This window comes from Nelumbo nucifera, chromosome 6 (genome assembly GCF_055504915.1).
Source record: "Nelumbo nucifera cultivar China Antique chromosome 6, China Antique-T2T, whole genome shotgun sequence".
NCBI lineage: Eukaryota > Viridiplantae > Streptophyta > Magnoliopsida > Proteales > Nelumbonaceae > Nelumbo > Nelumbo nucifera.
In genome coordinates this window covers 25,481,054-25,553,142 of record NC_142654.1, presented here as the reverse complement: position 1 = coordinate 25,553,142, position 72,089 = coordinate 25,481,054, and the positions used below count along the sequence as shown (strand labels likewise).

The following is a 72,089-nucleotide window of genomic DNA, read 5'->3' as shown; positions in this document are numbered from 1 at the left end:
TGAAGTATCTCCCGTGATAAGAGAAATATTTCCGATGCACATCTGTAATGTCATGTGGGTATTGGTGTGGGATCAAAATTTTAGGAAGAAGATTCCAGTTCAACATACCCATGTTGTTGGACCCAGGTTTGCATACATTTACATAAAAAGCCATAGCTGTTGATGGTTAGTCGCTTCGGGGAAGATTTCTGAAGGCCCAACAAATCTTCCTGTCTCATTATTAATTTTGGCCCAAAATGCTCCACGCATTCTAGTCGGTATCTATCGAGCTAAGTTCAGACCAAACGCTATTAATCTTTTAGTCTATTACATGGGTCCGGGAAAAAAAATAATACTAGGAGTACGTAACCCACCTTATCCCATATATCCAAAGCACAAGATACTCTCCTTCGCAAACTCCACCCAGCCCCTCACAAAAATTGTTAGCTTTTCCTTTTTTTTTTCAAAGAACTAAAAAGATTAAAAAACAATGGAAATTTTGATCAAAAAATGTTTGTCTTTCTATTTTTTTCTATTATATAAAATTTTATTTTATTACAAAAAGCAATGAAAAATTACTAATTACATGCACTTTTAAATTTTCATTTTAAATTAAGGAATGTGAAATAAAACCTTTGCAAAACTTATCTTCGAATGCAAACGTTTGCCATTATAGGTCCTCTTTCTATTCAACCTCTACCCAATTACTTTCAAAATGACTATTTGGATATATTCATTATTATTGTTGTTGTTTTCGTCATTGTTTAACGAACCTCACCAAATTTGAAGTGATTCTTTTTTTTTCTGTAATTCCTGTAATTTTACAAAGTCAAACTATATTTTTTGTTTCTTTTATTATACTATTTTTCATCTTATCTTTTTGGATTTTGGACGATAAGATTCTTAGGCCATGTTTAAGAGTGCTGAAGTTAAAAATAAGTGCTTATTTTGCATTTAGCACTCAATTTTTTCAAGTGATTATTTTTTAATAAGCACTTCTTTTATATTGGGTGTTTGGTAGTTTTTTTCTCTAATAAGCATTTGTGACTATTTTGTCCTTTATTTTCTTTCAAATTTTTAAAATATACCCTTTGAAAGCACTTTTATGAAAGTACTTTTATGAAAGCACTTTTATGAAAGTACTTTTGTGATAGCACTTTTATAAGAGTACTTTTACGAAAGTACTTTTATGAAAGCACTTTTACAGAAGTACTTTAATGAACTTTCATGAAAGTACTTTTATAAAAGTGTTTTTATAAAAAGTGATAAAAATGCTTTTGTAAAAACATTTCTATAAAAACACTTTTATAGAAGTGCTTTTTCAACTAGGGATTATTTTATAAGTGGTGTTTTAAAATTCAACTAGAGATAATTTTGGAAGAAAATTTTGAATAAGTACTTATTGTCAAGGTTCAAAGTATTGTAAACGCCAAGTGTATCGGAAAGGCAATTTTATGAAACGTATCGGGATATACGCATGCGTATCGGAAAAAAACTAAGATACGCATAGATACACTTGTAAACACTATAAATACTTTAATAAATCAAAAAAATACATCAATAACACTAAATATAAGACCTCAATAAGGTGTATACACATTAAATTAATATATTTTAATGGTATTATGAAGAGATATATTGTAGTTAATTATAATTTCATTAAAAATCATGTGCTTAACTATAATTTACAAATTATAATTCTTAAGTTTTAATGTTTTATGGGATGGGAAAAACCCAACTCTCCTATCCAACCATAAAATATGCATTGGCACAACTTCTAAGTGAAAATATAATCAATAATTATTTATTATTTATTTTCAAAAATTATAAAAAATAAATAAACATTATATAATATATTCAAAAAATAGTTATTAAAGAAGAAATTTCAGTTGCTTTGTGGATATGATAGGTCATCCATAGAATTATAATATATTCAATCATTGTGATCAAATGACAAAATATGATTAATTAGTTATTTATTTTTTATTTCTAAAAATAAAAAATAAAAAAAAATATTTATTAAATAAGAAATTTCAATTGGTCTATGGATATGATAGATCATTCATAGAATTATAATATATTCAATTGTTGTGATCAAATGATAAAATATAATTAATTATTATTTATTTTTTAATTATAAAAATATAAAAAATCAAAAAAATACTAAAGAAGAAATTTCAATTGTTCTATGGATATGATAGATAAATCTGTAGATCTAAAACATATTTAGTCTTTATAGGTAGAGAAAAATTACATTTTCAAAATTTTTATTAATTTATATTTTCTCCAAATATCTCCATGAAATTTCCATAAATTTATTAATAACACAAAAAAAAATTATAATTTTGAATGTAAGAAATGTAGATCAACATAAATTTAAACATTCAAGAAAAAATAAATCACAAAATATTATAAAAAAATTGAAAAAACTTACCTTTTTTTGCCATATTTTTTCAAATTTTGAAAAATTAAAAAAAAAATAACGATTCACACTTGTTTCTTGCAAATTTTTGCAAATCTAGCACTCTAGGAATGAGGTTTGGAGTTTTAGAGTCATTTGGGGGTGAAAGAATGCTTATTTTAGGGAATAGAAGAAGTTTGTTTTTTCCCTTTTTTTTCAATTTTTGGCCATATCTTTTTTGTCGATATGCTACTGATACGCCCCGATACACCCCCGTTACGATTCGATACGTACGAATCCGATATGCATGAAGAAAAGATGAGACGTCCGATTTCTATGCATATCCTATATCGGTTTTTCAGAGATACGATACGATACGCCCCATATCAGGCATATCGTATCGAAATTTTAAACCTTGCTTATTATATAAGCACTTAAAAAAAACTGGAAATTTAAGCTTAAAAAATAAGCTCTTATTTTTAAAATAAACATCTATTTCAATCTTATTTCCCAAATACAAATAAATACTTAATGGCCCAAATAAGCACATATTTTAAATAAACACTTAATTTTAAGCACTCCAAATATCAGCTTAAAAAGCCTACGTGCCTACGTTTCATTCATAATAACAGAAAGAACGAGACAAAGAATATAAACAAATAATTGTACTTCTGTGTTTACTGAATACTGATAGAACATTATTAGTAATAGAAAAACGCATGGGATTTGTACTGGATGTACAACTTAGTGGGCATATCTTTAGAAGTAGGGAAATTTAGAGCAGACAGTTTCCTGCACTATCAATCAAGCAGAAAAAAAAAATAAATGAATAAATTATACCCGCTTTGTAACTTTTTCCAAAAACAATTACTATAAACTTGAAAGTATCAATACATACATACAACTCACAACAATGAATTTAGCGAGAGAATATACACATTAATATCAACAGAGGTTATTTGGTGTTGTGACTCAATAAAATGTGGAGCATTTCAATCTAGTAGGTCCCACCATGGAATGGTTGATCATACCACACGATGTAAAGACATTTTACACCATTATATGGACAATGTAGACGCTTTTGTCAAATAAAGTTTTCTATAAAATATTTTGGGAATTTAATGTAAGACTTTATATAAATAATTGCATTTATTATGGTATGAATTACTTTACAAGATGGCTTAATTCAATCCATGCTATCGTGTGGACTGAACTGAGTTATGTCTCAAATGAATGCTTTTTTCAGTATGGTATGATCATGATGAACTTATCCATGATATTTTCAAATGAACCACACTACCAAACAACCCCTTAATCAATAGCTGGCGAAGGATTGCCACACATCAGGAACATCTCCCTGTGTTGTTAGTATGTTAGGATGCTTCTTATCAGGAGTATATCCAACAATCTACATTAATTATCAAAAATCCTATGCTGGATGGAACTCAGGCCCCATTTGGTTTGCAACAATAGGGGTTTGGAATCGGAATCGGAATGGACTATTCCGGTTCCAACTGTTTGGTTGGGTGGAATTGGAATCTCATTCCCATTCTTGCTGGAATGGCATTCCCCAATTTGAGGGAATGGCCACCCTGCTTCTTCCTTGGGAATGAAATCTCATTTCTACTAACTCCAATTTTCATTCTCATTCCTATAGGAATCAAACAGACTATGGAAATAAATCATTCCAATTCCAATTCAAAAGGATTTCCATTCCAATTCCAACTATGAATCAAACAGACCCTCAAATCTGTCACAAGCATGGCTTCCTTAGCATCGAAGTGGAGAATGATAATGTTATGCTGGTACGTATCATGAAAGATTTGCTGCCTTACCCCTACCCGGTTTCTTACAGAAAATAATAAAAAGCATCCTCAACTTCATGGACATCTCATTCTCTCATACCATTCCCTACCTTTCCCTACTTTTTCCTTCAAACAAACACAACCTTAGGGAAGGAAATTGGTGTACTGGTTTTAGGGGTGATCATGGGTCGGGCTTTGCACTTATGATAAGGGCTAAAACTTAAGCCTGGGCCCAGCACAGCCCGGGGTTCCGGGCCTGTAACATAAGCCCTAGCCCAGGTCTATACAGGCCAGGGCCGGGCCGGGCCTAATTCCAAGCCAATGTCTTTAATATATAAAACATTATATATCTATAATATTTTATATTAAATGACATAACATGCATATGAACTTTTATTTTATATATTATATAATATAAAATATTACATATAATATAAATTATACATGTCATGTTATAATATTTATATATAAAATATATATTATAATGTAAAATAACAAGTATACACATGTATACATTATACACAAAATGTGTAAGTTTAAATATATGCGGGCCGGATCGAGCCCGAACTGAGCTTGAAGTATTAAGCCCAAGCTCGAACCTAAAATTTGCGGGTCTAATATGGGCCCGGGCCCGGGCTGGGCTGGGATGAAATGATCACCCCTAACTAGTTTCTTCGCAAACAAGAGTATTGATCGATGAGGGTTCCCTATTGGTTTTTGAAGCTGTACGTGTGCATGCTCCCTGCGGGCCGGGTTTGTCTTCCTTTATTCATGAGGATTTTATAAATCTTCCCATCCTTCACATTTTGTATCAGGGAGAGAGATCCTTTGTATCTGGGTTTGGGGCAAGGCGAACTCCTCTCTTATACCTTTTTTATCTTTTTGAATTGAATTGAAAAAGAAAAAAAAAATCTAAGGTGGCCAACACTCCACCTCAAGTTTTACTTGGTGTTTAACAGAAAAAAAAAAATAAAAATAAAATGGTTTCTAGAATATAAGGGCAACTTTTGTGATTTAATATCAATAAAAGTAATATATTTAAAAAAAATTAAAAAGAAAGTTAACTTTTAAAAAATAATATCAATAAAGGGCAAAAACATTATTCATCTTCTTCTTTTTGCCATTTGTTCATCAAAGCCACCGTCCGCCACCGCCCGTCGCTGTCCACCTGCCCACCTTCACCTCCGCCTTTGACAACGTTGTCGGAGGTGGCCGGAGGCAGAGGTGGTGGCGGCGGCACTGGTGGTCATTCCTCTGCCCGTCATCGCCGCCACCTCTATCTCCACCCATCTCCAACAACGTTGTCGGAGGCGGAGGCGGAGGTGGACAAAGAAACCACTAGCGTCGCCTCCAGCCACCTCCAGCAACATTGTCGGAGGCGGCAACGGGCGGCGGCTCTAGTGAACAAATGGCAAGAAGAAGAAGATGAACAGTGTTTTTGCCCTTTATTGATATTACTTTTAAAAAGCTAACCTACATTTTAAATTTTTTAAATATATTACTTTTATTGATATTAAACCCCAAAAGTTGCCCTTATATTCTATTACCCCATAAAAAATCCAGCAATCCACATTGGTCTAATCACACATAGGGGTGTCAATTGGACTGGATTTGGTTCAATCTGATCCAATCCAATGTGAGTCCATTATAAATGGATCAAGTCCAATCCAATCCAATGAATGTTTTGGACCAATTTGGACTGGTCCAATTCAATGTTTGGACCGTCCAATCTGTTCAAATTAGTGGTTTCAATCCAAATCTGGTCCATTGATACATATATACTTATCTTATATCAATGGGTCAGATATTGGCTTGATCCAACCCAATCCAATATAATTTTTTTATGGATGGACCAGGTCCAATCCAATCTAATAAATATTTTGGACCAAATTGGTCCAATGCAATATGTCTTGTTGGTCCATCCAATCCGTCCAAATTGATTTTGGACTGGATGGGGTCCAATCCAAAACCGGTCCATTGACACCGTTATAATCACACCAGTCAAATAGAAATTGGCATGTGGAAAAGGAAGTAATCTAATTAGTGGCAGATCTTTGTATAGGCCAGTAAGGTCTATTTTTCATGGTTTTAAAAAGGCTTAAGAGGTGAGTCTAGAGGTATGCCCCTACTGATAGATCCGCCACTGAACCTAATTCACCTAAGGGAAAATTCTTTATTGGTACCATATATTTTGGATCTAGTGTCACTTTGGTCCCCTAACTTTAAAATGCGATAATTCAGTAACTGAACGTTCAAAACGTGACAATCCAGTACCTACCATTAACTAGCTATTAATCAACCATTAAGTGACACTTTAAAAAGACACAAATGCCCATCGAGTGTCGACTAATTTTCTTTATCAACTATCCAAACATTGACAAAAAAAATTAATAGTCCCAAATCCTTGCTTCTTCCATTCAAGAAAGTTGGGGTTACGTTTGAATGGGCATTTTGGTGACCCCAACTTTCTTGAATATAAGAGGCAAGGATTTGGAACTATTAGTTTTTTGTCAACGTCTAGATGATTGATAAAGAAAATTAAATGACACTCAAAGGGCATTTGTGTCCTTTTCAAATGTCACTTAGTGGCAGATTAACTACTAATTAATGACAGGTACTAGATTGTCACATTTTAAAAGTTCAGGTATTGAATTGTCGCATTTTAAAGTTCAAGGGCCAAATTGGCACTAGGCACAAAGTACAGTGTACTAATCAAGAATTTTCCCTTCACCTAATTACAACGTATATATTTTTCCTATATGGTTCTCTCTCTCTCTCTCTATCCAGCTTGACAAGTGGTATCCATTGTACATAGTTGTCATGGTGTATCACGAGCCTAATCACAGATGACTTGAACTCCATTTGAGCAATTTAACACAAGGTTTTAAAAACCAACCCGGAAACGGAACTGTTCTGGCCACCGGTTTCTAAGTTAGTGGTTCGACCATCCAGGTCAAATGATTCAAACGGTTTAAATATTTTAACAGGTGATATGTCATCTTACCCATTAGATTGGAATATTAGGGTAAGATGCATTAAATATAAGAGAAATAAGGTTTGACTATTTGGGAATGAAAGAGATTTGAGAACTACCGATGGCTGAAAGAGTTTAGAAGAAGAAGAAGAAGAAGGAAGATGAGGTCACGACGACGGTGACCTATAGTGGCAATAGTGACGGCGATGGCAAACTACAACCAGCAACAGCAGTGACGATGGTGGCAAACTGGCAATGAAAGTAGATCTGAGATTTCCCAATGTCAGATCTCACTCTCTCTCATTGTCTCACACATCCCTAAACTGATCTCTCTCCCCAGTAGATCTCAGATTTGAGAGGTCTTCTTCTCTTTTTGTTCTTGTTCTAACTTGTCAAAAGTAATAAACCGCAAATCATTCTCCAGGTCGAACAGTTCAACAGTCAAACCATCCGGGTCAATGGTTCATTGACTAATTCAATGGTTTTTACCAAACTGGATTTGGAGTAAAATGGAACCGGTCGCCTAGACAATTTCCAGTCCAAACAGTCAGACTATTCGGGTCAATGATGGTTCGAAAACATTGGTTTAACATGCATCTCTAATTATGTATCTCTTTTGTGACAAATAAGTTGTTATGCTTAAGCATGGGTGGTTGATTTTTGGCCATCCAATCAATGAATGTGAGGCTTTAATTAATTAGTAACCATTTTCACCATCCAAAACCAATACATTACACAAATGCCACGACAATTGCTTAGTTTTTGCAATACCTTAGATGCTATTTTGCTGCAAAGAGAACAAAGTATAACTAAGAATAGAAAAAGAAATCAAGATGAAAAAATGAAGAATAAATAGATTTACCTGGTTTCGTATGAGCCTATATATGTCAACGATAGATCCTCATATTTTGTGTTGTTGTACTACTATATAGTAGGGCATCAGGTGGGCAGTTCATACTAGAACTTTTGTGGAACTTTTATGATATGGATCTTGATTTATCTTTCTACACTCAACTTTAAATAAAATGAATTGACAAAACAAGATTCATGTAGCAGACCCTACATAATTGAGAGGAGGCATGGAGGAAGATACCAGGGCATTTTTAGCTGGAATATAGCAATTCATAGCTCTTATACGTAGAAAATAAATAAATGAATGTTTTAAAAGTTAGTTTTGGAAAACTTGTTCATTAATTAATACAACCTTGTTTTAATGTTTTTTTACTGAACCTTGTTTTAATGTTTTATTGTATGGCTTACCATACCCTAAAGGCCCAAACATTGTGCCATTTCAAGTAGGTCCCTTTGTCCCATCGACCGAAGCTTCTACATTTGGCCATGTTCTCGATCCCTTGGTCCACATCAGTCTAAAACTGATGGTGCATTTACTGCTAAAAAATGCAATTGATCATAATCTTATTAAAATTTATATTCAAGGCAGTAGGATGAGTTGGTCCAATAAGAGATCTATAGGTTTAGTTAATAGAACTCTAGATAGAGCCTTAGCTAGCCCAAATTGGATCTCAGCCTTTCCTCATGCAACTCTCAATATTTCTGCTCGGTGGGGATCTGATCATCACCTTTTAATCCTTGATATTTCCCCAAAGAGAGATCAACATCCTAAACCCTTCAAATTTTTTGAAATGTGGCTCTTAAATGAAACTTGTAAAGTTGAAATTTTGGATGGTTGGAATTCTCCTGTATCTAGACATGCAGCATTTCGAATCTCTTCAAGAATAGACCAAATCAAGAAAAATCTCATTAATTCAAAGAAAACCAAGTTTATTGATCTTCATCATCTCTTGAATCAGCTGGAATCCCAGATTATTCAATGTGAACAAATACTCCCTGGAACCATATGGAATTAAATTCTCTTTACAAAAAATATGATGGAACACTAGCTCAAATTGAAAGTTTTTGGAGACAAAGATCCAAACAACTCTAGCTGAATTTGGGAGATAGAAATACTAATTACTTTCACAAAAGTACAATCTATCGCCAAAGAAGAAATGAAATACAAGGAATCCGAGATAATCAAGGGACATGGGTTACTGATCATAAGCATATAGCTGACACCTTTACTGATTATTTCTCAAATTTATTTACTCATTGTTCTTCCCCTAATCTAGAATCTGTGTCTGATCTTTTTCACCCCACCATAACTGAAGAAGGTAATTAGATGTTAACTACTATCCCTTCTGAAGAAGATATCAAATCAACTCTTTTTAGTATAGGAAGTCTAAAATCTCCTGGTCCAGATGGCATGCCTGCCCTGATCTACAAAGAATTTTGGTATGTGATGCGAGATGATATCATAACTTTTTCCAAAGAGTTCTTCCAAAATAGAAAACTTTTAAAATGTTTCAACATACCTTTATTTGTTTCATTACCAAAAAGGAATATTGTACCACAATTTAGGATTACCGCCCAATTAGTCTTTGTAATGTGCTATACAAAATCCTTTCAAAAATTCTAGCTAATAGACTTCGTACCATTCTGAATAAATGCATCTCTCCTAATCAATCAACTTTTATCACTGGGCGTCAAATGTTGGACAATACCAATATTGCCTATGAGATATTCCATTACCTGAAACATCATTAGAAAGGTACAAGCTATATAGCTACTAAACTAGACATGGCAAAAGCCTATGATCGTTTTGAGTGGTCCTTTCTCCTTGAGATCCTTAAAGCCTTAGGTTTTGCACTGGAGTTCTGTCAAATCATTCATGGATGTATTTCTTCAGTCTCTTACTCGGTTTTCATTAATGGTACTACAGAGGGCAGGATTTTGCCCAGTAGAGGTATCAGACAAGGAGACCCTTTTATCTCCTTACCTTTTCATTATTGCCATGGTATACTTTATTCGTATGTTTTTTAAAGTTGAAAACAATAATCAACTCCAAGGTTTGAAAACTTCACCTCAGGCCCCTACCATCTCTCACCTCCTATTTGCTGATGATATTCTTCTTTTCTTGAGAAACCATAGAGATGAATTGGACTCTATCAAAACTCTTCTCCAACAATTTCAAAATCTTTTAGGTCAGCTAATTAATTTGGATAAATCTAGTATTTATTTTAGTAAAAATGCCCATTCAAAATATTAACATATGATTCAGAGACAACTCCAAATGAAAGCCCTTCCTGAAAATTCAAAATATTTGGGTCTCCCTCTAATTTGGGGACGTAATAAACATTCCCAATTCTCTTTCCTCTTGGATAACCTTAAGAATAAACTAAATAAATGGAAAGATTCCACCATTAGTCAAGCAGGTAAATGAGTTTTGATACAATCAGTACTTTAATCAGTTCCGACTCATTCCATGTTTGTAACTCAATTACCTAAGAAAACCATTTATGAAATTGATCAAATTATTAAGAAATTTTGGTAGAATAAATCTGAAAAAAATCCCCATCCTTATCATTGGGCTTCTTGGAATAACCTAACTGTTCCTAAATCAACTGGTGGTTTAGGCTTTCGACAACCAAAACTAATCAACCTTGTCCTTCTCAAGAAACTTGCTTGGAGATTTCTTAATAATCAGCAACATTGGTGAGTCCAACTTTGGAAATCCAAATATCTAGCTCGTAATACAGTTTTTCCTTATAAATTTCCTCATTCTAGTTCTTATTTTTGGAAATCTGTAGCACCCAAATTGCAAAATTTATTCTCAAAGGTAGGATTTCTAGTCTCCATCTCTTCTACAGAAAATATTATCCAAATTCCTTGGGTTCGAGAAAATCATAACTTCCATTTAATTACACAAACTGTTCCTGATCATTTAACAGATACTACTTTCTCTGGTCTCATAATAAATGGTCATTGGAACTCTTCTTTAATCCAAAATCAGTTTGATTCTCATCAGATGTCTCAAATCCTAAATACTCCCATATTACCTGCAAATTCTCACATTCGTTGGATTTGGACTAAACACTCATTTGGGAAATTTAAGACTTTAATTGCTTATACTAACATGATTCAAGACTCTCTTCCTGTTCTTTCTAATCAAGTCAAATTTTGTACCAAATGGATCTAAAAACTTTCTTGCCCCCAAGATATTAACTTTTTTTTGGACAATTATTCACAACTATATCCCTCTAAAGACGAAAATCCTTCTTGATTTTTAGGATTTATCTTGTGTCTTTTGTCAACGGCAACCTGAAACTTCAAATCATCTCTTCATTGTCCTTTTACAAAATCTATACTATTTACTTCTCCTTGGAATATCAATATTATGGAAATGACTCCATCTTGGATTGATTGTATCCATCATATTGAGCACAAGAGTCCAAATAAAGATACTTTTTTATTAATATTTTCCTGGTTTGCTATTGCCTTATACAGCATTTGGTATGCTAGAAATGAAAAGATTTTCAAAGATTCAAATATTTCTAATATTTGGGTTATTAGAAAAACTAATTCTATCTTTCAGGCAATTTCAAGCTCTTATTCATAGTCAAATCCAGATACAATTTTTACTTTCCAACTGTGCTTAAAACTTAAAATTTGTACTGATTGTCTCATTTTTACTAATACAGGGAAGATTAATCAATTTTTATTTTCCTTTGGGATTATTATACTCAATACTCAGTTACACTTATTCAAATTTCAGGAGGAAGGAAGAAATTACAATCTATAAAAGAAGCTTGCAATCCAACAAGGGAGTATTTTAGTGTAGCAGTTTGGAAAATCTCATCCTATGTTTTGTTAAGACTCTCAAGTTGTGATCCAAGCTCTTCAAAATCAATTCTCTCTCCCTTGCTTGTCTCTATTACTGTTGATTGTGACTCGGAATCTACTCTCTAGTTTTAATTCTTTCCAACTTTTACATATTAATAGGAGGTATAATGTTCCTGCGCATCAAATAGCAAAATGGAGTAAAAATATTACACATGAGCATGTTTTGCTACATACTTATCCGCCTTTTGTAAATAATGTCTAGGACTTTGTAATTTGCTGTTTTTGTTAATATATAATCTATTTTACCTGTAAAAAAAAAAGATTGGCAAAAACAAACACAATAAGAGGTATTCAATTTTTTATTGTGTTTGTGTTTTATTTGGTTTACAAAGGCAGTGATATATTAGCATTATGTTGGAAAAATCGGTGCTCTATAAAACGGTAACATGTTTGGAACTGTTTTTTCATAAAAAGCAGTGCTCAAAACCATGCTTAAGAAATCGAGAAGGTGTTGTCTAGGGAAACACCGAATTTAACGTTTTCTCAATTTGGAGCTCATTGCTGCCAACAAGGAGCATTGGTACCAAATAGAAGGTGTTGCTGTTGCCCTAGAAAATATCCTACCTGGCAGCAACATTTTCAAACAAAAAAAAAGACACTGTTTTCTCAAGAAACAATGCTGTATATGCAACATCGATGCCAAACATATACAAATACAACCATGTTCTGTATGTTATTTATATGTTATTGCTGGTTTTGGAATCCAGTATCCTTTATTGGCTCTAAAACTAATAAAATATAGACATTTTCTACCACAACTTTTTATAGTTTTTTCAACCAAGAAACATAGTTGACAAACTTGACATAGCAATTATATGGTGTGTCTCACGCACCGTAAGCTCAACAAAAATACATTAATTATCACTTTAAAATAAATAAAAACTTGGTATATATGTGTTCAGAACCATACTACTTTTTTTCTAAACCATGAAGCGAACACCACCTTAATAAATCAAAAAGCAATTATGGACATGGACCATAATTTCCATAAGCCCAGTGTGCGACTAAGATGCATTGTGAGGTTGGTGTGAGAAGCGCTTTGTGAAGATCAGATCCGGATTCATAGTACTGGGGTCTTTATAATTTTTTTTTTTGGAGAAGTAAGGACAGACCCAATGCAAATTTATGAACCGTTATTATCCCTTTTTTTTGCTGTGAATTTGTCCTAAAGAATAATAACTGTCTTGTTTGAGGAATTATTATTGCTAACAAGTGTGAGAATTGTTTGAGTCTAAAAGCCTCCAACCTCTCCTAAGACCCTGTAAATGGCAAGGGGAACAAACACTAGCTAGGTAATGTCCTTTTTCTTTAGCTGCCATTTGTATGCAAAGACAATGACCCCCCCGCCCTTTCCCCCAATTGAGGTGGTCACACTGCATCCCTCTTATGAATGGACCCATGTGTACCTTGTCACTAACCTACTATCTTGTTTTAATGTATAGCGTCTAGTGTTTGTAGGGTGAATTAAAACAAATGAATGCATGCACATACTCATGTACACAGTTTTTTATTTTTTATTTTTGAAAAACTAATTGTATTTTTATTTTGCAAATGGATTAGTAAGTGTTAACTAATGATTTATTTTCATTTCACCAGGGATTTTATTAGTTCTCTCATCTTGCTCATTGTATTGCTCAGAAAGCTAAGTCATTGAGGGAGGTTTTGATATGTAGGCATTTTCCTTCAAACTTTGATGATCTCTCAGATACACTGAACAAATCTGGAGTAAGTTAATTTAGGGTTTTATTTGACCATAAAAAAATAATAGATGAAGAGAACAAGCATGAGCATTAAATTAATACACAGTTCATTTTTATAGGAAAATCTAAAATGAGTTAATGAATTGATTGGCTGAATGATCAAGTTTTGGCTAGATAAAATTCAGTTGGTTAGTACTCCATACTTGAAAACAATAAGGCATGGATTGACATTTCTTCAGTGGGACTGGTCCAGCGAATTGTTTGTCTTGTGGCCTGAGTCATTCAACAATTATGTTTCTTCAACAAAGTTGGACCTTTGAATCCAATTTGTATCCCAAACTTGTGGCCTCTAGGTGGGGAGTCAGGGAGATAACATGACAAATTAATCTTCTATCATATCAATAAATGATATGGCTAAACCAGATTGTCCATCCGGAGTCCCAACTTCCTACACTTCTTACATTCTGTCAGACTGTGATTGCTTAGTCTAGGAAATCCAGACTCGTCCATGTCAGATGGTGATGGTACTTATGAATGGGTCAGGTCTGGTCCGGGTCAAGAGTATACAATGTTGTCTCCCTTTTCTTATATTGAAAACTAAGTGTCATGTAAATGCATTTGAAAGTGAAGTTATACATGTATAGATAGAGGGAGAATAGGGTTATACAAGTAGGAAATCCATTGCATCAAGGTTCAAAATTTTGATATGATATGTCTCATATTGGGTGTATCGTATCGTATTTTTGGGGTTCTGATACACTTATTTAAAGGTGTTTTGGAACTTCTCTCTTTTTTAATAAAAAATATGTATAAATAAGTCCTCAAAAACTAAATTTGAAAAAAACACTAAAAAAAAATATAAAAGAATGTATTTCTAAGTACTGATACACCTTTGCCAATACACAGAGACTTATCGATACTTTGAACCTTACACTGCACCAAGGCTATCTTTGATTCCATTGCTGTTTCTACTTAAAACATTTTTGGCTGATTAATACAAACAGGTGGAAAATGTGTTGTCATACCCATATATGTGTGTTACCTCCGGTAGAAAAATGCATATGTGAGACTGATTGTGTTGACCAATCCAAATAGAAACAACTAATTGTATTGATCAATCCAAAATGTTTCAGATAAAAACAACAATGATACCAAGACAACTTTAATACCTAGTATTGGACTTCAGCCTTCAAATTTCTCCCACAAAGCCATGAGTACAGGATGGAGTGGGGAACATGTAGAAGTAGAAGTTGTTTCAGCTCCAACTATTCTAGGATTGCTAAACCCCTTTTTTTTTACAATTTATAATCCATTAATTCCCAAGATATCACCAACCCGCATCTTAAACACAGAAATAGTATTCAAATAGTCTCTTTATTAATCAACACTGCATTATTGCATACTAAGTTGTATTATCCAAATGATAACTTTTGTTTATTACCTTATTATATAAACCCCTTGCTCAACTGATCTAGAATATACATAATGTCCATACTTGGAAGAGGACAAACCAGCAAGAATAATTGATATATATATATATATATATATATATATATATATATATGGTTAAAGCTTGGATCTAATTGGAGATACAGGGCCCATACATGGTTTGGGGCCCACATAATTTGCTACATATCCTATGTTTTCATATTGGGTCCTACCATTAGATGGGTCTGACGTTTAACATTGCAAAATAATAGCACCCACAGAAGTTTATAAGCTTCTTATTTTACTCCTATAAGATGGTGGAAAATGTTTCTTTTGAAGTTAGAAGAAAAAAGAAAAAGCAATTTTGCAAATGCAAATAATATTCAATTCAGATGGCTAAAACTCATCTGATTAAGGTGGTATTTGGAAAGCCCATTGTTTTAGTTTAGTGGGTCTCAATTCATAATACATGGGCATATGTGACAAGTTATGGGGCCTCAAAATCTGTATACAGGTATTTTGCCCCCAAAACCAAGTTGTTCTCTTTTAAAATATTAAAGTTCTTCCATGGACACTTTCCAGTTTGCAAGAAGGATTATTATTTTTAAGCTTAATTTTACATAATACCGTATTACATTCATATTTTCGAATTTTTGAATAAAATGAATGATAGATTAATAACACAAGTTTTCAAAAAAACAAAGTACTTTATTTTTAATATATTTTTGTAATATAAAAATGCGATTGTAATTATAAATATGCATATCTTAATAGAATGTATGCATGCATATATATTTCAAATGGAAAATCTATAGTGTCGGAAAGACATATGATACTGAAAAGGCTTTGACCTATCAACCCCTCCCCCCAGTGAATTTTGATGAAAACTCACTTTAGGTTACCATTTTTATGATGCCAGTTATATGGGTATAAGTCCTTCAATCATTATGTCTTTTGGGCAACATATTTGACCAAATATGATTCATGTAGCAACGCTATATAGAAGGCTTAGACTTGTTTGGGAGTGATAATTGGATAAATAAGTGTTTACAAATGTTTGGTGGAATAGCAAACATTTATTTGAAATAGGTAGTAGAGAAGTAGAGATATTTTGAAAATCATGTGGTGGTGTGAGACAGACCAAAAACATAATAAGCGCTTCTTGACAAAATACTTAAAAATAAGTGGAATGATGATATTTTTGTTTAAATGATTCATTAAACATTATACATTTTTAACCTAACTTTTTTACTGTGCCAATAAAGTTCAACCAATTTCTTTATTGCAATTTGAAATCAATTCGTACACCGACTTTTTTCCCATGTTGTACTCATGCCATACAAGTATCTACTAAGCATGAAGACGGAGTCTGGCCTCCCAATTGAAATCCAAGCCCATGCATTTATCCCAATTTTTTTATTATAAAAAAGCTTATTACATTAATAAATATCCATAAATTCATTAAATATCATAAACCAGCCACCGGGCAGATAAATAGTGGGGGAGGAGAAGACAAAGAGTGTGCCGCTCAATTAATTCAGAAAATTAAATGTGAAGCAAATAAGCCTAATCTTCTGTGACTTATTATATGTATACATACGTATGCTTAAGCTAACATTTGTAATTTATGATCCTAATATGGTTGGTTTAGTAATTTGACTGTATTTTTTTTCCTATAATGCCCTTCAAGAATACCTAGATTGCCGCTTACTTTCTGGTTCAAATACGATCAATCAACAAAAATGTCCTTGCATAAAGTAGGACACTCACGAGGTGTGTTTGGGATTGGGAGGACATTTTGGTCATAATGCAAAAGAAATCCCGGGAGGGCCAAACAGAAAGCTCGTGAATCGTGAGTCGTGATCGAGTAGTTGCGATCGAGGCCGTGGGGTCCACTTTTCCTTTCTTTTTTTTTTTTTTTTTTTTTCTTTCTTTTCTTTCGGTCGGTCTTCATGGCTTCATGCAACTGCAGGCACGAAAGCTGCCAAATTTCTCTCTCTCCCTCTCTCCCTCCCTCTCTCTCTCTCTGTACTTCTTTTATAGAACCTCCCAACATCCGAAGCTTTTTCTTCTCTCTTTTTACAGTTTGAACTTTGAACTCCTGAAAACACCACACTTTCTCTTTTTAATTATTATATTTGCCGCGCTCTCTCTCTCTCTCTCTCTCTCTTTCTCTCTCTGTATTTCTCACTCTTTAATCTCGCAGAGCTCATTCGGGAGTTCCAATTCGTCTTATCTCTGCAAATGTCCACTTTCTTTTAGTTCTTCGAAGATCTTGTTGATCGAAATGTGCCTGATTTCAGGTGAGCCTTCTTTTCTTTTCTCCTCTTTATTTGGTTCTCTTCTGTGAATCTGCGGATGCGATGATTTGATTGACTTCTCTTTTACTCTTGACTATGTTTTTGCTTTGCTGTAATTTTCAAATGCCTTCAAGTAGTTCACTGTCTACTAAATTTCTTCTGTACCTTGGGCGTGCATTTGCTCCAGAAGGCTCCTTTGCGATCTGCGTGAGAGAAGAGATTCAAGTATATTTGGATTTTTGTGCTTTTCTGAGCTTCTGTTTCGTTCTTCCAGAGAAATGTACGCTTTTAATATGTGAAATTTTGGATGTTTTTTGTCTTTCTTCCCATGATTTTGTTCCTTCTTTTTGAATGTTCTGCAACTGCTTCTCTACCGGGGTTATGCATTTACTCACTCTTACTGGTTGTTATTTCTTTTAACTTTTCTTGATTCCTAGAGACGTGTGTTTGGTTGCTGAGTTCAGCTTTTGTTGAGTTTTTTCAAGTGAAATTATTGGAGGAGTTGTTTTCTTTTGTTTCCGAGAATTCTGCATTTTATGTGAATGTGCTTATTCTGGTCTTAATATAGTTAGTCCGCGTAGCTATGTATTGATGTATTCCCCGGAGAGGTTGGCGCACTGTTAGGGTTTCTCTGCGTCTTTGGTGGTCGATTTGCTGAGAAGGAACAAAATACCACCTTATGTTTCTATATTTTCTTTTTGGTGGGTGACTGGCTGGCTGGCTGTATTGGTGAAGTAGTGTGTACATTTACTTATCCGCTTTAGAGAGCAATCTGCATTTTCTTTGATTACCTGAGGGACTCTGATTGGTTTCCTTGAATGGGCAAATCCTTTGAGTTTACTGGACTTGGGTGGTTTCCTCATTCATCCATTTTATGCCATCTTTCCCAGTTTCCCCTTCTCCCTCCTTTTTTCTTTGGAACAGTCTTTATATTTTGGTAGGTTTGTGTTTCTTAAGCAAGTTTGTAGATAAAGTAGTTTTCATTTGTTGTTTTAGATAGATTAGTAAAACATATATCCCCTGTGAAGTATTGATAAGTTTGTGCATTTCTTTGGGTTGTGCTCTTGCATTTCTTTTTTGACTCTATTTGGTAAAACATTTCTCCTGTTAAATTATTGATAAGTTTCTTGTGTTCTCTTTCGACTCTATTTTGCTAGGATTGAAACCACTTGGAAGGGATAAAGGACATTAAAACTTAAAATGGAGCAATACGAAATACTAGAACAGATTGGAAAAGGAGCTTTTGGTTCTGCACTTCTTGTGAGACATAAGCATGAAAAGAAAAGGTAAGGATTCAGTAGCTGTACATCACATTGATTTTTATCTTTCTTATGCTTTTTACTTATGGAATTGAATGGTACGACTAAAAATTAGTAATCAGTTTTTGATGGATCCTTGGATTTGTGAACTAATATTTACACATTTTCCCTCTCACGTTGAAGATATGTCCTAAAGAAGATTCGTCTTGCTCGCCAGACGGATAGATGCAGAAGATCAGCCCACCAGGAGGTCAGTTAACTTTAATTATATTTTTGATTGTCCTTTTTTTTTTAATTTCCAGTTGGATCAGGTATACCTTTTCAAAGATTCTTTGTTCTTGTTGCTAGAAGTAGATGATATCTTATATAAAAAAATATTGAAATTCACAGATATAATGTAGTTCTACTGTTGTAGAAGGAATACTATTTCATGATTTGAACTTGCTTAGAGATACATACCAGTAAAATTTTAACAGCCGTCCTAGGTATCCTCTAAGTTGTTTGTCTAGATTTTAGGTCAAGATGTGGTGATCTATTGTCATAGAATTATTAGAAACTGATTTTGTAATAAGGTTATTTTGAAAGAAATTATAATTTTAAGCCAATATCTGAATTCCTCAGGTTTTTAGGCTTTAAGATGTTGACTTCTTTGCTAACCAGAAAAAGCTGCTGACTTTTTTTTCTTGTGCAGATGGAGCTTATTTCTAAAGTACGGAATCCATTTATTGTAGAATACAAAGATTCTTGGGTGGAAAAGGTTAGCAAACGTTCTTTTATGAAATCACTATTTAGGGCTATTGATTTTATTTATTTGATAATAACACATTTTCTTTTCCATCTTTGAAATGGCCTTACAGCATGCATGGCGGGATTTTTTATCTTTTATTAAATGAAGTGTTATGTGTCCTTGGAAACTAAATTTGATGTTCCTTAAAACTTTATGTGACTGGTATGCTGCTTATGCAACTGTTTATCATTTTCCATCAATCCTATGTGGGGTTCAATCTTACAAAATTACCATTTCTTGGTGCAATGGTAAACCTTGTTCTGAAAAGCATAAGAATGCATGTTTGAGTTTGAGAGTGGCTACTTCATGCCAAAAACAGGCTACGTTTGCACTTTGTAAGTTTGTATGCAATCTACCTCTCCCAAGACCCTTCATTAGGCTTTTCAATGATACACGAAATTCTGAGGCCCAATCCAATATCCAATATCCGATCTGATTATCTCGGATTTGGATGATGTGTTTATGTAATTGGATTGGATTCGGATTTGACCCCATCTTATCCAATTAAAATCCGAATCCGATTATATTATAATATTTATTGACTTTAATATATAAATTTTATATAATTATATTTAAAGTTATAAAAATATATTTTATATATTGTATTATATATAAAATAAATTTTGTTATATTTATATTAATTTATTATATATAAAAGTTGAAAAGTAGTTAAATTTTTAAATTTTTGATATTTTAAAAAATTAAAGCGGAGTTGGATTAAATTCGAATTTGATACGAGTCTATTAGGATTCGAATTTGAATATGAGGTCTTCAAATCTGATTGGATTTTGGATCGGATTTGGATGTAATTTTCCAGTAATTGGATCGGACTCAGATTTTTGCTGAATCTGATCCTGTTGCAACCCTACCTTCATTGAATAGTAGCCCTACTTGGATGCAAGTTTCCATGTGGAATGAGTTCATGGTTTAAAATGTCCATATATGTCCTAGTACTTCTATGACATTTTCATTTCCATGGGTATCAATACAAAACATTACTAGAATTGACATTTTCCCTAACGAAAACTATTGGCAGTATACAGAGTAACACAGATTGGTGATAATATTTTAGATATGTGGAGTAGTAGAGTTATTGTCCACCTTAGTAGACCTGATTACCACTTTGATCCAGCTCAAAATTCATTTCAAATGTGGAGTTAAATCTTAGGGCCCGTTTGGATCGCGGGAATAGGGATCAGGAATCGGAATCAGAATGGGCCATTCCGATACCTACTGTTTGGTTGGGCAGAATCGGAATCCATACCCATTCCTGGTGGAATGACATTCCCCCATTTGAGGGTATGGTCATTTCCTCCACCTCCCTTGGGAATGAAATCCCATTCCAGTTTATTCCAATTATTATCTGAACCAGACTATAGGAATAGATCATTCCGATTCTGATTCCGGAGGGTTTTGATTCCAATTCCAATTCCGATTCCGATTCCAACTGTTAACCAAACAGACCCTTAATTCTTATTATATAATAAATTATTTGGTTGATCTGTTAGCATCATTTGCAGTTTCTATGAGTTAAAATTTTGGTTGAATTCACTATATCATAGTTTTGACTCTTGAAGTTTATAGGACAATATGTAACGTATTATTTATTAACCTTAATTTCTTAGCTTGGTTAGATGAATTGAAACAAGAAATAATTAAAACTTAAAGGGGGTTTACTTGTGTATTTTTTGTCATTACATGAAATAGCATTTTATGTTTATAACTTTTACAATAATTCCATGACATTTCTGACATGTTTCCTATATTTGCATGATTGATATTTCCACTTGCACTGACATTTTAAACCTTGAACAAGTTCTATCTGGTATCTCCGAGTGAAAGGTTTCTACGTGAGTGCAAATTTTGTTGCATTGTATCTTAAAACATTATTTATTGCCTTGTACATAGTGGAAAATTAGGGGTGGATTCGAGCCGAGCCGAATAGTACCAGGCTCAAGCTCGGCTCGAGACTATTCTACAAGGCTCGAGCCAAAACCTTGAGCTCGAGCTCGATTTTGAGAAAAAAATATTTTATAAAAATAAAAGTTATATATAAAAAAATTATTTTAAATTTAAAAAATTAAGAATTATAATAATTAATAATTATAATATTTTTGTTTTATATATATATATATATATATATATATATATATTCGAGCCAGCTCGCGAACCTCACGAACCGAGCACTAATAGGCTCGAACTCGGTTGAAATTGAGCCAAGCCGAGCTCAAGCAGCTCATGAAAAGCTCGGCTCATTGCCACCCCTATGGAAAATAGATAAATCTGTTCATGAGATGGGTAGCCCAGCGGACTGGCCAAGTGTAACCCATTCATGGTTAGGCTTGGACAAGATTTTAGGCCTGTGGGCTTGGGCTTGGGCTTGGGCCCAAAAATTGAGCCCGACGTTTTTCAGGCCAGGCTCAAGCTTTCTCAAAAAAGCTTGGCTCGAGCCTGACCCCAAGCCCAACCTGATAATATTTTATTTCTTTGTTTCTCTTCTCTTTTTTTAAGTCATAGTGAGATCTTTTAGTATTTTTGGGTTTTGTGGTCGTTTAATATAAATAAATCAGTTTTTATGTTGAATAACAATAAAAATAAATCTTCTTTCCCAACCTCTTGGTCAGGCTTCAGGCTTTATACAAGGGTTGGGCTTAGGCTTGGGCCTTAACATGTTTTATTAATATAGAGGCAAGGCCTGGCCCAGCCCGGCCTTTGAACAGGTCTAATGGCAGACAACCTTCTTGAAGGATCTTTCCGTAACACATGCAGGATTCATTGTAATCCCTTTCTCCAAGCTTAAACAAGCACATATGAGCTACAAGTATTGGATTCCATTTTTGATCATGTTGACGCCTTTGGTACAGGGTTGCTATGTCTGCATTATCATTGGTTACTGTGAGGGTGGAGACATGTAAGCCATTCTATCTCATAAAAGTCAATTATTTATGTAATAGTGGACCCAACATCTTGAACATGAAATCTTCTGCTTATTTTGTATAGCTCTTGAATTTATGCTTCTTCCTTTTCTTGTACAGGGCAGAAGCCATTAAAAAAGCAAATGGTGTTCATTTCCCTGAAGAGGTTGTTTACCTAGTAAATTGTGTACAATGTTTCTATGTTTATACTTTTCACATTTATATGTTAAAACAATGATTATTTTCAAGTCCTTGTTGGAACTTAAATATTTTAACTGCGCACAGAAACTTTGTAAGTGGCTTGTTCAACTCTTAATGGCCCTTGATTACTTGCACACGAATCATGTTCTTCACCGTGATGTAAAGGTCAGAAGCATCTCTTATGTACATTTATTGAAATTATGATTAGGTGTTTCTATCTAGAATTTTTGAAGATGGTTTGTACTGATTATTCCTTAATTGGTTCAGTGTTCAAATATATTCTTGACAAAAGATCAGGACATACGTCTAGGTAGGTGAATTTAGTTATTTTCACAATAAATCTTTAAAAACATTATAAATATGCTGAACCAACGTCTCCCTTGGTCAACAGGTGACTTTGGCCTTGCTAAAATGCTGACATCAGATGATCTTGCTTCCTCTGTAAGTTGTGACAGAAGGGAAGGGTTTGTTTATCAGGTTCCAACTATTGCTTTGTTGTCTAATTAATTAGGAAAACTATCATAATGCAGGTTGTGGGAACTCCCAGCTACATGTGCCCTGAGCTTCTTGCTGATATACCTTATGGTTCTAAGTCAGATATTTGGTCTTTGGGTAACACTTTTCTGTTAAAATCTTGTGTAGCCTTTTTGTTATTTATTCCTTAGCTAGATATGTGATAGGAATTTCTTATTCTGTTATCCAGGGTGCTGCATATATGAAATGACTGCTCACAAGCCCGCCTTTAAAGCATTTGTAAGTTATAGAAGCTTTCTATTGCAGTCTTATCTACCTAAGATTTGTAGATTTCTGCATGAGAAATGTTATTAACAGAAGATACAAGAGCAAGAACCTCCTTTTTAACCCTACTAAAAGGCAAATAGTTTTATCAGACATTATATCGATTATTTTCTTTCATTTTCAAGAAATAATAATTAACCAAACATAGGATAAAGGTGGGGGAATTGAGAAAGAAACAAAAATCTTCATCTCTTCTGTCTTTCTTTAGAGATGAAGTTTGTTAGTTTTCCTTCTATTTCTATACCATCAATTGATCTGTTCTTCACTCTTTTAATCAAATGTCAGTTGTATCAACTTTTAGGGCTCCCCCATTAAAGCAGTAGGGAGGGGATGGAATAAGAATGGGTAGAATAGATCAAAGTGCAGCAACTGAAAGAAATATCAAGCTTTCTCTACCCAAGTATTGAATGCTAATGTCCTCTGAAGTAACATTATACAACTTCTATGCAATTGACGCCATAAACCAAATTAGGGTACAAGTTGAGTACCTGACTTTAAGAATTTACACAGCATCAGGGGCAGGCCATTTCAAAATTTAGCAAATGCTCAACTCGAGCCCACCCAAGTTGCAACCCTAGTTCAAATACTTGTTTCCATTGTTTTATTGTGATAGTTTATTTTGATGAATAATTAATTATATTTATAATGGGCATGTCCTTTTTAAGATCAGTTGCCCTTTCTTGATGGTGGCTATAACATGGCAATGGTGCAAGAAAATGGTAATCGATTGAAGCATAACTTGATCCCCTTCAAGGAGAAGATTTTTCAAACTAGTTTTATTGGCATAGTTCATTGTCATTGCCACCAGAAAACCAAGTGATATGTAGAACTTGATGGTCTCCATATTCTTGTTTTGACATTTTGGACCACCATGGTATTAACATGGTAACATGAAGAGGGGATGAAATTAATTTGTTCTGTATATAGACTTTCCTAACATTTTTTCAAGTCTACAATAGTATAGGGTGACTAACTGATAAAAAAAATAGTATAGGTGACTAAAATATTTCCACTCTATTCTTGAGTACTGCATGAATACAAAGAAGTAGCTTAGAGAAAGTGCCTGAATGATCTTACCTGATCTTGCACTAGACTGAAATCCATCATTGTAATATTGTGTTTCTACTCAATCTCCTGATATTTGTGCAACTTATGGATCCCTTCTAGGCATTTTGGATGTGAGTAGTTATCTCTTATAATTGCATTGTTCTCTATTATCTTAGAATGTATATGCAGATTTTTTTCCAAAAAAAAAAAAGAAAAGAAAGATTCTGACCAGGTTTTGTCCAAGAAACTTATATGGAATATTGCTTTTGATTTTGCTTTCTGAGCAGGATATGCAAGCGCTGATCAATAAAATAAACAAATCCATAGTGGCACCACTTCCTACCATGTATTCTGGGCCCTTGTGAGTTCTCATCCTTTATTAAAGCATGATAATGTAATTTTTCTCCAGACAGATTCTCCCAGTTTTACATGAAAAAACCATTTGTGGAAGATCAAACTTGCAGCAGTTTTAGTTTTTTTGTAAACAACTATTGAAAGATGACTGCTAGCATGAAACCAATAACTCACTTTTCCCCATGCAATATTCCTTTTAGTTTTTTGTAAACAACTATTGAAAGAGGACTGCTAGCATAAAACCAATAACTCACTTTGCCCCCATGCAATATTCCTCGAGGACTGTGGTTGGACCATATGACAGGTCTTAGTAACCTCATGCCTTGGCCTTGAAACATTTCCCTTCTTGAAGATGCATTTCTCTATATATTCATTCATGGTAATGGTATGCGGTGTATGAACTGGGATAAATTTTACTTATTCTTCCTTGGTATTTTAGGTATTAATTCACCATTGATCTTTTGTTACCTATTTATATTTTGGTTTTGATTGCTAATGTGTGTCTTGATCTTTCTTTGCATGTTCAGTCGGGGGCTTGTTAAAAGCATGCTGCGGAAGAACCCTGAACTTAGGCCAAGCGTATGTACTACCACTTGTATGTACACAAACATAATAATGCATGTTTATGCTTAGGTAACCCCTACATGATCAAGTGGTTATGCATGTTCCACTGCATGCATGTATAGCAATCATTTGTAGGCTACAAGATAACAGGAGCTACCATGTGATGGATCTCTTTGAAAATCCTCAGATTAAGAAATCAGCCGAGTTGCATTATAGGTTCTGTTTGAATCACATAGCAGATCCAAAGTTGAACTTTTCTCCACTCTCAATTCCATAGAATTTAAGTGACTTCCCTATAAAAAGTTATTGCAATTCCTCAAAAATGTGGTTTTGAAAGTTAATGTGCATTTGTTTGAAGCAGCTCTGAAACCAGTATGGACCCACATTGAAATCTGGGGTTCGGTAAAAAAATGTGTATAAGAATTCCTGAAAACGTAGAATTGGAGGTAAATGTGTAAAGAGACTGTGGTGCCCTGGGTGCTACCATATTGATTCAGAGTCAAATAAAAAGAAAAATAAACTGTGGCAAAATCAAATTCCTAGTTATTTATCTCCTGTTGGCTGTTTTCCCTCAGAACTGACCCCTAGAACTATGGCTCAGTCTTCAATGCATACCATTGCACTGCTTCCCCTGCCTTTTGAGTAAAGGTTATGGTCCATACTAATCATATTTTAATGTCTTGCTGTATGTATTTTTCTATTATTTTAAGTATTGACGAATTTGTTCTCAAACTGCTGTTTTCCACATGTTAGGCTGCAGATCTGCTCAGGCATCCACACCTTCAACCTTGCGTTCTTAAGGTCCATCTGAAAATTAATAGTCCTAGGCGGAATAGCTTGTCAGCCCACTGGCCTGAGTCCAATTACACAAAGAAAACGAGGTTTCCAGACTCAGAAGATGTTCTTTTCAAGGCCAAAGAGAAAAGGCGGTCATTCAGCAATGACAGGATCTTGAATCCAAGCGTACCTGAAGCTGAGGTGGAATCTGTGTGTTCTACAAGAAGAATACAGGAGCTGCCAAGTTTTCTGAATAAAAAGCTGGCAGAATTATCAGGTGCTGATAAGGCGAGAACTGTAAAAACAAATATTGCCAAGACACCAAGACAGACACCATCAAAAGCTTCTGCTACTCCTAGGAGACGAACAGACCCATCAAAAATTGGTTCAAATCGTGAATCGGTGAGCTTCATTATACTGAAGTTATTTATAGAGATAAAATCCCTTGAATGGTGGTGATAGAAGCAGTACCTTATTCAGGACATATTTTCCATATATGGTATTTGCTTTGTCAGAGGAGTGGGCCCTGAGATTCATCGTGGGCTGGATCCTTCCATTCCTACATTCTACTATTGTAGCTCTACTTCAAATACTTCTGTATCTTGGGAATTGATCTCTTATTTGCTTTCTGATTGCATGATATGATCTTATTTGCAGTTTCCTGCATCACGTACTCCAGCAACTAAATCTGCTCGGCCGGCTCGCCGAGCTTCCTTGCCATTGCCTACAAGAGCTGCAACTCTGGAAACCCCTTGCAGATCAAACATTGGTCTCCTCCAACGCTTAAACTCCCCTGATGTTTCGGTCAATGCCCCACGAATTGACAGAATAGCTGAATTCCCTTTGGCCTCGTACGAAGATCCTCTATTTCCAATCCGCAGAACATTGTCAATGTCTGCACAAGGCTCTTCCACCTCACCATACTGTGGTGAGCGTTCAATCACAAAGGATAAATGTACAGTCCAAATTCATGATAGAACCTTTTCAAGGCCAAGTTTCATGGATGCCTGGAATGGGATTCGAAATGGTGCCTTTCCTGTTGATGTAGAGGGTGGGAGTCAATGCTCAGACATGAATCCAACTGTTGGTAGCGGAGCGTCATCAGATATGCGGCAGCGCCGATTTGATACTTCATCATACCAGCAACGGGCTGAGGCATTGGAAGGCTTGCTTGAGTTTAGTGCACGACTGTTGCAACAAGAGAGGTTTGAAGAGCTTGGGGTACTATTGAAACCATTTGGGCCTGGGAAGGTTTCTCCTAGGGAGACTGCTATCTGGTTGACTAAGAGCTTCAAAGAGACAACAGTTAAGCAAGAAGGTTAACGAAATCGAATATCTTCATCGCAACATGCATTATAAAATTAGTGCTTCAAATCTGGTTACGAGGCCCATAGTTGTTTTTTTTTTTCATTAATTTTTGTTTTTTTTTTTTTTTTTGGGTGGGTGGGGGGGCGGTCCTCCGTCCTCGTCCAATTACAGTTTCATGTTTCTCGCTCTCTGCAGCAACAGCAATGGCGTTTTTTTGGGTTGGAAGTTTCTGAAGGCAAGAGTATTATAAATGCGAGGCAGTGGGTGCTGCACGGCATTCAATGGCTTCTGCTTTAATACAGGGGCAGAAATTTGTATGCAATTTGGTGATCCCAATTCTACATACAAAAAAATCAAGTTCAAAATGTCGAGTATCGATACAGTGGAACGGATGCATCGATACTTGCTACATTTTTTTTTATTTATTTTCTGTAAACAGGGCATAGGTGCAGAGGTTAAGCCTGCTTAGTGCTTACCCCCTGAAATATGGATGATCCACTACTGATATTTGTATGCTAGAGGATGAAAATTTGAACTTGAAAAGAAATTAAGAATACACCAAGATTCAAAGTATCGATACGTATCGGTCCAGGACCTCTGATACGCCCCTACAGTGGATGTATCGGGGTCTGACTGGTTTAGGGTGTGGAGGAGGTTTAAACCAGCTCTCCTGAATTGCGAAAATAATAAGAAAAATACTAAAAGCTGTATCGATTCACCTGATATTCCATATCGGTGTATTGCTATTTTGAACCTTGGAATACACACTTTGGGGTGGGGAGTTTTCATGGAAATTACAAGGCGAATATGCTTTACTGCGGGTTGTAAATTTTGTCCCTTAGGCTTAATTTGATAAAAGCACAAATACAAATATGTACAGTACAAATATATACAAAATGTAAGGTTTTGCATTCTATATATTTGTATTTGTATTCCTACGTAGGCTCAGTTTGGAAGGAGTATAATTGTAAATATGTAAAGTGCAAAACCTTATATTTTGTATGTATTTGCACTGTACATATTTATATTTGTACTCCTAAACTGAGCTTTATACTGTGTTTGGAAACGATGCAAATGGAGTGTAAATTTCGGTTTGGGGTAAATTTGCACTCTAGTTCACTTTTGCCCTGTATTTGGCAACATTAAATTTATGCATTGACAAATGATAGACTAATGCATATTTACATTGATAATAAGATGTAAAAGTACATCAATAAAAAAGAAGTAAATTTGCATTCAAGTGAGCTTTTGATAAAAAAAAAAAAGCTTATTTTATATTGGAATTCATGTTTGCATCCATTACAGCTAAAAATCTGTTTGGAAAGAAGGTAAATTTGTCAATGCAAAGCGAACCCAATTTTACAATTTATATGAATTGTTTTACACTACATATTTGTATTCACTTATTTGCATCATTTCCAAACGCAGCCTTAGGCTCAGTTTGGAAGGAGTACAAATACAAATATATAGTCCAAAACTTTACATTTTGTATCATTTCATATGTATTTGTATTGTATAAATATTTGTATTTGTACTACTTCCAAACTGAGCCTTAGGCTGTGTTTGGTTGCAATGTGAATTTATTTGCACTGATGCAAAATGATGGTAGTGCAAATGATTTTGGTGTAAATTATGTTTTATTTTTATTTCAAAATTTACCTTATTTTGTTTGATTGCAATACAAATGAAGTAAAATAAGACCTGAAACAGAATAAAGAAAAACTCAAAACAAAATTAAACCAGAATTTGTATTATTTTCATTTGTACCTCCATGCATTTGTACTAGAACAAATAAAATTGCATTGTAACCAAGCATAGGCTAAAGGTCTTTGTGATGGTTTGACCTTTGATAAATTTTAAAGTACTGGAAAATGGAAACAGGTAATTTTAACAGATGCATGTATCAGAAACATTCATATTTCTGCCACATGTAAGGAACGGAGGATAATATGGTCATCTACCAAGAATAGAACTTTGGATTGTCTACCTATCTCCAACCCTTATGTGTATTAGTGTTGTGTTCAACTATTTTATTAGGGGGTATTCATCAAATTTTTAGTGGGGGAGGGTGATTTTGATTGATTCATCATTATATCATTATAGCTCAATTTAGAAGGAGTATAAATATAAATTTGTAGAGTATAAAACGTTGCTTTTTATATTATATTGTATGTATTTGTACTGTATATATTTGTATTTGTACTCCTTCCAAATTGAGCCTATAGATTTATTAATTTTATTAGGTATTTGAATATTTCGAATTTTTATGAGTATGATATATTCATTTTGGCATGTATGACATATTTTACCTTTACTAGTGGTGTGTATGGATGTTCATAAACACTTTCTAATTACAATAATATCATTATTTGTTATCTTAAGTTTTTTTCTAATTACAAGAGTGTACATTGAGTCTTTTATTAATTACATGAGTGCCATTAAAAGCAAACATTGTTTTTTCTTTTTCTTTTTAATTCTACATATAAGGTTGAATTTCATATAATTACAAGAGTGTCATTGTTTCTCGCCTTAAGTTTTTTACAAATTACAAAAAGTATCATTATTTGTCACATTGAGTGTTTGATAGTTACAAGAGTGACATTGAAAAGCAATCACTGTACCTTTTTTAGTTGTGCATATGACATTGAAAAGCAATCCCCAAGTTGGGATTGAATTATTGGAAACAAACCCAACTTGGAAACTTGTGGACCTAATGCACACTCAAGCCTAGGGTCAAGCTTGAACAAAATACCCAGGTCCAAGCCTTGAATTTTTGAATTAGGTTAGACTTAGTTTGGTTGGATCCAAACTTGACTTGAAAATTTGTGAGCCTAATGTGAGCTTGGGCTAGACTAAAGTATTAGTCCAAAGCGTGGGCTACAAATTTGTAGGGCTAGGCCCAAACCAAATCTAAGCACAAAACTTAGGACCAAGCCCAGAATTTTTGGGTCAAGTCAAACCTTTTCATTTACATCTCTTTAACTTCTTAATCAAATTCCATAGAACAAAAGCAAACTAATATTTTGAAACATTCTCTCTTCTCTCACTCTCTTTCTCTCTCCAAGAATTCAACCACTCCCAAACATCCTTCCCCACCCTCTCTCCCTCCCTGCCCTCAACCCCTCCAATAGTATACACTTGATAAAATGTCTTAGTGCATATTATGTGTTAAGTTACTTGGTAGCTGTTTGGCATTAGTATTGGGAACACAACACCGTCTTCTCATAAAAAATGGTATTTGGCATATTTGGGTTGTAAGCACCGTTTTCTAAAGTGGTGCTTATTTTTTGTTTGGAAGCGATGCTGCCACATAGGTTGTTTTCTGGGAAAATAGCGTTGGTTTTGTTTGGTACCAGTGTTGTAGAATCATTTTCAGCATTCGCCATATTGTCCAACGTCCAAGATGTTGCCACATTGATGCCACAACATTGAACTGTTGGTAGCAATGGTCTATTTTTTGAGAAAATATCAAATTTGGCATTGCTTCAGAACACACTTTCCCAATTTCTGAAGCAACATTTTTTTTATGAAAAAATGGTACCAAATAAGAGGCCATTTTCTAAAGCATCGCCTTTTCTGATGTGTCACCTACATGGCACCGTTTTCTCATAAAACAACATTGATGCCAAACACCAACTTAATTTCTCTTAAATGTATTTTTAAGACTTTATTAATTACTTTAAAGTTATTAATTGTAATTGCAAAATGATTTGTTTGAAAACTTAAGTAATTAATGTAATTTAAGTATTTAATTAGATTAATTAAATTAGTAATTAATTAATTTACCATACTTAATCAATTAAGTTAAATTAACTAGTTAAATTACACTAAATTAATTTGGTTCATTTACCCAAATAACTAAATTTAAATCTGCATAGATGAATAAAATTGCCTATTTAATATGTTTTTTATATTCTCATTAGCCCTTGCAAATACAGTGGGGAATTGATTTCATAACATCATTTCCTCGAGAGTCAGTTATTTTTTCTGGTGTGGGGAATCACCGACCATTCTCCAAAAAAACTATAAGGGCACCTACCATTGAAATTGTCTATCAATGCAGTAGTGTAAGGGCACTTGTCATGCATCTGTGCAATTAGAGCTGAAAGGAAAAAAAAAATGAGAATTACATTTTGAAAACATTTTATTTTCTGTATCTTTTTTTTTAAATGTCTTAGGTCATGTTTGGGAGTGCTTAAGTTAAAAATAAGTGTTTATTGAATAAGTTCTTAAAAACAAGTGCTTATTCGAATAAGCACTTATTTGCATTTGGCACCTAAAATTTTCAAGTGCCTTATTTTATATTGGGTGTTTAGTAGTCTTTTTCTCTAATAAGCACTTAAATAAGCATTTGTGACTATTTTGCCCTTCATTTTCTTTCAAATTTTCAAAATATACCCTTTGAAAGCACTTTTATAAAAATATTTTTATGAAAACACTTTTATAAAAGCACTTTAAGAAAGTACCCTTGTGAAAGTACTTTTGTAAAAGCACTTTAATAAAAGTACTTTTAAAAAAGTGCTTTCAGAAAAGTACTTTTGTAAAAGTACTTTCATAAAAGTGCTTTCATAAAAGTACATTTATAAAAGTGTTTTCATAAAAGTACTTTTATAAAGTTCAACTAGGGATGATTGGTATTTTAAATTTCAACTAAGGATAATTTTGAAAGAAAAAAAAATTGAATAAGTGCTTATTGTATAAGCACTTAGAAAATGCTGAAATTTTGGGCTTAAAAAATAAGCCATTATTTTTAAAATGAACACTTATTTTGGACTTATTTTCCAAATACCAAACATGACCTTAAATTAAAGAGTTAAAATATTTAGACAATTACTATTCTGCAAACAATAACATTATCTGGTAGCATTAAAATATTTTGAATTTTACTTTCATAACCTAAACATGAAGCTAAGGCAAATATCAACATTATATGATAAAGATGTTTGGTACTTGGAATAGAATTTCTGATTTGGCAGTGTGGAAGCCTACAACAGTAGATATCACATGGTTCACATCTACTGCCATTTGTTAACCCCACCCCAATAAACATAAACATGGATAGGCCAATTATCACAGTTGGGATCTCCTGTTAACAAAATACGTTCCAACACTTTACTAACGTGATCTGACACCACACATCTTACTATAAAATTGAGGCCCACCATCTACTGCCATTTGGCAGGTGATCTGAACTCCAATTATCAAATCAAATGCACATTTATGATGTTTTTAACTTTCGATTGTTGGGCAGGTTGGGTCTGGGTTGTGACAGAGTGGTCCCAGTTTCGAACTGATTAATAATCAGAAAGAAAAATCACAGACCTAGAACTGTTCCAGTTAAACATGTCACTGCAGATGTGAAATCCAAATTAATAGCTGTTTGGCCAAAACTTGCATATTCAAAGTGCCCGTTTGGGAGGGATGAATAAGATAAACTTTGGTTCAGCTGCATAAATAACACAAGGTATGTTTATTGATGGTTCACTTAATCGGATGAATAAGATAAGTTTTGGTTCAGCTGCATAAATAACATAAGCTATGTTTGTTGATGGTAAACTTAATGGCCTAAGAAGTCGTGAAAAATTATCCAAAGAGACTGAAGAAGACAGCCCTTCAACGGGCTGATCACCGACATAGACAACCAGGAGCCACTGTGCTTCAGCCCTCCCAAACAGGCACTAAGGATGTTTGATGACAGTTAAAGTTAATGACTTATTTTTCTTGTTTTTTAGTGGATAAAATAAGTAGATAATAAAATGTTCATGGATATAATAGTCTACCTGACTTCACCTTCAGCCATTCAGGAGCCTACGACCTCCTTAAAAACTTATCTACTAAAAAAATAAAAGATAAAGCAGTAAGCTTATTCATTTCAGCTGTTATCAAATGGCCTCACCACTGATTATTTCAGAGTGACTCAATCTTTCTCTAAACCTAGGGCTGCAACTTGGGCAGGCCCAACTTGAGCCTAGAGGCTGGATTTAGATCTCCGATCCTTGGGGCTGGGTCTGTATCTAAAAGTTTGGGCTTTACAATTTTTTACGGGATGGGCCTAGGCCTAGGTCGCCCGAACCTGTCCTGTCCTTATTACAACCCAAATTTCAATGTGGCTGGTCCAGCTTAGCTTAAACAGTTTGAGCTTGACCTCGGATTCGGGCTGGGCTCAGGCCTTAAACCTTATTCTTAGGGTTGGGCGTGGGCTGTGTTTAAAAAGTTCTAAACCTGAATGGCACATTGTTTTGATGTTGAAAGTGTTCATTGAAACGACACATGACAAACCTTTTTTCTCTATTGGATTAGAATATTTGACTGGCAAAGTGATAAAAAGTCAAATGATCTTGTCGAAAAGCTGTTAAGTGGGACCCTTTAGATGTCATTTCCGATTTTCTGCGAGCTTTGCACATAGGTCCATATTTGCACATAGGCCCAAAACGACAACCTCGTCTACCCGCCTGAAAATCATTTGTTTTTGTATGGAGTTTTTCAAACTCTACAACCTATTCCAGCAGACACACACTGTGCATACAGAGAGAGAGAGAGAGATGGAAGTGGTAGATGCAGAGATTCTGGATCCGTTAGAAGTCCGTTTCTCAGACCTTAAACTGTTGTCTTCTTCATCTTCTAGGGCTTCTTCTTCCCTTTCATCAGCAGAGCTCGAAAGGCTAGAATCCATCTCCAGAGCTATTATGGAAACCCTAGGACCGTCGGGGCCTGGTTTTCTGACGATAAGTGGAGTCCCGAAAGCCTCTGAGCTCCGTCGGATTCTCCTCCCATTGGCTCGGAAGCTTGCGTTACTCAGTAACGATGATCGCCGTCGGATTCTCAAGGTAATCCCCGGGATACCATTGACACAAACAAAAACACCCTTCCTCTAATTTACTCACTTAGTCACTCAGTTCTACTTTTTGGTATTTCCTCGACGTATCGAGATTGGTTTGTGCTCACTTGTTTGAAATGCTACTTCGTATCTAGATAATAATGGGTTCAGCATTCCATAAAAACTTGAATATAAGTGAGATTGATGGAAAATTTTTGGATTATTGTTGTTCTTTTTAGAATAGGAATTATGAAACTGGCGGTTTTTATTGATTTGAATCTTCTGCAACTTAGAGGAAGCGGGGGACTTCCCTTTGTTTGCGAGACATGTGCCACTGTATATTTTCTTCAATACTCTTTTACGGTATGGGCATTTTGAACCGTAACAATTTTTCATGGTGTATTTTCATATTATGTCTCATTAGCTAATTAGGTTCTACACCACGGGGGTCACAAGTTTTGAGACTAATTAATGCTACAATGGTAAGTGCTTGGTCTGGCTTAAATGGCCATGTGGTACAGTTGTTTTTCTTTTAATCAGCAACAGGTAAAATTATAGTGATATTAAAACAGTGTACAGGATGTACATCTAGGGCACACACAGTCTACATACTTTAAGGGGATCTCTATAAATGCATTCTGTTAATTAATTATATCCCCAATCATATAATGCCTCTTAATTAAGGTTCTGTAATCTCTTGAAAAGCTCCCTTGGTTTCACTAAACAAATAAGGATATGATGGCACCTGCTCATAAATGGAAATATGACACAAACATGATGGTCCCATTGCACAACATTCCAAGTTTTCCACCATTTTTTGATGAAATTTGAGTCCATATCCATTCTAGTAGGGGGATTGCAAGAAAGCCATTTATCCTCCTATGGTTGAATTGAAAATCCCATCTAATCAGAAATTCAGAATTCAATATGAGAACATTATGCTATTTCTGTTTATGTGGTCTTATGCGCCATGCATATATTGAGAATGCAGTGAAGAACCTGAAAAAGTAGTCATAGCATGCCCTTGAATAGACTTAGCTTCCTTGTTCTACACTGATGGCCATTCCCCTTTCCATAATAACAAGAAGATTGATCTCTGAACTTTTTGGCCATCCAAGTAATGGGCTTGTAATTGAAATGTGATTTTCTAACTTCTAGTTTTGGGATGATTTTGAACCTAATGTTACTACAATGAATTTCTCCCTCAATTTCGGTTGTAAGATAATTCTAGAGATGCTGGTTATGGGTGTAAAATAAAAGTAATTGCAGAGAAGGATTGTATAATGCTAAGCTCCATTTATACAGATTGATCAATCCTAAAATTAGGTTTTTCACACACAGGCTGTTATGGACGCCTTCCTCGGGAAGACGTACCATCGCCGCCGGCAGCAACAGGCCCCGGGCCCACCGCCAGTAGCAGCAAGGATTCAGTGATGCTCATCCTACCCAGTTCGGCAACAGCAGCCTTATCTAGATTAGATTAGCTCATTTTGCTTGTTCTTATCTTATTGTTCTTATCTCTCATCTTATCTTGTTAATAGCTTAACAGATTAGGATTAGCTTAACTTATCTTATCTTGTTAGTAGCTTATCAGATTAGGATTAGCTTATCTTATCCTTAGCAAGATAGAACTGGAAGTCTCCCTATTCAGCAAGGAGACTCCCCTTGATTAGGACTCTTGTAATCTCCTATTTAAGGAGACCCCATTATTGAATGAGATATCAAATTATTTAGTCAAGAGTGAGTTAGGAGAGTTGGTGATCTCTTGGACAAATCACCAAAGGTGCCAAGATAGGTTCATCACGAGCAGGAAGAAACAAGGAAAAACAGGGGGTTTTCCCCGTGGAACCCGTGACGAGATCCTATTCCTGGGCCCTCAACAACTTGGTATCAGAGCAAGGCGTCATGGGAGATCTGGAGCAGCTACCTTCCAGGGTCAACGACCTCGAGCACCAACTCCGAAGTTCGTGAGATCAAAGGTGAAGTGCGAGAACTGCGACGACTAATGGAGATGTTTCTTTCCAGTAGGGAAAGGAACTCTGACGGAGGGACAGTAGCTAACGACCGCCAGCCAGATCTGCCGAAGTCTTCCGGCGAACAGCAGTCCGTCGACCATGGAGCGGCCATCATCCCCAAGTACAGCAGGCTGGAGTTCCCATCGTACAACGGCAACGGAGACCCCCTAGGCTGGCTGTATCGCTGTGAGCAGTTCTTCCGGAATCAACGGACAAATGACCAGGACAAGGTAAGCCTAGCCGCCTTTCATTTAACAGAAGAGGCACAACTTTGGTTTTATCGGTTAGAGCAAGAAGAACCCGGGCTCAGTTGGCCCCAGTTTAAATCCTATTGCCTTCTTTGGTTCGGACCCCCATTGACTAGCAACCCACTGGGCGAGCTAATTAACCTTAAACAGACCGGAACAGTTGCTGAATACCAACGACAGTTCCAAACCCTCCTCGCGAGGGCATCCTCCGTGCGACCAGACCAGCAAGTAGATATGTTCACAGTAGGGTTAGCAGAACCCCTGCGAGTGGATGTCGAGATGCAGAATCCCCTAAATTTGGTCACAGTCATGAACTTAGCCCGCGCATTTGAGCGCAAGCTGCAGCTCAGCCGCGGAATTTTTAATGTGGGTCGTCCACCGAACTCGTGGGTGCCCCCAAGACCAGCAGCAACGACCCCCTCTTCTGCTACCAGCCGGGAAATGAAGCCTCCCATGACCACCACCTCTAGAGCAGTGACAAGTACAGGCGGTAACATGGTTACTCCTCCCATCAAGCGCTTGACCAGGGCAGAAATGGCAGAGCGCTGAGCGAGAGGTCAATGTTTCAACTGTGATGACCTCTATTCGGCAGGACATAGATGCAAGAGGCTTTTTTGCCTTCTCATAGATGAGCAAGAGGAGGAGGAAGGGGAATCCGTCACATTCGAACCAGAGATCTCTCTCCATGCGATCACCGGTATTAAAACCTCTCAAACCATGCAGTTACAGGTACAGATCGCAGGTCAGCCGGTGCGCATTCTCGTCGATTCAGGGAGCACACACAACTTCATAAGTGAACATGCAGCTCTGCAGTTAAAACTACCAATGGAACTCTGGTCGCGACTACAGGTAGCCGTCGCAAATGGTGAAAAAGTTCACAGTCCAGGGATTTGTAAGGACGTCCCAGTACAGGTCAATTCTGAACTAATTCTTGTTGATTTATTTGTACTCTCATTGGATGGGTTCGATATTGTTCTCGAGGTCAAATGGTTAATTACCCTAGGCCCGATTTTGTGGGACTTCAGTGCACTCACCATGACCTTCCACCTGAATGGCAAGCAAGTTTCATGGCACGGTTGCAGGGTTAAAGAAAAGACACCGCAGGTTCATGCACTCCAGACAGAACCAGCAGCCATGGAAAAACTTCTCGCCGAGTTTTTAGATCTGTTCCAGGAACCGAAGGGCCTTCCCCCTTCCCGAGCTTGCGACCATCGTATTCCTTTGGTGGCGGGTTCAGCACCAGTCGTTGTCAGGCCTTATCGCTACCCTCACTTGCAGAAGGATGAGATAGAAAAACAATGTACAGCGATGCTGAACCAAGGGATCATACGCAAAAGTCACTCCCCCTTCTCTTCGCCGGTTCTGTTGGTGGTGAAGCAGGATGGAACATGGAGGTTCTGTGTTGACTATAGAGAACTCAGTGACCGGACGATCAAAGATAAGTTCCCTATTCCCATTGTGGACGAACTGCTGGACGAGTTGCATGGTGCTCAGTATTTCTCTAAGTTGGACCTCAGGTCCGGATATTTCCAAGTTCGCATGGCTCCCGGTGACGTGAAGAAGACTGCTTTTCGCACCCACCATGGCCACTTCGAATTTTTAGTCATGCCATTCGGACTCTCCAATGCACCATCTACATTTCAGGCACTAATGAACGAGGTATTCCAGCTCTATCTGCGCAAATTTGTTTTAGTTTTCTTTGATGATATCCTCGTTTACAGCAAATCATGGGTAGAGCTTGTCCACCATTTGAGGACCGTTTTCGTACTCCTATGCCAACACTGCTTATTCCTGAAACGGTCCAAGTGCTCCTTCGGGGAACGACAGGTTCTTTACCTTGGCCACATCATCCATGGGCAGGGTGTCACAGTTGATAGTTCCAAGATTCAGGCTATAACAGAATGGCCCAAACCTCAATCCGCCAAGGCCTTACGCGGATTCCTCGGTTTAACGGGTTACTACTGCAAATTTGTACAGAACTATGGAGTGTTGGCAGCCCCGTTAACCAACCTGTTGAAGAGAAACTCCTTCCGGTGGGACGACGCAGCTGATGAAGCTTTCTTGTCACTGCGAAATGCACTGTCTTCAACCCCTGTCTTGCAATTACCTAATTTCACCCTTGAATTTACAGTCGAGTGCGATGCTTCCAGAGTGGGTATCGGGGCCGTACTACAGCAGCAAGGGCACCCGATCGCTTTCTTCAGCCGCAGATTGGCCGACCGGCATTTGAAGCTTCCAGCCTATGAGCGCGAACTAATCGGCCTTGCCCGAGCCATCCAGCACTGGAGGCTGTATTTGTGGGGACGGTCGTTCATCGTCAAAACTGATCATTACAACCACAAATACCTATTAGAGCAGCGTCTCACCACTTCCCCTCAGCAGCATTGGGTTAGCAAACTGCTCGGCTTTGACTTCCGGGTGGAATATAAGGCGGGATCCTCTAATCGCGCAGCTGATGCCTTGTCTAGGCGAGAAGAAGACGCGATGGTTCTATGTAGCATTTCCCAACCTCGGACCTCTCTGTTTGACGACATTAAGAAGGCAGCACCACAGTCTCCGGAATGGTCGCTCTTATTGCAGAAGAACCAGATTGGCACGACCGACCCCGATTGGTCACTTCACGACGGGTTGGTACTGTATAAGGGACGAGTCCATCTTCCAGCAGACTGCCCGATGATTCCCACCATCATCACCAGCATCCATAACTCCACCCATGAGGGCATTCAAAAAACACTACACCGCGTCCAGACTGATTTCCATTGGCGAGGTATGAAGATTTCTATTCGAGATTTTGTCCAGAATTGCCCCACATGCCAACAACACAAATGGAAAAACCTACACCCGACAGGCCTCCTTCAGCCCCTTTCCATCCCATCGCAGATCTGGGCTGACATCTCCATGGACTTCATTGAGGGACTTCCCAAGGTAGGGGGCAAATCAGCTCTCTTTGTGGTAGTCGACCGCTTCTCTAAATACGCACACTTCATTCCTCTATCACACCCGTACAGTGCCACTTCGGTTGCCCTCGCCTTCTTTACACATATCTTTCGCTTACATGGGTTGTCGGAATCCATCGTCAGCGATAGAGACCCGGTCTTCACTAGTGCCTTCTGGAAAGAGTTATTTCGACTACACGGCACCACCCTAGCCTACTCATCAGCTTACCGGCCACAAACCGACGGTCAGACGGAAGTGGTTAACCGCACTATCGAGATGTATCTCCGCTGTTTCATAGGCGATCAACCTCGACGGTGGTTGGAATGGCTTCCTTGGGCCGAGTACTGCTACAACACAGCCTACCATTCCTCCCTCGGCATGACTCCCTTTCGCGTCGTTTACGGCAGGGATCCTCCCCGCTTGATGTCCTACGAGCCCGGTTCTACTCGCTTGGACGCAGTCAATCACTCCTTACAGGACCGCGACGCCCTCCTCGCCGACGTCCGCATTCGCTTACAGCAGGCCCAGCTCCGCATGAAGCTCCACTATGATAAGCACCACCGGGAATTGTCGTTCGATCCAGGACAATTTGTTTGGTTGAAGCTCCAGCCCTACCGGCAGCACTCCTTGCGCCACAAGGCTGCCCCAAAGCTGGCCCCTAAGTTCTATGGGCCCTACAAGGTTCTGCGACGGATTGGCAGTGTGGCCTACCAGCTGGAATTGCCAGAGACTAGCCGAATTCATGATGTCTTCCACATCTCCTTGCTGAAACCATTTACGGGTGTTCCCCCGAACCAAGTTCCCTCCCTACCACCCTTGAAAGATGGCAAACTGGTCCCCCAGCCTAAAACTGTCACCCTCTCTCGTTTCAATCGTGGAATCCTTGAAGTCTTGGTGGAATGGTGTGATCTACCACCAACAGAAGCCACATGGATCCCATTGGCAGAGTTCCAAGCCACATATCCAGCTTTCGAGCTTGAGGACAAGCTCGTAGTCCAGGAGGGGAGTAATGTTATGGACGCCTTCCTCGGGAAGACGTACCATCGCCGCCGGCAGCAATAGGCCCCAGGCCCACCGCCAGCAGCAGCAAGGATTCAGTGATGCTCATCCTACCCAGTTCGACAACAACAGCCTTATCTAGATTAGATTAGCTCATTTTGCTTGTTCTTATCTTATTGTTCTTATCTCTTATCTTATCTTGTTAATAGCTTATCAAATTAGGATTAGCTTAGCTTATCTTGTTAGTAGCTTATCGGATTAGGATTAGCTTATCTTATCCTTTGCAAGATAGAACTGGAAGTCTCCCTATTCAGCAAGGAGACTCCCCTTGATTAGGACTCTTGTAATCTCCTATTTAAGGAGACCCCATTATTGAATGAGATATCAAATTATTCAGTCAAGAGTGAGTTAGGAGAGTTGGTGATCTCTTGGACAAATCACCGAAGGCGCCAAGATAGGTTCATCACGAGCAGGAAGAAACAAGGGAAAACAGGAGGTTTTCCCCGTGGACCGACCCGTGACGAGATCCTATTCCCGGGCCCTCAACACAGGCACACATGTATGTATTTCTATGTGTGAACGTGAAGAAATAAAACTATTCAAACATTACTAAGCCTATGGATAAGAAGAGACCTAATAAAACTAGTTCCTCCCATCCACACTCTTGGCAGGGCTACTGGTAGTTGAGTTGGTAGGGATTAGGATCTATCTAGATGAGATGTTTAATTGGATCCAAAGCCCTCCTTTGATACAACATTTTAGGCTCTAGGTGACCATCAGAGCTTAGAACAATTTCTGTCCTACCTCAATTTTTGCAAACCCCTAAAATGTACACTAATTGTAATTATGTTCCTTCATATGTGTGTGAACATGTAAGTGAATGCTAGCTGACAATGTGTTGAACATGCATTGTAGCAGCACTTTGAAAGACATTTGCAACCTTTGAAATGGCAAGCTAAAAGACAATCACATAATTCACTTGGCATTTAAACTACTGTCTCTACCCAAAAATAGGAATTTCTAGCTGTTGGAATTTCCTTGTCACCTCTCTTTCCTCCTTCACCTTCCCACTTCTTTGCATGTCTGTGTTTGTTTCTATGATTTATCCCTTGTATTCTGATGAATCCCTTATAAAAATATATATAAGCTTCAATTGTAAGCTTTTCTGTGTTGATGGTCTGTAATATAGGTTTCTCTATGTCAAGTAAAACAACTATTCTTCTTGTATTCTTTTTCCTAACTATATGAATTTTGTTCTGCCATTCTGTTCTATTTGGTTATCCATGGTTAAACTGTGCCAATGTGGGCTCTTAAATCATTTCTCACTACTTCAATCCATGTCTTTTTGGTTTGTCCCTAGCTCTTCTTTCCCCTTCAACTTGTAAAAAATCACTTCTTAATGGTGCTGTAGATGATCTTCTCTGCATGTGATCAAACGACCTTAGCCTACGTGGAGCTACTTCTAGGTTCTGTTGGATAAGCTCATTTTTGATCTATCCTTTTCTAGTTTTCCTGCTCAATGATTTCCTGGTAAACACTCCATTTGCTTAAGTGTTCTATGCTAATGGACTAAAAAGTTACTATATTTCTGGACTTTAACATTGGCTGGTTTTTGGAAGATATGTTTTTTTTTGATAAATAAAATCATTTCCATTAAAATAATGATTAGATACAAGAAAATCCCCTTAGAGGCGCGAGGTGCAGCTTCTCCAAACAGCAAATACACAAACTACAACAGAGAATACATGAATGTTGATGTTAAAACAAGAGTTACAGTTGTGCCCAAAACAATGTTTCCCTATTTATCCCTTGTTTTGCCAAGACATCGGCAAAAGCATTAGCTGATCTCCCAACCCACTGTACTGTTATAGACATATTTCTTGTCAGCCATTTGAATTTCTTTAGCTCGTTTTTGTAGCCCCAAGTGACATCCTCCGGATTATTTAACCAGTCCACCATTGTCTTAGAATCTCCTTCAATCAGAAGCTGCCCACACCCACTTCTTTTGCAAGAAGTATTCCTTGTATTGCAGCTAACAATTCTGCCTGGATAGAGTTCCTAACACCTAAAGGGCTAGAGTAGAGTAAGACAACCTCTCCAGCCTCATTCCTTAGGTACACCTCCCATCCTAGAGGGACCCTACCCTGGCTACTCCCATCAAAATTCAGCTTGAAAGAACCAAGAGGAGGGGGGACCCAGCTAGTCAATACCCTTTTACCTTGTGGGAGGAACAACTTGCTACCAACTTCTAATCCTTCCAACAATCAGTAAAAGAGAAATGGTTAAATAATTCTAGAGTTTTTAACCGATGTATTGACCTGGACATAATGCAGTCCTTTAAGGCTTGACTGCTTCTTCCTTTTTCTTGGAAGATCCTGGCATTCCTTTCTTCCCATACTGTCCATAACAATGCTGCTCGTGAGCATCTCCACATTTTCCTTCCTCTTTTATGGGGCCAAGAGAAAAAAGAAGGGTTAAAGATTGTGCTTACTTCTGTTGGCATATCCCAACTATACCCAAACAAAGATAGAAGCCAAACCCAGAGCTCTGCAGTTACACTACAAGAAAAAAATAGATGATTACAATCCTCACCATGAGATCTGCAAAGAATGCACCAGTTTGGTGAAATACAAAGGACAGGTCTTCTCTTTTGTAGGTTATCTATCGTGTTTACTTTACCATGCCACACTACACAAAGCCAAAACCTTGGGGGGGACCGGCCTACACCAAACTTCTTTGGAAGGGAAACTTTGTTGAGAGGAAGTTTGGCAGAGGAACTTGAAAAAGGAGCCACAAGAAAAAGACCCATTGGGGTGAATGGCCCAAATCCTTTTATCAGGTTTCGAGGGATCTAGCCAAACCTTATCAAGGAGATATAGAAGAGTAGACAAACACTCAATTTCCTCATCCCTTAACCCTCTACAGAAACCAAAATCCCAAGACAATGCTGGCAAATTTAAAATCGATGGAAGGAATTTTGAGATCACCTCTTTTTTATACAAGAACAGAGTACAAAGAAGAAAAAAGGTCTTTTAGAGGGAGATCTCCAACCCCAATGTCCTCCCAAAACCGAATAGAATTAACAGAACAAGCATCATACCTGACGCAGCTGAGGAATTGCGGAAGAATTTTGTGAATTGCTTTCCATGGTGTGGCTAGATTTGCCCTCCTTGATGCACCAGCATCCCAACCACTCTTTGAACATCCATGAATACTCTTCACTACTTCGTGCCGGAGTCTATCCCGCTCCAAAGGCCACCTCCACAGCCACTTCTAAGCCTTGTCCCAACCATATAAGGTTGGCTACATGAATCCTGTTTTGCCATTCCATTCTGTTCAGTGCCATATACATTGTTAAGTTATGAGTGCTTGATTAATTCCTTACTACTTTAACCCATGTCTTTTTTGGCCTGCTTCAAGCTCTCCTTCAACTTGTAACATATTGGTTAGTTTTATGCTATTGATGGTCTTCTCTGCATGTGATCAAACCATCTTAGACTACTTTTTCTCATTTTATCACCTGTTGGAGCTACTCCTAGGTTCCTTATAATGGCTTCCGTTTTGACATTATTCTTTATAGTTTTTTCTCTCTTCCATCTCAACATTTGCATTTCTGCCACGCTTTTTTTTTTTTGGAATATGTTGTTTTTTCTGACTTCCCAGAGCTCTATTCTATACAATATTTCTGGCCTTACAACCATTTTGTTTGTAATGAAATATTGATTTACATGAATTTGTTTTTTCTTGAAGATATGCAAAAAGAAATCAACATTTGGAAAAACCATTCAGCACCTTTGTTGTTTGGTTTCTGGAAATCCAGAAATACTGTGCTACTTTAGAATTATTTGCATGTTTTTGACATAAACATGACAGTGGCAAATATGGCTACTTTAAGAGAATGGTGTGTCTTTGTTACATATTGAAGAAGCAATGTCAGATTGGACATAATTTATAACCAGTGTTTTAGATTGACCTGGAAACAGAACTGCTGCTTTCCCTCCAGGTGGTGGGTTAGTGGTTCATCTGTCGGGCTCAAACGGATCAACCTGTTTATTCATAGTATCATATATTCATCATATTAAATAAAATAAGTGTAAAAAATAATACTTATTGTTATTAATGGTAGAAATAGCTAAAAATGGAGAAAAAAGGTAAAGGACTTAGATGCATGTTAGGTTAAAGCATTGAATATTAGGTTTTTAGCATTTGGATGGATGTTTCTCAAAAATAAATGATATTTTATGGTTTAGAAAAGTTTAGTGTCAACAACCCGGTAACCTGCTGACTGGGTCAAAATTTCAATTATTTTGCTGGCCAGGTCACCAAGTTGTTGACTTGGTCAATTGTTTTTAGGAATCAAGTGGATAAGGGGTTAAATGGACCCAGAATCTTGGCTGGGTAATGGGTTGACTGGGCCAACTGGATTGGGTCAATGATGAATTGAAAACATTGATTAAACATCTTTTATCTGCCCAATATTTTGTTCTCAGTTTGCCATGCAAAGTGTTTTTCCATGTTGCCCATAGCCATTGGTGCTTGTTTATTTGTTCTTTCTCTAATTTGCATTTTCCATATTGTCTTATTATGGATTTATTATTCTGGCTTTTTTCAACATGTAAAAAAATGGTTTTAGGGTTGTTTGAGTTTATTACTGAATGGATATTGAGATCTAGAAACTTCATTTTGTGGAATCACCAAATTATGCAGTCTGAATTTGGAATTCTCTTTAGTTAAACTCTATATCACTTGATACACTTACAAGAAGCTTGTCTAGAATATAATCATATATGCATGCTTTGTTTTATTTGGATTTATTTGCTAAGCAGCATTGCCTTGCTCTTAGTCAAAGTTTTAAAACATGGAGGCATGATGTGAGGTGCTTCACTATCTTGAGACATGAGCCATAAACCAGAATGCAAGAGGCATAAGCCTCATGAATACATTTTTTTCCATTAATAAACAGTAAAAATAAAATAAATAGAAAATAGGGAAGTTCTCCTAAAAAGTATAGAGAAATAGGAAAGCCTAGAAAAACTATATTTGCAATTGTTACTAATAAATCCATCATATTCAAATTTAAAATTAATAATTAAGCATGAACCCATCCTTTTATTTTGCTTTTTTAAATAAAGCTATTCAAAAAGGGTGAAACATATTTGGCAAACTGGCATGTATTTCTTGCATAGAAGATTCAGTAGATGCATATGCCTTGTACAAGGTATTTGTATTCATGCCTGTATGTACACCTCCTGGCATTCTGTTAGGGCTTCATGTCAAGGAATGCCTCCCATGCCATCTAAATACTGCTCTTAACTCTCAAAATTTGTTTGGTAAAATTCCAGGACCACAACTTGGGAAGTGATGTTCCTCTGAAGAATCTCAATAGAACAGTCTCATCTTTTGCATTGCAACTGAGATATGTGGGAGATCCAACTTCAGAACATACTTTAAGTGAGAAAAACTATACAAATCAAGAAAGTCATTTCTCTGAAGAAGAGAATCCAATTGGGGGTAAGTCAATATTTGAGGATAATGAATTCAAGAATCTTGGAAGCATTTTTAAGGAGCTAGGATTCTGCATGATGGAATTAGGGTTTCACTTGGCACGAGTTTGTGATAAGGCCATTGGGAGCCAAGAGCTAGAAGAAAGTTTATTGGAATCTTGTAGTGCAAAGGGACGCCTTATACATTATCATTCCACTCTAGACAATTTTCTGTTAAAGGAAGCTGGAAGAAAAAGATCTACCAAGTTATCAGCTAAATGTCAGTTTCAGTCTCCTTGTGGGTCAATAGATTCAGGATCCTGTGGCAGAAATAAGAAAAATTCAGTGGAATTCTCAAAATCAGAAAGAAATGTTGATCAAGATCAATCATGCAGAACTTCTCTTTCCGACTTATGGCAACAGTGGCACTATGACTATGGTATTTTCACTGTTCTGACGGCTCCGATGTTTATCTCAGCATGGCATCCACCAACAACAGAAGCAAAAGATGGGGTTTGTGTGGAAACTCAACAAGAATGTCTGCCTCCTGATGGACACACATACTTGCAAATATTTGATCCCAACAAGAATAGCCTCCTTGTGGTGAGATCATCTCCTGAAAATATTATTATTCAGGTGGGGGAGTCAGCTGATATTTTATCAAAAGGAAAGCTTCGTTCAGCCCTGCACTCTGTATGCAGACCAATTCAGCAAGAAAATATTAGTAGAGAAACTTTTGTGGTTTTCATGCAACCATCTTGGAGCAAAACTTTCTCAGGCTTTTCAAGGGAAAATGTGACTGTACATAGCAACTGTTCTGGGTCTTATGATGAGAAGATTCACCTTGCCAAGCAGGAAGAACATCAACTAATTCAGGAGATTCAAAAAATAGTTCCACCACTGTCATCACGCTTTAAGGATGGGATGACATTTGCAGAATTCTCCCGTGAAACTACCAAGCAGTACTATGGTGGAAGTGGTCTACAGTCCAATAGATAGAAGATAGCTTATATGGAAATAATGGTACATAATTTCTGATACATCAACGCATGGTTAAAGTTCCTAGAAAAGTATCACATCCCTCACAATATTTCTTGCAACAGATTACAGTTGATAAAAAAAAAATCTGATTTCGGTATTGCCTTTACAAATTAGTTTGCTGCAATCCAGCTACCTCATTCTTTCTCATTAGAATGCTTGAGGCAAGAAAAGATGTAGAAACACTCAAGGCAGAAATTGAATGTTAGAGAGAGGCTTCTGATATAAGGAATCCCCTGCAAAGACATCATATCATAAAATTAAATACAATCAGTATATTTAGCATCTCCTACAATAGAAACTCCATTAGTGGATTGTCTTTGATTTGTCCTGCTCTGTGTTGTTCCTTCTTCTTTGATGGTGACAAATCCCAGTCCTAACTTTGGAGATTGATGAACTGTCGGTGCTTATTCCCATGCGCCTGCAGTGATGGAAGGTAATGAAAAGCATACAATTAGATTTTTATGAAGGTAGCTGGTTAAGTAACTAAGCTAAATTGGGGGTGGCTTAAAACCATTGTCTGGAAAATGTGCTGTAAATTTATAAACCATTCCATGATTCTAATATTGGATCAACTGGTATTCACCTCATATGTTACAAGGGATCTGTGGTAGTTGGTATTTGTCAGAACTGTACTGGTCGACCCACACTCACTATCCTTGAGGGACATGGTGGACCTGTCAAGTTTGATCGGCCATGGGTATTGGTGTCCATTAATATTGGAACCCAGATGAGAAGATGAACGCTGCATCCTGGTGCTCCTTGGGATATTCCTTCCTTCAATTGATGCCCTTCGTCTGCTTGGTTGTCTCTCGAATGAATCAGGTCGTTGTTTAGGTGCACTCTGTGAACGGACTTTTGCCCTGGAAGATTTTGTGTTTGCCATGTAATGTGGAAAGAATGGATAGTCATTGGAAACTGAATCAGCATACTCGGACCGGGAAAAAGCAAAGGAGCCCATTTTTGAGTCTGGTTTGGTAACAGCAGTGTAGCATTGGGGGCTGCTCTGTGTTGTGAGGAAGGAATAATCATCAAAATGGCCACTACAAGCTCTTGGGCTCATATCGGTCAAAGCTGATGGAGCAGGTGACATCTGGAACTGGTATTCTTGCTTCGAGTTTACACGATGCCCAGCATAATACATGGAAAGCCTTTGTTCGAACCGTTCAGTTTGTGGGGGGGTTGAGTAGATATTCCTGCTCTTTGAGCTTCTTGATTCACCAAGGTCCATCTCCACAATCTTAATGGTATCTTCCACCCCTCTATCAATCTCCTACATACATAAAAAGATCAGATTTCAGATCAGAGATTGAACTTGAATTACCAATGTTTCCTAGAATATAAAACATCTTCTGGGTAGAGAGGTTCTTAGAAAATTAAATAAATGTTTTAACATTACAAAATTTTGAGAAGATATATGGCTTATATTTTATGATTTTGATTCATGGATGCAACTTGCAAGGCAATTGAATTTGTTATGATATCATAGATTTGAAATGCAGGAGGGAGAAGGCACGTACATTGTTTACCTGTCTAAACCGGTGGTCCTGTAAGGATTTTCTGTGAATTGATTGTCTTTGAATGGTGGTCTGCGCTTCCTCAGCTAACCTGATCCTCTGAGCTCTGGCTCTGGCCTGAGCTGTCACCAGTGCCTCCATGCACCGCAGAGTAGCAGTTGCCTGTTTCCTCACCAGATGACCCCTTACCAAGGCCTGCAACTTCACTAGTCCTTTCAATGCAGACAATGCTTTCCTTGCCTGTAATATCACCACCATGAAAAATTCAGTCTACATTTTCCTCTGCAATCTTTGCTATTCTATTTCTCTTTTGGCCTAATTTTGATCTATGTTAAGGTATCCAGTACCCACATGGCCACACATATCCATGTAATCTATAAAAACCAAAAATAGGGGTCCCAATAAGCATAACAGGAGAAAATGATTTTAGGATGGAGCTTTAGATGATGACATTAGGATTCATACCAGGTAGGAGCGGAATACAGCTTGAATCTTGATGGCGGCAGCCTCTTCAACGGCATTGGGCCTTGTGGTAGCAGCAGTGAGACGGATCACAGCAGCAGCAGCCTGTGCAGCTGCCACTGCTGCATCGGCAGCAGCAGCCGTGGCAGCTGCCACAGCCATTGCATGCTTCTTTTGCTCAATCTCAGATTCTAAGATGGCCTGTATCGCTGGTGCACTGGCAGCAACTGGTTCCATGAAATTCAAATCCTTGGGGGCCGCAGCTGAGGCTGTTGATCTTCGGAAACTCCATCTGCGTTTCTCTTTTGGAGTTGTAGGTGGAACTGTAATTGGTGTTGTTGGGTTTTCAGTGGGAAGCGATGAAAGTTGCTTGGTATTAACTTTCCCTTTCCCCTTTTCCCTTTGTTTCTCCTTGTCTTTCTTCCCTGTCAAGAAGCTTCTAATCCATTTGCTGGTCTTCCCCATTTCTGTCAAAGCTTCTAGGTAGCCATGACAACAGAAACACCAAACAGAAGAAGATATAATAGATCTCTCTCTCTCTCTCTCTGCTTCCTGCTTTGGTTTCTGATGAAATTGTTACGAAAGGCTTAACTGTTTTGACCACTGAACTCTCTTCTTTGTTCTCATTCCGTGGGATGATCTGGTTGGTTGTTTTGTTTATTGTACGATCCTGCAGAAGAAAAAAATGAAGAAACGGAGTGGAAAATTCCTCGTCTCCCCCTTGGGCTGTTAATCCACTTCGACTTGACACGCTGTTAAATATTGGATGGAACAGACACCCCACCGTGCCTTCTTTGGGAACTTTTGTGAAGTACCGAATTTATCCCCTCAAGGATCAGGAAATGAGGGGCAGTTTTGGTAAATTAAAACATGCCATGTCAGCTAGTGGAGTTTAGAAGGAATCAGAAACCATGTGATAAAGGGTCATGTAACAAGTAAAATACTCCTGACTCCAATTGGGCATTGTGGTGATGCATTCAGGCCTAAGACTAAAGACTTGGTAGTTAGGAATGCGCACGTGCTCCTCGTACTATTGGTTTCGCCTTTTAAGCCAATCCACCTCCATCCCAAGGAACCTCGATTCTAAGACCCTCCATGAAGTCTCTCTCTCTCTCTCTCTACACTTGAGAATGAGAATTGGAAGGGTTATGGTTATGGGTCCTACTTCTACCGAGTGCTGGCTTAAATTCCCCTGAAAATAGAAACACTACAGTCTACACTCTACACGCTCGGCTTGGTTGTAGCTTGTAACAGACTGTTGTGCTGGGCGGTAGGTATGGAGACAGCTTTAATTAATGCAAAATTCAATTCCTTCTTTTTCTAGGCTGGGCTTTGGCTCGGGATAGGGGGAGCCCACTGCCCAGTGGCTTCCATGCAAACACCAACCGTTGAAGCAAATGCTGGAATGGGGAAGAATTCTGCGAGATATTGAAATTTCAGGGAGTAGGTACATCTGTTGTGTGTACCAAAAACCAAATCTTTAAAGAGGACTTTGTATGGACGTGTGCAGGTGCTGGACCCACCTCATGATCTGTTACAATCTGGACGACTTTCCTCCTGGTTCCCCACTTTGGAAGCTTTGTTTTTTACAATGAGAAAAGAAAGGGTTTTACAGTGGATGATCCAAGAAAGGGTCTCTTTATTGAATTCGGTTGGAACTTGGAATCAATTCCTCTCTCAAGTCTAAGCACCAGTTCCAATTGAATTCCACTCGGGCTGAACATGCTAAGCAGCCCATTAATCAAAAATACCGGATTGGATGAGACCCATGGATCTACACTAGACTAGCCGGGGATGGTGGGAATTTGGAAGTTTGGAACCCACTCCACTTCAAGGTTTAAATTATCGATATGTCCGATACACCGGTAGAGGCGTATCGGGCGTTTTGATACTCTTTTTTTTATTTATTTATTTTTATTTTATTTTAAAACTGGTTCAGGAGAATCAGTCTAGAACCCTTTCATCCCCTGAACCGGTCAGACCCCGATATACCTACTGTAAGAATATATCGAAAAAGTCCCAGAACTATATATATCAACTGATATAAACCGATACGTAACGATACTTTTAACCTTGCTCCACTCCCAACAACACAAGGAAACGACTTTGGTAATAAAGTGAAGCAGAAGCCCCTAAGTTTTGCTCCGGGGAGGAAGCATTTAATCAAACCACGTGATTGCCAACTAAAGGGGTTCATTATAAAATTAGATATCTATCTATGCAATTAAGATACAAGTCGAACCCATTAGGCATTAACTAACACCACCAACTATCACGTCACTCTTGCTCATCTAGCATTGTTCTTTATTAGCTTTTGTGATTTCTTGCAATCCGGAAAATGATCTGCTGGAGGGTATTTTCTTATTTCTTCTGCCTTAGCTTCTCTGGGCTTCATTCTTTCTCACTGTATGCATGAGTCAATGCGCCAAATGCTTGGATTTTTCATTTAACTCATTTGGGTTCTCTTGTAGCATCGGCCTTTCCATTTTCTCTTGATCAGTTTCTAAAAAAGAGAGGGACCCGCATCAAGATATTTCTGATTTCTGTATTAAATGATAATAACAGTGGCTTTACCATATAATGCCAAAACCCAACTGGTTTTTGGCCACTATTCTCTCAAAATATATAGAATAATCTTCTGTGGGCACCTCCCATTTGTTCATTCATGTTCACTGCACTTAGATTTCTATCGGTAGTAATTAACAGCATACATGATCGGTCTCATACAAAATCTCTTCCCCGTTTGATTCTTAATGGCTGCACTAAATGAGAAAATTTTGGCTGTTGGGCTGTTGAGAACGTTCTTGGGTATGCCACGTTAATCCATTCAATTCATGGTCAAAAGAATATTGATGACAATTACTCTTTTACCCTACACTGTAATTAAGTAACTGTCATGCCCAAAGAACATTCTCAACTGTCCCCAACAGTCAAACCCATCATCGTTCATGGTGGAGAGAGAGAGAGACTTGATGATAAATTGCTTAGGAGGAGCAAAAATTGATGAATTTATTGGTTCAGAAGTTGGTGGAATTTGCATTCAGAACTGTCAAAAATGTTAGCGTGGAAACAAAACAAATTAATGGTGGAAATAACTCCCTTTTGTCATCAACATATTACAATTTGTCTCCTCCCTTGAGTCTTTTTCTTGAGATGTAATGAATAGTGATGTATCATTTATTTCAGTATACAAAGGTGTCATGACCTCACGGGTTCGATCCTACCTCAACTAGCCCCGAAATCAACCCACCAAGGAGAAACGTTAAACTTACTTCTTGTATTTGGTGGAGGTTTGCATTTTCCACCTGAGTGGTTAAAACAACTTGTAAAAGAAGGGTTACTGATACAGCCAGATAATACAGGTTAATTAGAAGATGCCATGTGGTCCACATTGGAGGGCAAAATGGGAAATTCATTGGGGTATCGACCACAACGTACCAGCTGAGTAACGGCCACGTATTAATAGTGGGCTGATGACGATATAGCAACCCAAGTAACGGTCGAGTAAAGAGGATAAGGATTAGGGTAAAATATAAAAAACTCCCTTAAAGTGTCTCACAATCATAATAACCTTTCTTGAGATTTCACTTTAACAAAGGCCTCTTTCACAAAAACCCTGCGGTTACCTTCCTTTCATCTTTGTCCTAGTAATGGAGACTTGAAGGATACAAAATTACTCTTACAATTTATTAGGGTATCTTTCATTTGGCCAATGTTTTCCGTCCAGGATAATAACAAAAGGGAGGTAACTGTAGGTTTTCTCAATACTACAGGGGAGGTTTTTTATGATCGTCAAAAACCAAAGGGGAGGTTTTTATATTTTTTAGGGTTAACGTGGCCATTACGAGCGAAGGACCAGAACCGATCCAAGGAGGAGTCATCACCCTTGCAACTGGTGGTTCCTCCTTAGACCTGTTCATCGGTTGGGAAGCCAGATGGGTCGGCTCGGCCCTTGGACGGGCTTGAACACAAATTTGAGCCCGCAGGGTTGACCTCGGGCCTAAAATCCAAAGCCCGACTATTTTACGAGCCACGCTTAGGATTTGTTAAAAAACCCAACCCAACTTTTAGGTTAAACCAAAAACCCTAAATATCCTAAGCCCTCTCTTCTCATTCATCTCTTTCTAGCCGAACCTCAATTCTCTCCTCTTAGTAGTTGAACACTCACCGGCGCAACCTCACACTCTCAGGCAGACAGAACCGGCAAACACTCATCGGTGCAACCAGTGAACTCTAGCGGATCGGCAATGAGTCCTCTCTCTCTTTCTCTCTCTCTCTCTCTCTCTCTCTCAGTCGCGAACTTAGCACCGGTGAACATAGTCATCGGCGGTGAGTCCTTTCTCTTTGTCATCTTTCTGTTAGGTCGGGCTTCGAGCTTTTTATTAGGGCCAGGCTCGCTCGGGCCCGAGTTGTAGGCCCGTTGGTCAGGTCGAGCTCGGGCTCAGGTCTAATAAAATCCTGTTTATGAAGAGTAAAAGCCCAGCCCGACCCGGCCCATAAACAAGTCTATTCCTTCTCTATAAAAGGGCACACCTCCTCAAGGTATGCCCCACTTCTCTCACTCTCTCTCCTTCGCGCCTAAGGCCATGTTTAGTTCAATTCTCATTCTTTCTCATTCTTACCCAAGATGAAATTCTAAAATGGAAAAGACTGGGTAAAAATATGCAGAATGAGAAAATATTGCTATGAACCAAACACTTTTTTTCTAAAAATGAATTCTTTTCAGACTAACAAGTGTCCTATGTTACTCATTTTCATTCTTCAAAAAAAAAGTGCCAATATTCACAAACCGCCAGCCTAGGTCTCCAATAGTCAATGTTTACCAATTGGCACAGATGCTTTGTAATAAAAGTACTTTCATAAAAATTCTTTTTATAAAAGTACTTTCGTAAAAGTGTTTTTATAAGTGTTTTCGTAAAAGTGCTTTCATAAAAGTGCTTTTATAAAAGTACTTTCTTAAACATGCTTTTATAAAAGTACTTCCGTAAAAGTGTTTTTGTAAAAGTACTTTTGTAAATGTTATTTTATAAAAGTGCTTTCATAAAAGTACTTCCATAAAAATACTTTCGTAAAGTACTTCCATAAAAGTACTTTCATAAAAGTACTTCCATAAAAGTACTTTCGTAAAAGTGCTTTTATAAAAGTACTTCCATAAAAGTACTTTCAAAAAGTGCTTTTATAAAAGTACTTTCGTAAAAGTACTTCCATAAAATTGTTTTCATAAACTTACTTCCGTAAAAGTGCTTTTATAAGAGTTCCTTCATAAAAGTGTTTTTGTAAAAGTACTTCCATAAAAGTTCTTTCATGTAAAAGTAGTTTTATAAAAGTGCTTTCATAAAAGTATTTTTATATAAGTATTTTCATAAAAGTACTTTTGTAAAGTGTTTTTACAAAAGTAAACATCTATGACAACAGTTTTCTAGGTAGAGTTTCCTCAAAGAATGAAATGAGCAAGATGGGGCATGATTGTTTTTCATGCTGCAGGCTAGTCAATTTTTGTGATATGGGGCTGATTTTTCATTCTAAAAAGAACGTGGCCATTGGCAAGAATTTTATAACCAAACACTCTAATGTTATTCATTCTTGCCAATCCTTACCTAAAAAGAGCAAGAATTAAGAGAATGAAGCCCAGAGCAATGAACCAAACATGGCCTAAAACTCTACCCCCAGATAAGAACTCTAGGGCCTTTGACCAATCTAGTGACCTCAGGAACATTGAGATCTCTAAGTGTTCTTCCATTTTTATCCTCGTTACCTAACCGAGCAACAACTAATACCATATCTGATATTCTAAGGCTGTAATTCATGTTTACTTAGTACCTTTGCCCTTTGCCCTCTATTTTTTGTATCTTCTTTTAATTCATATACAATAACTACCCTCTTTGCTTTGGCACATTATGTGAAAACATAAAATACTTCAAAATTAACCAAATTTTAAATATTTGACCTTTTCAATGTATTTTGAAAATTTATAAAATATTTAAGGGCAAAGGAATCTTTTTATTATACAGTCAGATATAACTGTATCAAAATTACAGTCCAATTAAAAGACATTTAATTTGAATTATTTCATTTTTTAATTATTTATAATACACATTTAGGGCCGCCTATTTATTTGATTTAAGAGACTTCTCATGTTTTATCTAGATAATGATCCCATAGCCCATACTAAGTAAGGGCAACTAAAGTATCATTTAATTTGAAATTTACTATTTAACAATAAAAAATCAATGTCCTGTTGAGCAACCCACACTTAAAACAGTATCAATAACTTTGAAATCATTAATCTATTTATAAAATAGTAAAATTAAATGGATGTTTACAACAATATCACCAATACTGCTTAATATTTAGGGACATATGAGTGGATAAAAAGCATTTAAATGATATCCATTCAAAGAGGCAAAGAAGGAAGAAAACCATTCAAAGAACTGTTAAGAAAAACAATTCATGCCAAACAACATTTGCAGATGCATCCACCCTCTAAAGTAAGATGAAAAATATATGACTACAATCAAATCATCATGTATGGCTACAATCAACTGATAATTTAATCAGGACTCCAAAGCCCATCCAACATAGAAAACATGAAAGAAAGGAAAATAACGGGACTATCCTAAGTGTGGAAGTCACGTCCAAGTTAGGTGGCAATGCTTCTTTTGGTTGATCATGGTTACGGATTTTAAATCTAAGCTCCCCCATATTACACGGAGAATTTATCTTTAGGAAAAAGGTAGGGAAACATGTACATAACATAATGGTATGTTTGAATTATGGGAATTGGGAGATAGAAATAGAAAATGTAGGTTGAAATTATAATTTTGGGCATGTTGATGTGTCAAATTCAAGTCAATTAGAACACTCATAGATTTTTAGTTCATTTATTTAGTAGCAATTTGAATATTTTTTTATTCCATGTCTTTGTTGAGTAATATAGATTAATAATTATGAAATCAATAATAATAATAAGTAAATTATTATTACTATTATTTACTAATAATATATTCTTATTATGTGTGTATTGATTTTGAAATCGGTAATATTAAATTATTATTATTATTATGAAATAATTAATTTGTTATAATTATGATTTTTTAGTTAATTCCTGAAATAATAATTGCTTTTATATTTCTTTTAGTTTAACAATAATGGATAATTGAAATTTTATAATTTAACTTTAACCAAATGAAATATTTATTGGAGAATAATAATAGTATTAATTATAATTACTTATAATAATAATTTAAATAAGTAACAGTAATTATATATTTATAAAATAATTAATATGAATTTATATAAGTATAAAATGATTTTATCCCAATTAATAATTAACATTATTAAAATACTTATTAATTAACATTCTGAAGTAATAATTATCATTGTTATAATTAAGGATACTTATATTAATTAATATAATTATATATTTATATTATTATGATTATCAATAATTATAATTAATTATTACTAATAATAATTATTTCTGATAAAATTTAATTACTGATTATAATTGCTTACTGATAATAATGATATAATTAATTATTTCATATAAATGTATGAATTATAATTTCTGATAATAATTCTAATATAAATAATTAACATTAAATATTTATTTTCAAAATAATTAATATGAGTTAATATAAATATCAAATGATGATTTTCGAATTATTAATTACCATTATAAAAATCATTATTAATTATCATTCCTAATTAATAATGAGAAATATTATCAGTAATTATTTAATATCAGTAATTAAGTATTAGCAGTAATTATTATAAGAAATTATTATCAGTGAGCTATTATTATTAGTAATTAATATCTGAAATTAATTAATTAGAAGTCATTAATTATTATTAGTACTCCTCTCTTTCAAAAAGTTGACTCATCATCACTGTTATCATCAATGACAACAACTTGATAAATATATAATTTGATAAAAATAGGTAAATATCATTAATTTATTTTTTTTATCTTTTGAAAAACTAAATAAGATAAAAATAAAATGGTTAGCATTTCAAATGAAAAATTATTTCGATTTTTGCAAAAAAAATATTGAACATAAAAAACAATTATTCAAAAAAAAAGTCGTTAATCAAGGAGTATTTAAAATTATTCAGTAAATAATAATTTTAAGACATTCAAATTATTAATTAATTATCTATCTGAATTAAAATGGGTAATTTCAGCAAATAATTTTAAGTAATTAAAATTTTCTATTAACATTTTTTTAATAATAATCAGTATTATTAATAGGTTAATAATATCTTAATAATTATAAAATCAGTAATAATAATAAGTATATTATTATTACTATTATTTTTTTTTATTTTTACATTTATTAAGTAATTAATTTGTTATAAATATGATTTTTAGTTAATTCATAAAATCATATTTGCTTTTATAATTCTTTAAGTTTAACAATATTGAATAATAAACTTTACTAAATTAAGTATTTATTGCAGAATAATAATAGAATTAATTATAATAATAGTATTAATTATAATTTCTTGTAATAATAATAATAATGTAAATAAGTAACACTAATTATATATTTATAAAATAATTAATATGAATTAATATTAATATAAAATGGTTATATCCCAACAAATATTTAACATTATTAAAATATTTATTAATTATCATTAATTAATTAACATTCCAAAGTAATAATTATCATCATTAGTACTAGTAATAATTAATTATAACTATTGATAATAATAATATAATATTATTAATTATAATTACTTATAATAATATAATTAATTATTTCATATAAATGTATGAATTATAATTTCTGATAATAATTATAATATAAATAGTTAAGATTAAATATTTATTTTCAAAATAATCAATATGAGTAAATATAAATATAAAATGATTATTTTTGAATTATTAATTACCATTATGAAAATATTTATTAATTATCATTAATTAATCATCATTTGGAATTAATAATGAGCAATATTGTGAGTAATAAATTATTAACAGTAATTATTATGACATAAGTTTCAGTAATTAGTTATTATCAGTAATTAATAGCTGGAGTTAATTAATTAGAAGTAGTTAACAGTAATTAATTAGTAATTAACAATAATTATTATTAGTAATTAATAGTTGTAACTAATTAAGTAAAAGTAGTTAACAGTAATTTTTAGGAAAGGATTGAAAGTGAGAGCTTCCCACTTCTCACAACTTTGGTGGTAGTTTCCACTCTCCATGTTAGTGGATTCTTCTCTTGAACTACGGCTACTCAGAATTTGACACTTATCTAATGGGCTCTGTTCTTGAATTACCACTAATAAGAATTTGACACGTGTCCATTTTGTTTAAATCTTTGGAATGACAGGTGTTTAAATGTAAAAAAGCCACATATGTAGTGTAAATGAGTCAAATATTATATATTTGGGAAGTGGGCAAGAGTTCATATGATTCACGTTCAGGTGGGCTTACCCAGTGAATCTTTCAATTGAAAGAAACAAAATTTTGATCTGACCATCCAAAAGAATCTAATAATAAATAAACGTACAGTTTTAAATAATTGCTTCAAAACTTCCAGAGATGATGCAGAGACTCAGCATGACATCCCACCCTCCTGCAACCTGCAATGGGCCAGTGCCCAATGGTACATTTTTGTGTTTGTTCAAAACTTCAAATTGCAGTTGATTGATAAATAAACTATGTCAAAAATTCATTTATAAATGCTCAGGTTACAAAGTAGAAAATTAACAACAATAAAGGGAAAAATACAACCATGAAAGCATGCTAAGCTTGCTTAGACAAAAGCAGATAACCACAAGTACTGGGAGAAAGACAACTCGAAAAATCTCTGCAAACAACAGAGATGAATTGAGCAAGTGTGTCTCCCTACCATTTGGGTCCAAACCAACTGCGTAGAACTCACAAAAGGGGTATAGAGATAAAAGGTGCCAAGGCACCCCAATCTGTAGCAAAACTAACATAAAACATAGTAAACCTGAATGTGGGAGAGGCCCAAGATCTCCTCCTGCGAACACCATTGTATGATTTCTCTCAATCTCTCTCTTTTTTCCCTCTCCAACAAGAAAAAGAACAAAATTACTGAACTTACAAACAAAATAAACCTTTTATATTTAATCTAGCCGTCTGTTTGATTACAACTTAATCTAGCCGTAGAAAAATAAGACGTCATCCCAACATCTCTCTTAAGTTGATAAAGAATAGGTTGCAATTATAGAGTGCAGACGGTTGAAATAAAAGCAATCTATGTACGTATAACGTATGCATTTAAGTGTTTCAACCAAGCAGAGTGCAAGCTATAAATGGGGTAAAAAATTAATTACCCAACAAATTGAAGTTGGTCAGACCTTAGACAAGAGGTATAAGATGGTCGAACGATCGATGAGCTGTAACAAAGTTAATGAAGGATTCATGGAGGCTGACTGAGGGATCGTTTATTATCATTTATCAATGGGCTTTTTATTTGTAGGTTTGTAGTTTTCTTTCACAGTCCATCTCGTACTGGCAGAAGCCCCATCACATCACTTCATAAACCGATACACCCGTCATTTACTGGGCCGTGGGTTGTCTCTCATGAGCTGGGATTGGACCAAAAACTATGGCCTAATCAATAAAATTGGGCTTTAGCCCATGACTCAAGCGTTTTGCAAGAGAGCCCATCTGTCTGTGCACTCTCATGAGCCAACCCATTTTCTTCGCAAGGTCTCATCACCTCAAGGCTCATTGCAAACACCACTCCTCCATTGATGGATGGAGATGTCTAACCAGAGACGCTGCAATGCAAATGGGCCCCTTACCCCGAGGATTCTGGTTCAATCTCCATTGCTTTGAAAACGAGCAAATGTCCATCCAATCTACCTCTTTTGTGTCTTTTGGTTGCTTCTCTTGGTCTTGTACTAACTCTATGTATTCATCTATCATCTATCGAGTAGTATGTTAATAGAATCCTGTATTAGACTCCATATAGCCCAGCCTGCTTGATGGGCCAAGCCTTGGTTAGAAGTGGGAGTATGGCATTAGCGAAGGTACTGTATACTGATAGGAAGTGATGGCCCAGAATAAGAATAAGATGGGATTTTACTAGTAAATATGTGTGTGCATTGTACGTGGTAATTTCAAATAACATTAATAGTTTTATTATCCTTATTAGAATCATTTAAAAAGGATAAGTAATAAAAGCATAGTTTATTGGTGTATTTAGATTTTATATTTCGTTTTCATTGTTAATAAAATGCAAACGATGGTCATACAAATTAATCGACTATTTGGAACAAGAGGAGGTAGAAGGTGAGGAAGAAGCGACGGAGGATCATGAAATTCGTTCAAGAAAATGCAAACGAGTAATAATTTTTACTGAAAACGAAAAGAATACCAACCCTACTACTAATATCAACAATACTATTGATGATATGAGGGAAATGGCTTCGATACTTTATTCACAACAATCGGATTTTCGTAGGAACCTAATCAAAGGATCCATGTGCGCTCAAAGGCGTAAAACAATAATTGGGGAACTGTTTCAAACAAATGCACATTCCCCGCTTTTTTTGGACAGAAAAAAAGACAAAACCGTTTTTTTTTTTTCTTTTGATATCTCCAGAATTCTAAAGCTAATTTTTAGGAATTGGATAGAGAAAAATACGGAATTTACAATTTCAGATTCTGCTGAGGAAGAAAAGGCAAAAGAAAGAAAAAAGAAAGAGAAAAAAGAGAAGAATGAACGGAAAAGAATAGCAGAAGCTTGGGATACTTTTATATTTACGCAAGCAATAAGAGGTTTTATGTTAATAACCCAATTAACTCTTAAAAAATATATTGTATTGCCTTCATTGATAATAGCTAAAAATCTCTGTCGTATGTTATTATTTCAATTCCCCGAGTGGAATGAGGATTTGAAGGAATTGAATAGAGAAATGCATATTAAATGCACCTATAATGGTATTCAATTATCAGAAAAATAATTTCCAAAAAACTGGTTAACAGACGGTATTTAGATAAAGATCCTATTTTCTTTCTGTCTGAAACCTTGGCATAGATCTAAACTACGATCCTATCATAAAAATACAATAACAATAAAAAATAAAGGAAAAAAAGAAAATTTTTGTTTTTTAACAGTTTTTGGAATGGAAGCGGAACTCCCTTTTGGTTCTCCCCGCAAACGACCGTCTTTTTTTTAATCCATTTGGAAAGAACTCGACAAAAAAATTTGAAACGTGAAAAAGAAAAGTTTTTTAGTTCTAAGATTTTTAAAAGAAAGAAAAAAATGGTTTCTAAAGGTCTCAAAAGAACAAAAAGAATGGATTATAAAAAAAATTCTATTTATAAAAAGAATAATGAAAGAATTTACAAAAGTAACTATAATTCCATTATTTGGATTTTTTAAAGTATATGAATTGAATGAAAAAAATGGAAAAAATTCTATAACTACAATCAATAATCAGATTATTCCTGACTTATCCATTCAAATTAAGTCCACGGGTTGGACAAATTATTCACTAACAAAAAAAAAAAAACGAAGGATCTGGTTGATAGGACAAGTACAATTACAAATCAAATAAAAAGAATCACAAAAGAAAAAAAATACATTTCTAGCCCCGGAGATAAATATTAATGCTAAGGAAACTAGTTATGATAATAAAAGATCAAAATCACCAAAAAATATTTGTATTTGGCAGATATTCAAAAGAAGAAGTGTCCGATTAATACGTAAATGGCACTTTTTTATAAAATTTTTTATTGAAAGGCTATACATAGATACCCTTTTATGTATCATTAATATTCCCAGAGTCAATGCACAACTTTTCCTTGAATCAACAAAAAAAATTATTGATAAATACATTTACAATGATGAAACAAATCAAGAAGGAATTGATGAAACAAATGAAAATACAATTCATTTTATTTCAACTATAAAAAAGCCGCTTTTAATATTAGTAATAGTAATAAGAATTCACAGATTTCTTGTGACCTATCCTCCTTATCACAAGCATATGTATTTTACAAATTATTACAAAACTAAGTTATTAATATTAATAAATATCACTTGAGATCTGTACTTCAATATAACGGAATATCTCTTTTTATTAAGGATAGACTAAAGGATTATTTTCGAACACAAGGAATATTTCATTCCGAATCAAAGCATAAAAAACTTCGGAATTCGGGAATGAATGAATATGAATGGAAAAATTGGTTAAAGGGTCACTATCAATACGATTTATCTTAGACTAGATGGTTTAGATTAGTACTGCAAAAATGGCAAAATAGAGTCAATCAACGTCGTACGATTCAAAATAGAGACTCACAAAAATTGGGTTCATACGAAAAAGACCAATTCATTTTTTACGAAAAACAAAATGATTATAGACTAAATTCATTACCGAATCAAAAAGACAAATTTAAAAAACACTACAGATAAGATCTTCTATCACATAAACCCGAACCATTTGATGTGCTGAGGGATCTACTTATTAGTGATTATCTAGGAGAAGACTAAATTCCTTTACAGTGAAAGGAGTTGGGAAGAAGTTGTCAATAATAGATTACCTAGAGAAATGGGTAAAAGAAATTTCCACCCAAGATTTAATAGTTGGTCCATTCGCATTCTAGGTAAAGTCCATCTTGTTGTGATAGGAATGAACAGGAACAAATAGGCTTTAGCTAATGTAAGAGTCCGATAAGTTGGGTTCTAATAATTTATGAAAGATATTAGATTATCAATTATCATATCATATTTCTAATATAAATATAATAAATGTAAATATAACGAAATATAGGATCCCTTCAGGGAGTTATTTGTCTGACAGAAAAAAAGGTTAAACCCCATTTCTTCAATTTTAATTTTCACTCATTGATTCATTCAGTATTAAGATGAGATATGTCTATCTCTATCTCAGACTAAGATGAAATTAATAAACGATAGAAAGTTTCTTTTTTTTCTATTCTAAAATTTTATAAACAAATTCTTATGTTTTGTATCTACTTTTTGAGTTTTTATTATCTAATTATGGCACCATGTGGTGGCCTATTTGATTTGAAAAAAAATCAATCTCATTTTTGGGCAATTATAATTTTTTTATTCCATTTACATAATTAATTCTAAAAGTAATTATTGTTTATCACAATTATTTTTATTTGATATGATAAATTTATAATATCTCAGATATCTCAAATTTTTGTATAAATTTTATATATTTTTCATTTTTTGTGTTTTTATCTATTTTTAAATTTTTATTATTTAATTATGACATCATTGGTTAACTCACTTACCCAAATGATTGGACCATTATGGTGCAAGTCAAGTAGGTTGGGCTGAATTTAAGTTTAACCTAAGTCCAATCTTATGCATTGGACTTAAGGCATAAAACCAAAATTAAGCCTAATCTGTTCAGCTTGGTCTCAACTTCCAACCTGCATTGAAATTTGATACACTTTGGTTAGTCTTTGACTTAGGCCTATCAATTAGCCCCATGACAAAATTTGGCATAAAATGTATGTGTATAATTGTATATACATGTCAGTATGAAAATATGTGCTATATATGTATTTATGATTATATGTATATAATAAGGCTCGACTTTAGTTACCTAAAGGATTGGCTTGGGCACAACCTAAAAAATAAAAAAAAAAACCCAAACTTTTGAACCTAAGCCTTGGCCCAAGTTGAGGACTGAAAATTGAGGCTAGACTAACTAAAATTATGAGCTAGGTTGATTCAAGGTCAAGATAAGCCCACCTAATTTGCCTCCCTATGGACCATTGAACAGTAATATATGCAAAAACAGTTTCATTTTTAAGTTAGTTTAGTTTTTAATTCTATCTCTATCATTAATAAAAATAAATCTTACATATCACACTTATTTTTGTTTAATATGGTGAATACATAATATTAAAGATGCACTCAAATGTTTTTTTACAAAATTTCTATGCTTTAATAATTTTTGTGTCTCTATCTTTTTTAATTTTTTTATTTATTTATGATATCATGGGTTAATCCATTTGACCTAAAAGGTTGAACCATTGACCCACCACTTGAATAGGAAAATGGTTTCATTTTTGGGTTAGTTTTAAATCTTATACTTCATTTCTATTGAATAAAAATACTTTAAATATAAGAGTTAATGATGAGGAATATAATGAATTTAATAAAAGTAGTAGTTCAAATTATGTTTTTTTTCCTCTCATAAATATAGTAGTATAGATGAATTCATGTGTTCATTCTAAGGCTGCATTTGATTGCGGTGAAAAAATCCTCCGTGTAAAAGTCAATCGATGGAAAAATCCTATGTAAAAGTCCATTGGTTTAAAATTTGTACACCGTTTTATGTAAAATTTTCATGGAAAACAAACATCACAAAATGTGGATTGGGTGCGAAGTTTTACACCAATTTGCTTTTACATTGGAAACAAATGCATTTAAATGTGAACCGATGCTGGAGTTTTACGTCGATTCACATTTACAATGCAATCAAACACAACCTAATGAAGTTGATCATGGGCCATGGTTAAAGAAAAAAGTCTAACTTTTTTCACTCAACAAACTATTATAATTTAAAAAGACATTAAGCCATGTTCATTTGGGGGCGGTAAGGACACTTAGGCCTCCAAATGTTCATTTGCAACAGATAGCTACTGATGAAGGAAGATTTGGCCCGACCTCGTAATCACTCAACACGTGGCAAAGGCAAATAGCTCGGCACAACAGCGCGCCCAGGGCGTAAGCACCAAAGGGAGGAAACCAGCAGTCCGAACTCCCTACAAGGAGCCCGAACTCCCTACGAGGAGCCCGAACTCTCCCTTAGGCCCCAAGCCACACAAGGCAATGAGCCGAACTGGCCCACTTCATGGCAGTTCAGGACACTCCCCTATCCGAACTCAAGACTTCACCTCGCTCACCACTCCAGCACTTCGCCTCCGGGACGCCGAACTGAACAAACGTACCATACCTAACACCGAGGAGGTCCGTATCCAAGGGCAGCGCACCTGACTGACTTGGGATCTGACGCTTGACAGCCGCACTTCAACGGTCACCTGCCACCACCACCTTCCACCGTCATCGCCAATCGCAGAGACAGCTCCAACAAAGGGAGCAGTGGCGGTTCTGTCCAGTAGAGGGGATGACACCCGAACTGGCAGGAGCCCAGAGGTAATCATACCCGACCCGATAGAAGCTTAGGAGTGAGTGCACGAGGTGGTTATAAAAGGCTCCCTACCCCCCAAGAACAAAGTATGTGAACTTTGCGCCATCTGGTTTTATCTTTCCTTTCAAAGAATTCTAACTTGTGCTTCGGAGCATTCATACCGGGTTCCCCCCGGAGCTTCCTCATCTTCTCTGTTTCAGGCTCCTTGTAGCTCCGTTCAGAGGCAAGGTCGTTGACAGCTAGGACCAGCCGGATTGCGCACCATCAATTGGCGCCATCTGTGGGAAATCGCTTCTAAAAGCTTCCCTCTAAACTCTCATAACCTCTTTTCTCCGAAAACCTTAACACTCATGGCTTCTTCCAGCAACGTCGGACGTGGCACGGAGACAAACACCACCGGGGAACAACTTCAAGTCCCCATGGTGTGCGTCGGACAGTTCACCATCCCCCTTTCGGTGGATGGGATCCCCAGCTTGAATGCGCCACAAGCAGTGGCGCCCGTAAACCTTCCTGCCATGAGCATCCCCTTTCCCCTCCCTATCGAAACGACCTTTACTGAACCAACTGCTGTCCCCCTGGAAACCAGCCAGAACCAGTTGGACGACTTGATGCAATGCATGCGGGCAATGCAAGCCCAAATGCAACAATTCCAGCAACATCAGGTCCAACAGCACCAAGCACTGCACAATATCTCCCAATATCACTATCAACAGCAGTTCCCCCAACTGCCTCTGAACCACTACTTCCACCTCGGCGCCCTGCTCCGGAGCCGGTTAAGGCCTCCCCTCAGGGTGGACGCCCCCACCAGGGAAAAGCCTCCCGCCCCCAGAACCCCCCTAACAGCCAGGCCTCATCCCCAGGTCGAAGAGAGAGAAAAATCACCCCTGCCTCGCAGCTCACAGGCGGGTCAGGAACCTCGCCCGCAAGGTCAACACCTCGGCACTTTAGGCCCGAGTTCCCGCTCACGGAGAACCGATTCCGCACCCTGGCAGCAGACTACCAGCATTCCGGGCCCATCGAGCTCGACAACACAGAGGCCAGCAACGCCAGTACCAGGCCCACTCAACAATGAAGGCATCGGCGAAGTCGCCGAACTGCCACCCGTGTCCTGCCCGAGCTCAGAGGTAAGGAAGAGACGAGCTCGAACAAGGTAAAAGCTGCCCCAATTCTCTTAGTTCTTTCCCCCCTCGCATCAGAACTCCTGGCGGTCCCCATGCCCAGAGATTTCAAGCTCCCACTTTTGGACAAGTATGATGGGTCCTTTGACCCCAACGACCACGTTGATGCTTTCCAGTCCCAAATGCACCTCGCCAGGGCTAGTGAATCGTGCATGTGCGTGGCCTTCACCACCACCTTCAGGGGGGTAGCCCACTCCTGGTACAGGAACCTGGCCCCCAGGTCGATAAGATGCTGGGCCCAGTTCGTGCAGGTCTTCACCGCACACTTTGTCACCAGCAAGCGGTGCCCCAGAACAGAGGAAAGCATCTTCGGAGTAGTCCAGAGAGAAGGAGAATCCATCCGGGGCTACATCAAGCGGTTCAATGAAGCGTGCTTGCAGATACCGTGGTTAGACCCCGCGGTGCAGCTCGCGGCGGCCAAGAGAGGAGTAATGCACAAAGAGTTCAAATGGCACATGGTAGCTAACCAGCCCGCAACCGTGGCCGAATTCCTCAAGCTCACGGATAGGTTCATGAGAACAGAGGAAGAAATCAACCAACGGACCGGAAGCTGGAACGAGAAAAGAAAGAGGGAAGGCGAGCCCTCCAACCCAGTCGACAGAAAAAACCCGGCCCGGGACCTGAAGCCGAACCAGTCGTTTTGAGCTCCCTTAGCAGTTCGGACGGATTACACGCTGTTAAACACGAGGCGGACCGAGATCTTAATGACGATCAAGGACGCCCCATACGTAAAGTGGCCACCTCGCCTAAAGGGAAATCCGAACGAGAGAAATAAAAATTAGTACTGTAGTTTCCATAGAGACCACGGTCATAGTACCGGACAGTGTAATAATCTCTGGGACGAGATAGAGGGACTCATCCGTCGCGGATACTTAAGGAATTTTGTACAACATGATAATAGTAATAACAATAAGGCAGGTCGGCAAGGGGAGCACGGAAAGGATGTCCCCGAATCTAGCAGCAGACCAGCCGAACCGTTGCAGCGACAGCCTCCGAAAGAGAGGCCAGTTCGGGGAACCATCTATGTAATAGTGGGAGGTTCGGTGGTAGCAGGGTGTACTTCGGCAGCGGCCCGGACGTCAGTTCGTGAAGCAGCCCAAGAGGAACAGAACCCCCCAATGAGACCGAAGACTGAAGAGCCGATCTTCTTCATGGAAGACGATGTGTGAGGGGTCCACTACCCCCACGATGACACGCTTGTCATAAAACTAAGGATCAACAACTTCGAGGTCAGGCGCGTACTCGTGGATTCGGGCAGCTCGGTGGACATCCTCTTCAAGTCAGCATTTGACCAGCTACAGTTACAGAAGAGCGAACTGAAGCCCACAAACACTCCTCTGGTAGGTTTCAGCGGAGAGGAAGTCAGGCCCCTCAGAAAAATAACAGTACCTGTGGAAGTCGGCACATGGCCTTGTGCGGTCAGACTCAACCATGATTTCCTGGTGGTCGCGACCCCTTCCCCATACAATGCCATAATAGGGCAGCCAATTACGCATATCCTGCGGGCAGTGGTCTCCACATACTATTTGGCAATGAAGTTCCCTACAGACTTCGGTGTGGGGGTAGCGCGGGGCGACCATCTTGAGTCCCGCAAGTGTTATGTTGCTGCCCTGAAGGGAAAAACCAAGGCGGCCGACAACCTTGATCTGGAGCGGCCTACGGAGCAAGGCGAGGAATGAGCTTCGCCCATAGAGGAAACGGTCGCAGTCCCGACTTCGGCTATAGACCCAGCTCGCACACTACAGATCGGTGCTTCCGTCGAGGAACCACTACGAACCGAACTTGTGAGTTTTTTACTTCAAAATTTAGATATTTTTGCTTGGTCCGCGGCCGACATGCCCAGTATTGACCCTAGCCTGATAACTCACAAACTTAATACTGACCCTGTAGTCAGACCCGTTAGACAGAAAAAACGCAACTTAGCCCCAGAGCGCTGTAGGGCGGTCGACGAGGAGGTCGAAAAGCTCATCGTAGCAGATTTCATAAGGGAAGTTCATTACCCGAGCTGGGTAGCCAACCCAATGCTGGTGAAAAAGGCAAACGACAAGTGGTGCATGCGCGTCGACTACACCGACCTGAATCGAGTTTGCCCGAAAGATTGCTTCCCCCTCCCCAGAATTGACCGCCTAGTGGACGCGACCTCGGGACATGAGTTGCTAAGCTTCCTGGACACCTACTCGGGTTACAACCAAATCAGGATGGACCAGTCCGATGAGGAAAAAACCAGCTTCATAACCGAGTTCGGCCTGTACTGCTACAAGGTCATGCCCTTTGGATTAAAAAATGTCGGGGCAACCTTACAAAGACTTGTAAATAGGCTGTTTTGGCCTTTGATTGGCACAAAAATAGAATGTTATGTAGACGACATGGTCGTCAAGACGCAGTTTTCACAGGAATTAATACAAGACTTAGATTCTGTCTTCCAAATCCTGCGTCAATTTAGCTTAAAACCGAACCCTAACAAATGTGTCTTCGATGTCACATCGGGCAAGTTCCTAGGGTACATTGTCAACCGGCACGGTATTGAGGCCAACCCGGACAAGATAAAGGCCATCCTAGATATGAGACCACCCCGAAAAGTAAAAGAAGTTCAGAGGCTAAACGGCCGCATAGCCGCTCTGAGCCACTTCATGTCCAAATCAGTAGACTGCTGCCTGCCTTTCTTCAAAGCAATCAAAGGCAAAGGGTTCAAGTGGACCCGAGACTACCAGCTCGCGTTCAACGAGCTAAAAAGCTACCTCGCTAGTGTGCCAACCTTAGCCCGGCCCGAGGAGGGCGAGGTCTTAAACTGTACCTCTCGGCAAGCGACGAGGTGGTCAGTTCAGTACTAATAAAAGAAGTAGATCGGGTTCAACGACCCATCTATTATGTTAATAAAATTTTGCAGGGAGCAGAGACAAGGTACCCGCAGATAGAAAAGCTAGCATACGCATTGGTGATAGTAGCTCGGAAACTCCACCCATACTTCCAAGCTCACACTGTCATCGTCCTGACTGACAAACCTCTGAGGCAAGTTTTACTCAAGCCCGAGGTTTTCGGTCGACTGACGAAATGGGCCATCGAACTCAGCGAGTACGACCTCCAGTACAAGCCACGAACTACTATTAAGGCCCAAGCCTTAACAGATTTTATCGTCGAGTGCACGTTTAGCCTCGAAGCCCCTGGGCCGGTCGAGCCTAAGATCCCCAGTTCGGGCGAGCCTGGAGCTCCCAAGCCAATAGAGTTTGAACACCATGAAGTAGCAGCCAGTGTGGCATCTCTCCTGGTTAGGCCAAACGCGAACTGGGATGAGGAGCCCTGGATCCTTCACGTAGATGGCTCCTCGATCCAGCAGGGCAGCGGGGCTGGAATAGTGCTACGCGGCCTGAGCGGAACGAAATTGGAATACGCACTACGCTTTCAGTTCACGGCATCCAACAACGAGGCGGAGTACGAGGCATTGATAGCCGGGCTGAACCTAGCGCACAAGGTAAGAGCAAAGCACGTAGTTATCTGTAGTGATTCCCAGCTCGTGGTCAACCAGGTTACGGGCGAATACGAAGCACGCGAGCTCACTATGATTGCATACTTGGCAAAAGTAAAGGAGGCTCTGCTCAACTTCCAGTCACACTTCATCAGGCAAATCCCGAGGTCAGAGAACACTGAGGCCGACGCCCTATCCCGGTTAGCCAGCACGAGTCACAACACCATGAGAACCGTGTACATAGAGGACTTACCTCAGCCTAGCATTCTCGGTGGGGCAGAGGAGGTCGCTCCCGTCCTTGAAGCAGAGCTGACCTGGATCGACCCACACGCGAGCTTCTTGCTAGATAGAACCCTCCCTGCGAACCGCAATGCAGCCAAGAGGGTGCAGCGCTAGGCAGCCAAATACGTCATAATAGACGAACGGTTGTACCGACGATCCTACACGCTCCCCTACCTGCGTTGCTTGCGACCTGCCAAAGCCGAGCTCGTACTCCGTGACACTCATGAAGGTCTGTGCGGCGAACACCTGAGGGGCAGAGCCCTCGCCCAAAAGGCACTTCGACAAGGATACTACTGGCCAATGATGAAGGCAGAAGCCGTCGAGCTCGTCAAAAAATGCGACAAGTGTCAGAAACATGCCAATATCCACCATCAGCCTGCTGCCGACCTCAAGTACCTCACTAGTCCAAGGCCCTTTGCACAATGGGGCATCGACCTCCTGGGGCCATTCTCGCCAGCAACAGGTGGGAGAAAGTTCCTAGTGGTGGCAGTAGATTACTTCACAAAGTGGATAGAAGCTGAACCTCTGGCAACAGTCACAGCCCGAAACATACATAACTTCTTTTGGAAGAACATAGTATGTCGCTTCAGGCTACCTCGGACACTGATCTCCGACAACGGCAAACAGTTCGAGGATATCAAGTTCCAAGAATGGTTCCAAGATATGGGAATTTGTCAGAACTTCACATCGGTCGCACACCCGCAGGCAAACGGTCAAACAAAAGTAATGAACAGAGCCATCCTCCGCGGACTGAAAGCACGACTAGACCGAGCTAAAGGGTTGTGGGCGGGCGAGCTACCAAGTGTTCTATGGGCTCACCGAACTACGAAAAAAACCGCCACGGGAGAGACCCCCTTTAACCTCACCTACGGCACTGAAGCGGTAATCCCGATGGAAATCGAAATACCTACACTGCGACTAGAAGCATATGACGATTAGACAAACGGAGATGAGTTGCGCACCAACCTCGACCTACTGGATGAGGTAAGAGACCTCGCACACATTCGAACAGCGGCCTACCAACAAAAAGTAGCTCGGTACTACAACGTCAGAGTAAAGAAGAGAAGTTTCCGCGTCGGCGACCTGGTTCTCTGTAAGATCATGGTACCCGAACCTGGCGTGGGCAAACTCAGACCAAATTGGGAAGGACCCTACAGAGTAAAGAAAGCACTCGGGGGGGCATACGAGCTCGAAACCTTAGAAGGTAAGCAAGTACCCCGAGCATGGAATATCGTCAACTTAAGGCGGTACTACCTATAGACCACCAAGTGAAGTGGATAAAATCGTCACCAAAGCCTAAGGGCTAGGATGCCGAGCTAATGAAGGAACCTCGGCACAGGCAAGCAAAGAAAAGTCAGCCAAAGGCGAAATAGAGACAACGAACTTATAGGGACATCGGCATCTCAGAGAGTTAACACCAAAACAGGCCGCGCAAGTGCAGTAACCTAGGCAGGTAACCCGGTCAGTTTGGCAAATACGTTCAGTTCAAGAGAAAGAACAACCAACACTTAACCAAAAGAAAAGTCATTCCATTTCAAAATAAGGGAGTACATTTCGAAAAAAAAAGTCATTCCATTACAGGCCCGGAGCTACTTCTTCATTATCAGAAGGCACTTCAACGATACCCGAAGGCCCTGCCTCGCCCTCGGAATCTGGCTCACCATCAACAGCATTGGCCATCTCCTGAGTTATGCATGAAGTGGATATGGCACTAATATCGAGCTCGGGGTACGTATTCCGGATCATCCACCGGCTTAGCTTGAAACCCCTTCGGTACGAATCCACCATTAGGTCGTCAAAGCTTGGCGAGGCGATGTACTCATCGACAGCCTTTTTCCTGGCATCTTCAATACCTTGAGAAAAGATCTGCGTCCTCTCCCTAATGTCCTCCTGAATGTATTCGACCTGATGCTGCAAATCCAGCCTCAGGTCCGCCATGTGCTTCACTACGACTCCCATGGCCTCGGCATCTCTCTGAGACCTCGCTTGCCTGGTCTCTGCAGCACGAGCAGCCGCCTCAGTAGCTTGGGAAGTCGTCTCGGCAGCACGAAGAGCCTCTTCAGCAGCTCGCGCCTACCTCGAGCTCCTTTCCACCTGGGCCGCCAAGGCGTGGATAGAAGAGTTCACCTACCAAAAAGAAAGACGAGTGATCAAAAGAACGACAGCAAGGAGGATAAAA

The 72,089-nt window shown here is 37.5% G+C and overlaps 3 protein-coding genes across 8 annotated transcripts; 2 read left to right on the top strand and 1 right to left on the bottom strand.

Annotated features, from left to right (window-relative positions):
- The first annotated feature begins 17,014 nt into the window (after positions 1–17,014).
- Positions 17,015–27,855, top strand: LOC104598655 (serine/threonine-protein kinase Nek2-like). 4 transcript variants are annotated; one of them, XM_010260824.3, is made up of 15 exons: positions 17,015–17,330; positions 18,485–18,613; positions 18,770–18,836; positions 19,278–19,343; positions 22,238–22,284; positions 22,409–22,454; positions 22,574–22,654; positions 22,757–22,799; positions 22,881–22,930; positions 23,020–23,101; positions 23,193–23,242; positions 24,622–24,695; positions 25,216–25,267; positions 26,006–26,431; positions 26,687–27,855. In XM_010260824.3, exons 2-15 carry the CDS (start codon positions 18,528–18,530, stop codon positions 27,350–27,352), a joined length of 1,836 nt encoding a protein of 611 aa, XP_010259126.2. In that variant the 5' UTR covers positions 17,015–17,330; positions 18,485–18,527; the 3' UTR covers positions 27,353–27,855. The 4 variants fall into 4 exon arrangements, with proteins under 4 accessions (XP_010259126.2, XP_010259129.2, XP_010259127.2 ...); XM_010260827.3 differs by lacking the exon at positions 17,015–17,330 and adding an exon at positions 17,416–17,552; XM_010260825.3 differs by lacking the exon at positions 17,015–17,330 and adding an exon at positions 17,470–17,607.
- A 5,869-nt stretch (positions 27,856–33,724) lies between these two features.
- On the top strand, positions 33,725–47,402 carry LOC104598657 (2-oxoglutarate (2OG) and Fe(II)-dependent oxygenase superfamily protein). Of its 2 annotated transcripts, none has more exons than XM_010260830.3 (2): positions 33,725–34,164; positions 45,696–47,402. In XM_010260830.3, exons 1-2 carry the CDS (start codon positions 33,811–33,813, stop codon positions 46,833–46,835), a joined length of 1,494 nt encoding a protein of 497 aa, XP_010259132.2. In that variant the 5' UTR covers positions 33,725–33,810; the 3' UTR covers positions 46,836–47,402. The 2 variants fall into 2 exon arrangements, with proteins under 2 accessions (XP_010259132.2, XP_088746654.1); XM_088890528.1 differs by lacking the exon at positions 45,696–47,402 and adding an exon at positions 35,496–45,689 and having other exon boundaries at positions 34,025–34,164.
- Positions 46,831–49,605, bottom strand: LOC104598656 (protein IQ-DOMAIN 19-like). Of its 2 annotated transcripts, none has more exons than XM_010260828.3 (4): positions 48,857–49,605; positions 48,395–48,631; positions 47,461–48,147; positions 46,831–47,295 (listed from the first exon to the last, which is right to left on the bottom strand). In XM_010260828.3, the coding sequence occupies exons 1-4, from the start codon at positions 49,316–49,318 to the stop codon at positions 47,251–47,253; spliced, it is 1,431 nt and encodes a 476-aa protein (XP_010259130.1). In that variant the 5' UTR covers positions 49,319–49,605; the 3' UTR covers positions 46,831–47,250. The 2 variants fall into 2 exon arrangements, with proteins under 2 accessions (XP_010259130.1, XP_010259131.1); XM_010260829.3 differs by having other exon boundaries at positions 48,404–48,631; positions 48,857–49,604.
- Between the last annotated feature and the right edge of the window lie 22,484 nt (positions 49,606–72,089).

Coding starts and splice junctions, on each gene's coding strand:
- LOC104598655 (XM_010260824.3), top strand. CDS start 18,528: ATGGAGCAATACGAAATACTAGAACAGATTGGAAAAGGAGCTTTTGGT. Junction 22,285..22,408: donor TACTGTGAGGGTGGAGACAT/GTAAGCCATTCT, acceptor TTTCTTGTACAG/GGCAGAAGCCATTAAAAAAG. Junction 22,800..22,880: donor AGATCAGGACATACGTCTAG/GTAGGTGAATTT, acceptor CTTGGTCAACAG/GTGACTTTGGCCTTGCTAAA.
- LOC104598657 (XM_088890528.1), top strand. CDS start 37,135: ATGCAGTTACAGGTACAGATCGCAGGTCAGCCGGTGCGCATTCTCGTC.
- LOC104598656 (XM_010260828.3), bottom strand. CDS start 49,318: ATGGGGAAGACCAGCAAATGGATTAGAAGCTTCTTGACAGGGAAGAAA. Junction 48,148..48,394: donor GGTTTAGACAGGTAAACAAT/GTACGTGCCTTC, acceptor TTATGTATGTAG/GAGATTGATAGAGGGGTGGA. Junction 47,296..47,460: donor GATCCCTTGTAACATATGAG/GTGAATACCAGT, acceptor CCATCACTGCAG/GCGCATGGGAATAAGCACCG.